We start from the raw sequence: 72089 nt of genomic DNA, 5'->3' as shown, positions 1-72089 counted from the left end.
AATATGATACGTTTAACAATACGTTTGGTGTTATAGGGTTAAAATTAACAGGATAATATTACAACAAATGATGATAAACAACTTGAGAAAGGTGAAATATGGAGAACTGCCACAAAAGTACCACCGGGTCTTTATGCGTTAAAGATGAATCTAACAATATCACTATTAAATCTAATATAATGTCACAGCAGTTAGCCTGAGTTAATCGCAGGTACCTTCAGGTGAATTGCTGCAGGCTTTTAACATTATGGGGTAATTTGGCCAATTTTGCATCTAGGTTTGTTTATTACTGAGTGAATGATGTTTAATTCCATCCCACATTGCAGACATAAAAAAAAAACTATGCACATATCAGGAAATGGTTGTCACTATTGAATGTTGCGTTCATTAAAATACACTCCTACTGTACGCTTAATGTTTTTATGATTTAACTGGGCTCATCCTACTCACGTTGCAACCGACGGGCTATTTTTGGATCGACTGAATAATGGAAAATGAATCTGATTATTTGCGCATCTACATATCTGCGTGACAATTCCGTAAGTGCTGATCAGTGAGAAATGTATACAACGGATGCAATAAAGCACCTGTTTTTTCCAAATATGGGTCTGCTGAGGACAAGACTAAGAATTGCATGACAGGGGGATACACAGAGCTCTTGGCAGACTCCGGTCAAATCAATACAAATGAAGATGTCTTTTTGAAATAAGGCAGTTGGCCCCAGCTCCTTCTGGTTTTGGCTCCACTGGCGGATCAATTTGATGGGGTCATGTGAGAGGCAAGTCCACAAACAGAAGTCACTTAAGCATAAAAACTGACACTGGCTCTGTTCCATCCCAGAGATTTGTCCATTTCATAGCGCCCTCCCTCACAGATCTTGATTGGATATAAACCCTTCTCTCTTTACACCTTGTTATTTACACTCTGAAATTCTATTGCAGGAGGATGAGAGGGTTTGAGTGTGTGTGTGTGTTTTTGTGTTTGTCTGCAAGGCTTTCAGTGCTGGTAGAACAAAGACTCATTTAATTAGGTGCATCAGCTTTAATGGCGCCACATATTAAAGCTGATATCAGTTAGAATTTGGATTAGACATGTTATCATCAAATGATGCAACTTGGTAATCAGTACTAAAATCAGAGCTGAAGATTATTACAACTGGACATGTCGCAGAAAAAATTATTAGACCACCCTTGTTTTTTTCAATTTCTTGTTCATTTTAATACTTGGTACAACTAAAGGTACATTTGTTTGGACAAATATGATAGCAACAAATATAATAAATATAATTTAAGAGCTGATATCTAGTACAGTGGTTCTTAACCTTGGTGGCGGTACTGAACCCCACCAGTTTCATATGCGCATTCACCGAACCCTTCTTTATTAAAAAATACAATATGATTTTTTTCAAATTCAAGACACCGGCATATGTTTTACTGGTGCACAAAATGAACTGTGCATTAACATCACTGTGCTCAAAGAACAAAACCAATACAGTGCATGAACTTACAACAAATTACATACCTTTTCACAAAGACATGACCTTTTTTAATACAACCACACTGAAATGGTTTTAATTCTTAACCTTATGTATTCCAATAATGAACTTATTGTATTTATGCTATTTATCATTTTTAACATTTTAACACACACCCATCATCTAATTTCCATCAGGCTACAATAATAATGAATATTTACTGCAAATCAGTGTGACTTCTACTGTTGTGTATATGTATGTGTAGGCCGTCAGGTCAACCCGGTTTTCGTTTCATCTCGCTCTGAACTTTCCGAACCACGCAATTTTGACATAAAAAAAAGATAATTGCATGTTGTGTATCAAAAAAAAAAAGTTCTCATTATACTCCTTCAGTATTTTTGTGATCGCTGTTTTATTACGGCACTAGCTCGGCTTTAGCGTAATACGATTTCTCCATCCGCGATGGTGCGTCGGTTGTCACATGATTGTAACTGACCAGTGCGGTGACTGAAAAATGCAAACAAACACTACACATGGCTGCCTCTGTGGTTAACAGGAAGTAGCAAAAGTCATAACAACGATGTGGAAAATACTCAAATAATTCATCGTCAGACGAGTGGAAGAGATTATAAACACTTCTGGATGTGTTGTAGTGCTATAAGCAACAACAATACACCGTGTATATTGGATGTCAATCAGAGAAAGAGTCTCCGAAGCCGTTTGTTTACATACACGGACCTAGCCCGACACACACACCCGACTAATGAGTTGAGTGTGTGTCTTGATCTCCGCCGAACCCCTGAGACTGACTCACCGAACCCCTAGGGTTTGATCGAACCCAGGTTAAGAACCACTGATCTAGTACCTATGATCTGGGTGCAATTTGTTGGGGTGGGTGGGGATCAACCCCTCCTCTGGTTTTTACATCCCTACTTCTGCTCAATGAATTTAATCCTTGGGGGGGACAAGCAACCAATTGAAATAACAGGCAGGTTGTGACAGTTTTCTTACACCTATATCCTACATTACTGGCATTAACGTTCACCTGAACCGAACTGTCAGCAGTCTCAGAATTCGCAAATGTCCCCATGCACTGGGGCACCACAAAGGGGGGGGGGGGGGGGGGTAAATGTGACAAATTTATGGGACCCAGCATTTGTGTATCCAGTGGATTCAGGTTAGAAGTTGTGAAAATTTCATGTAAGATCCGTTGTATCATAAAGCTTTATTTATTTATATAGCACTTTTTAAAACAACATGTTACAAAGCGCTTCACGTAAAGGAGAGATAGATCAAATCAAATTTTAAGCCAATGAACAGAAGCCCAACAGATAGAGGAATAGAACCTGGGAGTTGGACATTGAAAGTATGTAAAGTTTCACTTCTTTTTCACACCAGTTACATTAGTTATGGACGGCACCCCCATGTATAGTGAATGGATTCCTTCCCCCCTGTTGAATTATCTGTGTATTGCATGTATCTAATTGTATACATCAGGTTTTTCAAGAAAAAAAAATCACACTGATCATGTAGAGGGCTTCAAAACTCATGTATCAAATATGATATGTTTGGCATTATAGGGTTAATTAAAAAAATAAAAATAAAAAAAATATATTTCCATGTACTAGTTTCAATTTTTTTACCATATTTGATACATTGGGTCTCAATGCTCAAATATTATTATTTTTGAACAATTATAACACAAACATATCTGATAAATTGGTAATTCCTTTTCAAAATTGTCAAAGTTCTGTCTCCTTCCTCATTAATGACAATCTTGTAGTGTCACTGGAAAGGCCTCTGGTGAATGAATTCCTCCCCTCTGGTGGATTATCAGTGTATTGCATGTATCTAATTGTATACATCAGGTTTTAAAGAAAAAAAAATATCACACTGATCATGTAGAGGGCTTCAAAACTCATGCATCAAATATGATACGTTTGGCGTTATAGGGTTAAGTTCTTACATCAATAGCTATGGCATTGTACTGACAAAAACAGTGGTTTTAGGCATTCCATGTTTTCTTTTCTGTCTGCTTTAGTCACATTATACACACAGGAGTTAGTACTTGATTGTATAACCATGATTTTTGAGGACTTTTATTGGTCTATTAATTTTTGCCGCGACTGTATGTTGCAAGTTTGAAGTAAATTGAAACAAAATTGATGTTTTTACAGATATTTGAAATGTCACCTGTTATAAGTAAACAGGGGGAAAAAAGATTTTTAAAAATGAATTAAGGGACTTTTATGACAAAAAAAAGCACAATATTGATTCTAATAACAACTAGAAAAGCACAGACCTCCACCAAGGCAGATCAGCCCCCCCCCATCACCAAAATTTAATCATCTGTTCCTTGTGCCAGTATCAACATTTCCTGAAAATTTCATCAACCCCCCCCCCCCCACACACACACACACAATCACCACCAAAATGTCATCATTTGTTCCTGAAAATTTCATCAAAATCCTTCCAGAATGTTTTGAGTTATCTTGCTAACAGTCAAACAAACAAACAAAAAATTTACAGCTAAATATGTGTCCAGAGTTCAGCCTTGTTGGAGAGAATGTGGAGATGTCAATGTAAATCATGCACATGTCTTTTGTTTATGTCCTAAACTTGCATCATTTTAACAGAAAATTAAAGATCTTTGAAATTGGAGCCTTTATTGGTCCTTCTGAACAACCCCAAACCATTTTTTTTTTCAAATATCAATTTCCATGTATGAGTTTCAATTTTGTATCATATTTTATACATTGGGTCTCAATGCTCAAATATTATTTTTTAACAAACAAAAACATATTATAACACAAACATGTCTGACAAATTGGTAATTCCTTTTCAAAATTGTCAAAGTTCTGTCTCCTTCCTCATTAATGACAATCTTATAGTGTCACTGGAAAGGCCTCTGGTGAATGAATTCCTCCCCCCTGGTTGATTATCTGTGTATTGCATGTATCTAATTGTATACATCAGGTTTTAAAGAGAAAAAAAATCACAGTGATCATGTAGAGGGCTTCAAAACTCATGCATCAAATATGATACGTTTGACGTTACAGGGTTAAGTTCTTACATCAATATCTATGGCATTGTACTGCCAAAAACAGTGCTTTTAGGCATTTCATGTTTTCTTTTCTCTGTTTTAGTCACATGATACACACAGGAGTTAGTACTTGATTACATAACCTTTGCTTCTGATAACTTTTGATGATCTAATAATTTTTTCCACGACTGTACAAATCAGTTTATTCCGTTTGCTTTTGGAATTCCTGAGCTGACAGTTCATTTATACTATTTAACTGTCTTTGCCCCAGTTACAGTAAATATTGTTCAGTTACTTCTCCATGCAGGCTTATTAAGGTTACAGAGTGATTCCTCTTCTTCTACTTGTAGAAGCTGAGCTGTTTGGATGGAACAGTCTAATGCCTTTTATGACAAGACACCTACTTAAAGAGGAGAACACATTTTAATATCACATCACTTTATAAACTAACACTCTTCCACTTATAAAGAATGGATAACAAGTGCAGACGATTAATTTGTTATGCTCTTCAATAGATCATGTTTGTTGGGTGTTTGAGTGTTTTGCTCTTGTTCTGTATGTACTGTGTGGGTGTGTTTTTTTTTTTTGTTTGTTTTGGGCTATTACTTGTCTATGAGATTTTCGTACAGAGAGCAATAATGAAGTAAATGTTATATTATCTCATTATAGAATCTGACAGATTTCAAATACTGTATGCAGTTAAATGAAAAAGGTTCCATTAGCATAAGTGTTAAGGGATATCGAACTATAAAATGTGATTATCATTATTTTTTTTAATGCATCTTACTTTAATACCATACTCACCAACCATACAGCTGTGGATTACTTTAATTTCTGTCTAACTTGATTTAAAAAAAAAAAACATATAGAAACAAGCGGTGCCTTGTTTTCTTCAATTTCTTGTTCATTTTAATGCCTGGTACAACTAAAGGTACAATTGTTTGAACAAATATAATGATAACAACAAAAATAGCTCATAACAGTTTAATTTAATAGCAGATTTCAATCCATTTTCCATGTTTTCTTGATAATAACCAAAACCACTTCAGTTCTTACATCACCATCTATGGCATTGTACTGACAAAAACAGTGCTTTTAGACATTCCATGTTTTCTTTTCTGTCTGTTTTAGTCACATGATACACACAGGAGTTAGTACTTGATTACATAATCATTATTTTTGATGGCTTTTGATGGTCTAATAATTTTTGCTGTGACTGTATGTGGCAATTTTGAAGTAAATTGAAACAAAAGTGATGTTTTTATAGACATTTCAAATGTCGCCCATTAGAAGTGAACGGGAAAAAAAGGAGATTTTTTCCCCAAAATGTAACCACATCTCACATCTATTTTGGGTCACTGGCAATCTATAATCCTAATTTGGTATGAATTCAACCAATAGTTTTGCTGCTACAGATGTTTGAAATTTTGTCCATTATAAGTAAATAGAAACAAACAAACAAAAAAATAAAAAAAAAATTAATAAAAAATTTTAACTTTGACCTACTGTTCCCAAAATGTAAGGAGATCTATTCTGGGTCATTCACAATCTATAAACCTAATTTGGTATGAATTCAACCATTAGTTTTGCTGCTAGAGTGTTAACAACCAAAGAAACAAAACAAACCAAAAACAATACCCCTTGCCTCCCCTTCGGGGGGGTGGGGGGGCAGGATTGGAAGCATCAAAACTACACATTTATTAAACTGACCTTAAGATTTTACTGGTTGTTGTTTCCAGAATGAAGTTTGCTTGTCAACTTTTTAGCCGTCATGGATTTGAAATCTTCCAAACGCACAGATGATGGTAAATAAAGCATCTACGCCCTCATAAATGATGATAAACTATCTGCTGAGCCTGGTCAGGGAAAGTCTTACAAAAGTCAATGAACTGACTGGGGTGAGAATGAACTAAACCATAACTGCACCAGAGGCGATTTCTCATAGACTGCAAGGGAAGCTCAGCTTCCCCTAAAATTATGAAAATTAAATGGTCAAATATGTACAGTTGTGTTAGAACACGTTCATCTCACAGACGAGTTCATTCAGAATCAGCTTTATCACAAACCAACAGACTCGATGTTGTTCACTTCTCATACATTCCCGTTGCGCTGTTTTCTCATTCGATCTCTGCTCAGTGCATTTGTCCGTAGACGCTCAGCGTCCATGCACTTCAATGGGACTGAGTGGAACAGTTTTTTTCATTGCCTCAAAACTGAACGGTAATTAGATAAATGCCACGATGTTGTCCTGCCCCCGGACGCTCGGCTTCTCTGAGGGTGAATGGAGCTGTGGGCGAAGCTCGGCTGGGCTGGACGCCAGGCTTCCACGTGCTGATTGGAGGATCAGTGGAAAGGCTGAATCCTGTTTGATTGACAGCTATTTGATCTACTCCTTCACTGACACAGTTCAGTTTAATACCGTCACACATTCTGCTGTGAAATCAAGAGAGAAACCACTATGAAATTACTCATTCATTTCTTGCACTGTAAATAAAACACACTCATTGTACTTCCTTGTTTCAATTTAAAATAATTTCAGTGTTTTCTTGTTTAGTTGGTACAATAAGGTCACTGACAATTTTCTTAAAAAGGAACGGAGGGACGAATTTATGTTTAAATAACTTGACTTTTTTTTTTGTAAGCCGACAAAGAAAGACGAACATTTTGACCATTTAATTTTTGTAATTTTAGGGGAAGCCGAGCTTTGCTTGCAGTCTATGAGAAATTGCCTCTGCTGTCATAATATTGTTCAAGACATTTTTGCTAAAAAAAGAAAAAAGAAAAAAAAAATCTAAAATATGACAGACTCTACCATTTATTACAAACTGTCCCCCATTATATAATTTCATTGCTAATAGTGCTAAATAGGAGCAGTTTTACAACTGAAAAAATACAGGGTGTATAAAAAAAAAAATACATTTTGAAAAATTACCCCCAGTTCCACATATAATATAATAATATAATATGAATATAATTAATTCAAAGTTAATTCAAAGTTAATTCAACTTGTTTAGGCCTGAAAATGTCAGAGGACTGACTTTGAAAAGCCGGAACAGCTGCCATGGGTAAAGAAATGAAAGTGACATGGTGGCCAAAGTGTTAATGCTGTAACCTGGCAGTTTTGTGAAAAACAAGGTGAATGCCCATTGTCCCCTCATGACATTTGATTGGATTTAAATCCCATCGCTACTTTGCACAAACCAGTTTTAACTTGGATTGTGCAATTTGTCCCTGCTCACTCATGCATGAAAACCTGGGTCTGTAAATTTGGACGAACATCCACCAATCCCCCACCTACCGACATCCATAAAAGAAAATTCCAAAAATGATCAAATGCGGAACTGGGGGTAATTTTTCAAAATGTATATATATATTTTTTTGATACACCCTGTATTGTAGCTGAAATCCTGTAAAAACGTGTGTTGGAGAGCAGATATTTGCAGCAAGTGTCCCATCACATCTGAGACGGCAGCTCAGGCTTTGTTCTTGTTTCTGGGCTGTAAACGGCTACAGAAAATGTTCACTAATACGGGCAGTTTTCTTACAGCATAAGAGCAACACACAAAGCTAAAAATCAGTATTATCCCCCTTTTAAGCCGTTGTCAACTAGAGACAAGAAATACTCCATCAAGCTTCAGGGAATTGTAATACTCCCACACAGACTGTGCAGTATTGAATAACAGGCTGATTTAAGTGCCCATCACTGTCCTAATTGGTTTCCTCTGGCTCCATGTCGACTCTGCTTTCTCAATCTCCTCCTAATATTCTGACCATCTCCGTATCTGTCTTCCTCCCCCCAGGCATCAGGTACTTCTTTCCTACTGCCTTCTCTCTTCTACTACTTTCCTCTTTGGTCTTCTATCTTGCTGGCTTATCCTTTCTCCAAAATGACTCTGATTAAAGTCTCACCAGGTCCCACTTACACTGATCACTCAGCCTCTTTGGACCACACAAAGGCACAGAGCAGCGCTTCCACACACCGATCCTGATGGTCACATGGTTTAATCACTTCAGATGATGTCCTGATGAAACCCTGCGCTGACCGCTGAACCTGACACTTTTTACACAAGTACGTCTGACGCTGTTACTGACTCATAATGGACATTTCACCAGTGGTCCGACTGAAGCCATGTCTGGGTGGGTTTTTTTTTTTTTTTTCAAGTGGACCAGGGTGCAGATTAACAGTCGTCCTGTTAAACATATAATGCATGGAAATGTAAGAGGCCTTTTCTGACTTTAGAATAAAAATATCAGAATAAAAAAATGTAGAAATAGAATAGAATACAATACAATAGAATAGAACAGACCAGAATATTATACAACATAATAGAATAGAATAGAATAGAATAGAATAGAATAGAATAGAATAGAATAGAATAGAATAGAACAGAATATAATAGAACAGATTACAACAAAATAGAATAGAATAGAATAGAATATTATACAACAGAATTTAACAGAATAGAATAGAATAGAATAGAATAGAACAGACCAGAATAGAATAGAATAGAATAGAATAGAATAGAATAGAATATTATACAACAGAATTTAACAGAATAGAATAGAATAGAATAGAATAGAATAGAATAGAATAGAATAGAATAGAATATTATACAACAGAATTTAACAGAATAGAACAGACCAGAATAGAATAGAATAGAATAGAATTGGATTGAATAGAACAAAACAGAATATTATACAACAGAATATAACAGAAAAGAATAGAATAGAACAGAACAGACCAGAATAGAATAGAATAGAATATTATACAACAGAATTTAACAGAATAGAACAGAACAGAATAGAATAGAATAGAATAGAATAGAATAGAATAGAATAGAATAGAATAGAATAGAATAGAACAAAACAGAATATTATACAACAGAATATAACAGAAAATAGAATAGAACAGACCAGAATAGAATAGAATAGAATAGAATAAAATAAAATAAAATAAAATAAAACAGAAAAAACAGAAATAGAACAGAATTTAACAGAACAGAATTTAACAGACTAGACTAGACTAGACTAGACTAGACTAGAATAGAATAGAATAGAATAGAATAGAATAGAATAGAACAGCTTACACCTCTGGTCATAAAGTCTAAATAATTTTGAAATTATTAATTAACTGAATTCAGACACATTCCTCTTTTTACTCTTTTTTTTTTTTAACATCAATAATCACCTTTGAACAAGTGCGACGCTTACATACTGAGTCCCAGTTACACTTTATCTATTAAAAATAAATCAGAATGTCACAATCATTTCATGAGAAAAGGTACAAATATTATATTCTAACTTTATGAGGCACAGTTTCCATTTTTATCAGGAGAATGGAGCTGGAATCTCTGGTATATGGTTCATCAGCTTACATATATAATATTCCTTTATGAAACAACACATACTATATAAACATACATATAAAAACATCTAAATTATTGCATGGTATTGTGCACATGGTAAGTTGCAGAGACACTGTGTTCTCATGAGCTGCTCTCACATCGGACTTAGAATGGGCCGACGACACCACGAGGCCACCACTGTGTGTACTGAAGCAGCATGGCATACAGCGTGGAACAAGGAAATAAAAGTCATTCAAGTGTAAAAAACCTCAGATAAACCTGTGTGTGTCCCTAAAGTCAGTCTCCTGTTCATTGTCAGTGAAGCAGCTGCAGGCTACTGTGCAGAACTAACTGGCACAATAACCGGAGGTGCTTCATAAACGGAAGCATATATTCCTCAGCTATTTCTTCATGTTACATTTGTCATTTGTGAAGCTGCTGGAAGCCTGAAGGGTAAACCTATGGCATCTGCCTTCACCTGGGTGTTCTGTTCATTAGATCATATCTGTTTTAGACTGATCCAAGCCACATACCTGGGTGAATGGAAATTAGTGACATGGTCAAAAATGTATCTGTAAATAGTGGATTATAAAAAAAAAAAAAAAAAAAAAAAAAAAAAAAAAAAAAAAAAATCTATGTGCTATTTTTCGCTCACTATGAGCTAATAAGCCATGAGCTGCTGTGAAAGCATTGTGTCTGGTGTCGTCATCATCTTCATTGTTTTCATTATCCTCGTTAACAATTTCTTCAAACATCTCCTACGAATTCAGGATTAGGGGTTAGGGTTATGGTTATGGTTAGAGGGTTACAGGGTTAGGGTTGGAGGGTTAGGGGGTTAGGGTTAGGGGATTAGGGTTAGGGTTGGGTTAGGGGTAGGGATAGGGTTAGGGTAAAAGGTTAGGGTTAGAGGGTTAGGAGGTTAGGGTTAGAGGTTAGGGTAAGGGGTTAGGGTTAGAGAGTTAGGGTCGGGGGTTAGGGTTAGGGTTAGAGGATTAGGGTTAGGGGTTAGGGTTGGAGGGTTAGGGTTAGGAGTTAGGGTTACAGTTAGAGGGTTAGAGGATTAGGGTTAGAGGGTTAGGGTTGGGGGTTAGGGTTAGAGGATTAGGGTTAGGGGTTAGGGGTTAGGGGTTAGGGTTGGAGGGTTAGGGGGTTAGGGTTAGGGTTGGGGTAGGGATAGGGTTAGGGTAAAAGGTTAGGGTTAGAGGGTTAGGAGGTTAGGGTTAGAGGTTAGGGTAAGGGGTTAGGGTTAGAGAGTTAGGGTCGGGGGTTAGGGTTAGGGTTAGAGGATTAGGGTTAGGGGTTAGGGTTGGAGGGTTAGGGTTAGGAGTTAGGGTTACAGTTAGAGGGTTAGAGGATTAGGGTTAGAGGGTTAGGGTTGGGGGTTAGGGTTAGAGGATTAGGGGTTAGGGGTTAGGGTTGGAGGGTTAGGGGGTTAGGGGGTTAGGGTAGGGGTAGGGATAGGGTTAGGGGGTTAGGGTAAGGGGTTAGGGTTAGAGGATTAGGGTTAGAGGGTTAGGGTTGGGGGTTAGGGGGTTAGGGTTAGACGGTTAGGGTTAGAGGGTTAAGGGTTAGGGTTAGAGGATTAGGGTTAGAGGGTTAAGGGTTAGGGTTAGAGGATTAGGGTTAGGGGTTAGAGGGTTAGGGGTTAGGGTTAAGGGTTATGGTTAGAGGGTTAGGGTTAGAGGATTAGGGTTAGGGGGTTAGGGTTATTGATTCTTGACAGAACATGCTATTTTTTGCAACAGTAGACAGTTGACTTTATCAGTTAAATTAAAGCAGCCTTTCACTATAACCCATATGCCTTTTTATGGATCCAGTATTTATGTAATTTTTAACCTTGTTACAACTAGTGTAAAATTAACTCCTGCTGCGGCTGATACGCATGTGTTAATGAAGCATGTTGGGTCCACAGGCTCACAGATACATTTCTTCCTGTGGGTATCAGGTGATTGACAGGAAGTAGAGCGTAACATAATGCGTGCACTGATGTAAAAAACACTCAAGCACAATAAAACAGCCCACACAAGCAGTAACAAACCCAAATTTAGGCTTGGTGTTTGCCGTGATGGATTATCTCACTCCGGTGGAAGTTGTTTTTGTTACTCTACCTACTGTACAAGAGTGACTGGCAGCAAATGGCTTGTCTGAGAGAGGAAAACAAGCCCGGCTACATCCATATGAATATATGCACACAACACTGGGGAAAATGAGGACAGCAGCAGCCTCTCGCAAATGTGCTATCTCAGTGTGGTTCTAGTATTATACAGATAAACAGAGAAAGACTTAAAACACGAACTATTCAAATACAGCATATAATGCGACTGAAATTATATAAACTATGTAGGAGGGTGCGATAGAAATTCTAAAATTGGGGGAAAAAATGAACAGTAAGTCATGATTATGAACAACTTTAGCGCCTCTTTTTATTTTATTTCATTGTATTATTTATTTATTTTCCTTTTGCAGACTCAGTACCAATGCTGTGGTATCACCAAGGAATACTGTGGCTTTTGAAAGTTCTTTTTTTCCTCCTGAAGTTTTTGCATATTGAGCTGTGGTTTTCCATCACTGGATACTTCAGTGTTTCAGCTCATCCTGTGCAGCAGAAGCAGCATCTCTGGTGTTTCATCTCTGTCCGCTCTGAACTTTTTCGAACAGCTGTTGTTCACCACTCGTCCACCCCGCGTCGACGCTGCTTAGATTCTAATAATGGTAGATAACTGACTGTTCTTCTGATGCTTTTTCTGAAATATCACACACTAGCCCAGCTAACAACAAATAGTGCTTTATTTTATGGCAGTGGCTACTGCCACAGTACTGTGGCATGAAATATGGGTTTGTCTATTGCTACAGAGCCAATCAAATGTTAGTATTTGTTCTAGAGCCAATCATGGATACTGTTCCATGAACTCATTATCCTCTTGTTGCCACAGTACTGTGGTGATATATGGCGTATACTTCAGTACATTCTTTTGTGCATTTTGCTACCACAGTACCAGAGGCGATTTCTCATAGACTGCAAGGGAAGCTCGGCTTCCCCTAAAATTACGAAAATTAAATGGTTAAATATGTTCGGTTGTGTTGACATTTCATTGACTACAAATGTGTTAGAACACGTTCATCTCACCGACGAGTTTGTTCAGAATCAGCTTTATCACAAATCAGCGGACTCGATGTTGTTCACTTCTCATACATTCCCGTTGCGCTGTTTTCTCATTCGATCTCTGCTCAGTGCATTTGTCCGTAGACGCTCAGCGTCCATGCACTTCAATGGGACTGAGTGGAACAGTTTTTTTCATTGCCTCAAAACTGGACGGTAATTGGACAAATGCCATGATGTTGTCCCGCCCCCAGACACTCAGCATCTCTGAGGGTGAATGGAGCTGTGGGCGGAGCTCGGCCGGGCTGGACGCCAGGCTTCCACGTGCTGATTGGAGAATCAGTCGAAAGGCTGAATCCCGTTTGATTGACAGCTGTTTTGAGATCTACCCCTTCACTGACACAGTTCAGTTTAATACTGTTGTGCATTCTGCTGTGAAATGGAGAGAGAAACCACTACGAAATTACTCGTTCATTTCTTGCACTGTAAATAAAACACACTCATTGTACTTCCTTGTTTCAATTTAACATAATTTCAGCGTTTTCTTGTTTCAGTTACATAATTGAATCATTTCTTGTTCGAGTTTAATATTGTTTTGTAGATAGTTAAATCAAACTGTTGGCTAGGTCGGAGTGAAAGGAGCATCTCTTGTTTAAAAAGGCTGAAGTCTTACACCCACAACACAATGGGCCAAGACAATCTAAGCAGCCCAGCTCTGCTGGACATTCAGAGGACACTGGTCAAGTCCTTGGAAAGACGCCTACTTGGTACGATAAGGTCACTGACCATTTTCTTAAAAAGGAACGGAGGGCCGAATGTATGTTTAAATTACTTGACAATTTTTTTTGATGTAAGCCGACAATGAGCTTCCCCTGTCTGTAAGACAAGCAGCTGCCACTGCCCAGTACTGTGTCAATTGATGGAAGGAACGACAAATTAGTGATAGTATATAGTATAAAATAGGAATTATTGTTGTAAATACTCTATATGTTGTTGTTTTATGGCATTCTTTGCTCTGTGCAGTCAGTGAGATTGAGGCTGGAGAAAGTGGGCGGAGCTACATGTTAGATTTGGCAGTGTGCCATGTGACTTCTCAGTTCTGTTTCAGTTCAGTGTATTGAGTGCTGTGCTCTGAACGTTGTCCCACTGGCTGATTTATATCAGTGTCAGATTTTACCTACCGGCATCCTTGGCGCCGTGCCACCCCTCATTTGAAAATCTGCAGAAGGAAAAAAAAAAAAAAAAGCTACTTAGACTGAAAATCAAACCCGAGTCTTCCACGTTTCAGCCCAAATCAATACGAACTGAGCTAAATATCTACTGTCTGTAAATTTGACCTATTTGCTAATTGATTGCCTTGGTACTTTTTGGGCTATAACAAGGTACCTGTCTACACATGATATAACAAGTGCTCTGATTGGCTCTGTGGTAACTGACAAACCTATATTTAATGCCACAGTACTGTGTCAGTAGCCTTCGTTATTTTATACATAAACATGTAGCGACTGGGAATATTTACTGCACAATGTTACACTATTATTGTGAATTTTTGTGGCAAATCAACATTTTTCATCTTTTCTGGTCATGCCCAAAACTAAATAAGCTTTGGTCAGATATTTTTAAATGTTGTTCTAATGTATACAATTGTGACCTCACACCAGACCCATACACTGCTATCCTGAGGGAAACCAGATGTCTAGCCTACGGGCCTAAAAAATTATATTAATATCCATCTACTATAAAAATATAATAAATCAGGACATTGGATGTTTTTTTTTCAACTTTTGCTCAAAGTTTAGACCCTAATGTTAATAAAAGTACATCAAAAGTCTATTTTAGTGCAAACTTCAATGTTCAAACATGATTTTTAATCTTTGTGGGGTGAAATATACGCTATACGCTACGACACGAACAATGAATTTATGCATATCATTGTCAATCCAGCCGAAAAAAAAACAGGCGAGGATAAAAAATTCTAATTTCTCTTTTAGTTTGTTACAGTTTACTCAGGCATAGTAATAGATACAATATTTTAGACAATGGGAATAGATTCTGTGAGGTCTCTAAATGTCCATAGACACCAAGAACCTTATTATTGTGAAGTAATTCTTCATTTACTTTGGGTATGTCTTTTTAGGTGTTTTTCTCCAGAAAATACAGGGTGGGGAAGCAAAATTTACAATATTTTGAGGCAGGGATTGAAAGACAGTGTATGAACAATTAGTTTATTGAAAGTCATGAGAATTTATTTGCCACAAGAAAATTGACATAATAGAAAATCTTTTTATTCTATGTGTCCTCCTTCTTTCTCAATAACTGCCTTCACACGCTTCCTGAAACTTGCACAAGTGTTCCTCAAATATTCGGGTGACAACTTCTCCCATTCTTCTTTAATAGTATCTTTAAGAAAGTCCACATTGCTGTGTGATGTTCTATTGGTAGCATGTTCTAAAACGCCCCAAATAGCAGAATCCAGAGGGTTTAGATCTGGGCTTGAAGGCGGCCATAAACATGATTCCCAAAAATTGCTAAAGCTGGATTTGTTGCTGTTGTCAACAAGTGTTTTGGTGTTCTTGTGTAAGATTTTAACTTCAAATTATATTTGACTGCATTTCTAACGGTCTTGTTGTCTACCTCAAGTTCAGTTGCCATTTTTCTCATGGATTTGGTTGGATCCTTTAGGATTTTGGATTTGAGAGCTTTAATAAAAGCTTTGGTACGTTTTTTGTTGCTTCCTCCACTTCCAGACTTTGTCGTAATAGTTTTGCTCATAGTCATTCTCTTCTTTCCATTATAAACAGTCTTTATGGACACTCCAACTATTTTTGAAATCTCCTTTGGTGTGACGAGTGCATTCAGCAAATCACACACTCTTTGACGTTTGCTTTCCTGATTACTCATATGGGCAAAAGTTTCTGAAAAGGTATGGATAATAGTGTTAGGTATGATTATGACATCAATATATGTTTGGTTTCAAAACAATTGACGTAGTGCCTGCTGAGAAAAAACAACTAAATGTTCATTGTAAATTTTGCTTCCCCACCCTGTATGGTCAGGGTTAAACAGGTTAACTCTGTCTCATTCAGAACACAAGGCAAAATAATATGGCATGATTACGGCAAAAAGGATTATACTCACCCACTGGAGAGGTGAAGACATACCAGTTTTTAAAATCTACTCCGCTGAAGACACCAAGCACCAACTTGCTGCATATGGAGAAAATCAGATACACCATTTATCAGATACACCATTTCTCTCAAATCTTCATCCATTCCTATCTTATTTGTCAAAACAACCCTGAACACATTACATCAGGGGTCTTAAACATGTGGCCCGGGGGCCAAATTCGGCCCGCTAAAGGTTCCAATCCGGCCCGTGGGATGAATTTGCAAAGTACAAAAATTCCACTTGTCAAGGTTGTCCAACTCATTTTAGTCCAAGTTCCACATACAGACCAATATGATATCAAGTAAAATAATAATAGCATAATAACCTACAAAAAATAATGACTCCATATTTTCTTCTCTGTCTGATGTGAAAAAAATAATATTACATCATGCCTTTAAATAATGACAACTTCAAATTTTTACCTCCACCACAGAGGTTATGTTTTTGGTTTGTTTGTCTGTCCGTGTGCAAGATAAGTCAAAATGTTGCGGACGGATTTGGATGAAAATTTCAGGAAACATTGATACTGGCACAAGGAACAAATGATTAAATTTTGGTGGTGATCGGGGGGTGGGGGGGTGGGGGGGTGGAGGTCTGCGCTCTCCAAGTGCTTTTCTACTTAGTCTTTGTTTTAGTGTGAAAAATAACATTAAATTATGAAAATATTTACATTTACAAACTATCCTGTAACAATAAAATGTGAACAACCTCGACAAATATGAACAACCTGAAATGTCTAAAGAAAATTAAGCACAAGTTTAACAATTTTCTGCCTCTTACTAAGTGTTCAGTGTCTTTGTAGATCCGATCCATAATGCGCATGTATCATGAGTTAGTATTAAAGACACACTGACATATTCACTTACCATTAGTACATGTCTGAATACTAAATGTTTAAATGTTGAAGCCATAATTTATAAAGTATGAAATATACAATCATTAAGCACATTGTAGATAAGCTTATTAATGATGAGTAAAACCATTATAACTGTGCTGATACACCATATATTAAACCTTTCGTGCATAGTGGTCACTACAGTGGACAGCTATTCTACAGCTGTTCTCTTGTATATTCATGGATTTTGTTGTTCTTTTTGTTGTTTTTTGTTTTTTCTTTACACATATCTTTATTAAAGCTTTAAGACACTACATGTCTTTTCTGACATGAATTGGTAATATTATGTAGATCTCTCCTGAGGATAAACCCCCAGAATCATAAACCCTCCCCACAGTTTTCACAAAATTTATCAGTAAATACATGTTTCTGTGTGTCAAAAATTAAACGTGTGGTGTCCAGCTGAGTGGATATTTTTGCAACTTCATGAAAAATAGATTCCTAAGAATTTTTTTGTCATTATTACTTTGTTTAACCCTTTCATGCATGATTTATGAGAACCTTAATAAAATTAAAAAAAAAAAAAAAAAAATCCAGAAAATGTGATTTAACCCTTTCATGCATGATTTATTAGAACCTTAATTAAAAAAAAAAAAAAAAAAAAAAAATCCAGAAAATGCAATTTAACCATTTCTTGCATGATTTATGAGAACCTTAATCAAAAATTAAAAATCGAGAAAATGCGATTTAACCCTTTCATGCATGATTTATTAGAACCTTAAAAAAAAAAAAAAATCCAGAAAATGTGATTTAACCATTTCTTACATGATTTATGAGAACCTTAATAAAAAAAAAAAAAATTAAATCCAGAAAATGCGATTTAACCCTTTCATGCATGATTTATTAGAACCTTAAAAAAAAAAAAAAAAAAAAAAATCCAGAAAATGCGATTTAACCATTTCTTGCATGATTTATGAGAACCTTAAAAAAAAACAAAAATGCGATGTAACCCTTTCATGCATGATTTATGAGAACTTTAATAAAAAATAAATAAATAAATAAATTTTTTTTAAAAATCCAAAAAATGCGGTTTAACCCTTTCATGCATGACTTATCAGAACCTTAATCAAAAACATAAAAAATAAAAAAATGTGATTTAACCCTTTCATGCTTAATTTAAGAGAACCTTAATAAAAAAAAAAAAAAAAATCCAAAAAATGCGATTTAACCCTTTCATGCTTAATAAAAAAAAAAAAAAAAAAATGCGATTTAACCCTTTCATGCATGACTTATGAGAACCTTAATAAAAAAAATAAATAAATAAATAAAAATGTGATTTTTTTTTTTTCATCAACCTATTTTTCATGGAGTTACAAATACAAAAATGTCCACTCAGCTGGATACCATGTGTTTAATTTTAAAGGCAAAGAAATATGTATTTACTGATATACTGTGTGAAAACTATTAAATAAAAACATTTTAATGCTAATTTGATGTTTTCTGACATTTTAACATACTCTAATACTAGTCATTACTGACTTCATTGAAATAATATGCAAAAAAAAAAACAACTCTTCATTACAATCTAAAAACAATTTTCATTTTTTTGCACTCAAACATGTTAGTGCAGATCAGATTTATGAAGAACAGCAAAGTTACAGTAATGGTATGAATGTTAGTGTATGGGATGATGCATAAATGCTCATTGTGTTGGCTGATATGAAACTAAAACAACAAAATTCATGAATATATAAGAGAACAGCTGTAGAATAACTGTCCACTGTAGTGACCAGTATGCATGAAAGGGTTAATGTATTTTTAAATTGTTTTTAAAAGTTATTTTCATTTCATTTATTTATTTTTCAGAAGAACATTTTCTATCACATTGTTTTTTTCATGCCTAAAGAGGAATAAAAACACTCAGGAAAAAAAAATTTTGATTAAGGTTCTCATAATTTGTGCATGAAAGGGTTAATGAGTATACGTGTCATGTCATTTATAAATGATGAATTCAGTATTTGTTAACGCTTAACTAATGCTTCATAGTGTGTACTTATTATAAAGTGTTACCAAAAATATAAATAAATAAATAAAATATACTTTTTTTTTGTTTTTTTTTTTAAATCCATAGTTTTCACAGCTATGATAAAGAATGGGTTGTAGAAAACATTATCACCTCTTGCAGTTGCTCCACAGCTTGTTGATTTCATCTTGAAGTTACATATATAATCTAGTAGTGTTTATCTATTTATCTAAAGTAATGGAGGAAATCTATTAAAATCCCAAAGGTCAGTGGAGATTGTCATAAATCAATACCTCTGCAATCAATACTGCGTAAAATGAGTAGGGGTTGTAATCTACATGTAAACAATAAATACAACATTTCACTGTGTGCATGGCTAGGGTTTAGAACACTCCATCCTATGCAACCGCCGCATGATGAAATGAAATCACATGACGCTGAGGTTTACAGCAGTGTTATCAGCCATAAATATAACTCCTGCATTGTGTAATATCCAATATACCATCGCATATTGAAACCCAGCATATACAACAGGATTATCTATGATTGCGTTCACATTACGGTCAATTAAGTCACCAGCTTCAAGACGCTGTGTGCGAACATCTCCTGCTGGCTTTAACAGTAATATCTACTGCTAATCCTGGGAAAATACTGCAGATTACACACTAAGCTTATAGTTTTTTGGTGGTCTTGATCCAATTATGTTATCAGTGTTATAGTGATTTTCTACCTACTTCTTGTTTGTGTTATCAAATAAATCAACTAGAAGCACTCGGAGAGCGCAGACCTCCGCCAAGGCTGATCAGTGCCCCCCCCCCCCCGTGGGCCCCCCCACCCCCAATCACCACCAAAATTTAATCATTTCTTCCTCATCCCATTTCCAACAAACCCTGAAAATTTCATCCAAATCTGTCCATAAGTTTTTGAGTTATGTTGCACACTAACGATCAGTGGCCCCCCCCCGTGGGCCCCCCCACCCCCGATCACCACCAAAATTTAATAATTTCTTCCTTATCCCATTTCCAACAAACCCTGAAAATTTCATCCAAATCTGTCCATAAGTTTTTGAGTTATGTTGCACACTAACGGACAGACAAACAAACAAACAGACAGACAGACAGACAAACAAACAAACCCTGGCAAAAACATAACCTCCTTGGCGGAGGTAAATATAAGATGAAGATGGCTAACCTAGAAAAATAGACATGAAAATGGAAAAAATGGGGTTGGGTTGTGATTGTTCGTCAACATTGCTATTGCGTATAGTTGTGGATTGGTTCGATTATAGTTATATATTATAATCTGAGGTTCATTTATTTTGGGTTGCACTTGTTAATCCAACTAAACCTGATGGCCTGATCACAATCAAGGGTACCAGAAAGGGTGCACATAGATGAAAAATAATAATACTCTATCAAAAAATCAGACAGGCCATTTTATTTGTCTGATATTTCTCTTTTAAAGTCCAAAATATTTTTGTATTATGATGTCTACTAAAAATTTGGCAGGCTTGTACCCCTGTCAAATCAGAAATTATTGGGTGTACGGACACTACAGCCTAACAGCCTCCATATTTAATGCCTACAAAGATATACAAATGTTTCAGCACTCAGGATAATCATGCATTGTTTATTGCATAGATTTCGTGTCCAAAGTATGCGTGCTGAAAAATTCCATGTATTGACAGAAACAATAAAATTAGACCCACATATTTTGAATACGGTGTACGGACTCTACAAGACTGGAATGGAAATCTGGCTTACCACATGGTCGCATCTGTGTTAGATCTGTAACTAAGTCTTCCTGGTACAGGAGGAAATAAACATTTGTGAACAAGTTATAATAATATATCTATAAGGCATATACGCCATATTATTGATGGAAGTATATTGGTGTACGGACACTACATGAATTTCTGTGAACAACGCACCATTGAAAACATGCGGTTCGACGTAAACATCCGTTTGCCACATTGTTCCCAAATTTTCTGCAGCCAGGGAGCATACCAAAATCTGTCTAGTTGTGCATATTTAGTCATAATAATACTTAAATAACAGGTTCCCATTCTATTATCACAATTAAAGGGCTGTAAAAGAAGGGTTTTCAGAACAAAATGGTTGATTGTCTTAATACTGAAAATAAGAATTGATAATCAAACAGCTGTTCAATAAAAATGATCAATAAATGAAAAGCAATGTGATGTGTGTATTTTGTAATAAAAAAGACACAGGAGTTGAGCAGTAATTATTTATTGTGTTCCAAAACATTATGTACAATAATTTTGCTCTCTTATAACAATAAAATTGCGCACATGTTTTCACACTCATTGGGTCGCCATTTTATCAGTTTTTATCTGATTTTCTCCAAATTTGGAGGATTGCAAGATCTAGTAATAAGATGGCCAAAGAAACATTTTGGGAATGGTTTTGGGGGTATTTTTTTTGCAATACTGATTAATAACTGATGCAAATATACTTGTACACCTTGATTGTGATCAGGCTATAAGCATATACAGGGTGAGTCAGAAAAAACGCTTTCCATTTAAAGAAATTGTACTGCTAAAACGGAAACACTGATTTTTCTTTTGACCATACAGTCATATTGATGTGGTTATTGAGCATGTCTGGTGATGTAGTCATAGATTTATTGCATTGCATAAGAGAGAGAAGGTCCATTGTTTATTGGGCACTGAAATACCTGCCAACACAATGTATGCCACAGTGAACAAACTTGAAATTGACAACAATTACAGGAGTCGGGGCTTTGCTTTCACACTCAGGACATAGGCCTACATGACAGTGCCCAGGGAGTTTTCATCATGGCAAGACCACAGCGATTGCAGGTATTATTTCCTCATCGAGTTGTCTGTTTGGGTCAGGAGAGAGAGTGGCCACCTAGATCCCCGGACTTGACCCCCCTTGATTTTTTCTTGTGGGGGTATCTTAAAAACCGTGTGTATCAGACTGTTCCACAAACTCTTCAGGAACTCCGAAATCGCATCACGGCTGAAATCCAAGCCCTACGACGAACACATATGGCGAGAAGAGCTGTGTTAGAGATGCGGCAACGAGCACAGATTTGCATCAATCTGAATGGTAGCCAGGTTGAAGGTCGTGCCGGACGACTTCGTTGAGACAAAACATTTTGATGGCGAGTAAACATGCTGTAATGGTTGACAATTTCAATTTCATTCACGGTGGCATAAACTGTGTTGGCAGATATTTCGGTGCACAATAAACAATGGACATTCCCTCTGTTATGCTATGCCATAAATCAATGATTCAATCGCCAGACATGCTCAATAACCACATCAATATGACTGTATGATCAAAAGAAAAATAAGCATTTCCATTTCAGTGGTACAATTTCTTTAAATGAAAAGAGCGTTTTTTCTGACTCACCCTGTATTACAAATTTATAGCTGTAAATATCCTCCTGAGACCCAGGAAAGTAAAAATTTTGACTTTTCTTACATTAAATAATGGTCTTGATTGGAAACAGCATAATGCAATGGGGGGTTTTTTTGTTTGTTTTTGTTTGTTTTTGTGTTTTGTTTTGTTTGTTTTTTTTCAGATATATTTTGTTTTTGTTTTTTTTATCGAAAATCCTTTTGCAGTGCAGTTTTGTTTTTTGTTTTGTTTTTTTAAGTAAAGCTGCAAAACTCTTGTCCCGTAAAAAGGACAAAAATGCATTGCTGGGTGTCAGGAGGATATTAGGAGGTTATTTCAAGATAAAATCAACCCAAATTGTACTGTACATAATCTTGACTTTCATCAGCTCATGTTACATAAGAGACTTTTTTTCATGCTGTAGTGGCCTTCAAGTGACAAGTGATGCAACATTTTGCAATATGCATATAGTGGCAGTTTATTGAAGCCTTATTTTAACCCTTTCATGCATAAATTATGAGAACCTTAGTTGAGATTTTTTTCCTGAGTGTTTTTATTCCTCTTTAGGCATGAAAAAAACAGTGCAATTAATTTTTTTTATTGAACCTATTTTTTATGAAGGTAGATTTGTTTCTTTATTGCTCAAACCATAAAAAAGATATTTTCAATTAAAAAAAAAAGCGAAAAAATAAAATAAAATAAATAAATAAACACACACATATATATATATATATATATATATATATATATATATATATATATATATATATATATAGATAGATAGATAGATAGATAGATAGATATAGATATAGATAGATATAGAGATAGATAGATATAGATAGATATAGATATATAGATATGATCCAAAAAATTGCATTTGAACACTTTTTTCTGTGATTGAAAAGTTGTTGGGTTTTTTTTGGGGTTTTTTTGTTTTTTTTTTTTTTGTTTTTTGAGTAAAGTGAATTTTTTCTTTTTTTTTGATTGAAAATATTTGTTTCTGGTTTGTACTTGTAGCATAGTAAATGTACTGTGATTCATTCCACTACTAGAAAACAAAGTCAAATAAAGCAGTTTTGGGTGATTTAACTGGTAAAATATTCAATAAAATAATCAGAAATATAAATAAAAGTAACACAATAAGACGAATGCAAAAAATATTTAAGATCCAAAAAACTGCATTTGAACACTTTTTTCTTTGATTAAGGTTTTTTTCTTAAAGTGATTTTTTTTTAATTGAAAAAAAAAAAAAAAAAAAAAAAAATATATATATATATATATATATATATATATATATATATACATATATATATATATATATATATATATATATATATATATATATATATATATATATATATATATATATATATACTTTTTGGTTAAAGCAATAAAGAAACAAATCTATCGTCATAATTTTTCATGGAGTTCCAAAAATGTCAACTCTGCTGGACACCATGTGTTTAATTTTTGAAGCAAAGAATTCAATATCAGAAAGTGATAAACTGTGTGAAAACAATAAAATCAAAACATTTTTCATGCAACTAATCTGATGTTTTCTCACATTTGATCACATTCCCAATTTTTCTTAGCAATTGATTTACACTCAAACATGTTTGAGTGCAGATCAGGTTTATTAAGAACAGCAAAGTTACAGTAATGGTATGAATGTCAGTGTATTATTATGGGATGGTTCAAAAGTGTCCACTGTGTTGGCTGATATGGAACTAAAACAACAAAACCCATGAATATACAAGAGAACAGATGGAGAAGAACTGTCCACTGGAGTGACCACTATACATGAAAGGGTTAACATACAGACATGTTTTAAGAACACTTACACACTTGTTTTAGTTTTGGAGGAGACAGATGTTTTAAATCTGTTGCGTCTCTGGAATCATCTTCTTCTGTACTTACGCTCCATGGACTCTTTTGAGTCTTTCCAAAAACATCTTAAGACATTCCTGTTCAAGCAGGCATTTTAAATCCAAACTGCTTCAGGGCTGCTACAGCTGATCGCATTTTATGTATTTAATGTATTGTATTGTATTTTAAACTGTATTGTATTTGTTGTATTGTACTGTATTTTAAACTGTATTGTATTTTAATCGTATTTTGTACTGTGAAGCACTTTGTGACTGTCTGCGAAAAGCGCTCTGTGAATAAAATGTACTTACTTACATACTTACTTGGTTGCAATTGTAGACTATGACAAAAAAAAAAGAAAAGAAAACAAAGAAAAGAAAAGAAAAAGAATGCAAATCCACACAGAAAGGTCCCATTTGTGACGCAGCACCCTCAGCAGTGTTAGTATTTATGTTAGTTGGTTTCGTTTATTTCCTGTTTTATTTTGGGTGGGGGGTTTTGTTCATCTGTGCACTTTCTGTCTTGTCTGCGTCCTCCCTGATTCCCTGACTGTTTGCCCCCTCTCCACCCTTTACATACCCTCCTCTCCTTGTGTCTGTTGTCAGTGTGTCTTTCATGCTGGACAAGAAAAGAACTCCCTCGACATTCTCCTGCGCTGCTTGAAACTTTTATTAAGTTTTTTGATTCCACATATTATGAAGAATTTTTGTTGTACTTTGATTCCTCGTATGAGAAGATTTTGTGTTAGATTTTTTTTTTTTTGTTAGAGTTTTTAATACCTCATTTGAGAAGATCTTTTTGTTCATTTTTTTTTTTGATACCACGCTTGTGAAGAACTTTTTGTTAAAATTTTTTAATACCTCGACTGAGAAGATTTTTGTGTTAATTTTTGATGCCACATTTGTGAAGATATTTTTGTGGTTTTTATATTTTGAGTTATGTTGGTCTCAGTGTCGTGCATTTGGGTACAAGCCTTGTGAGTTTGTAACACCATTGAACATGGAATCAATGTGTTTTTTTTTTTTTTTTTTTTTTTGAAAAAATAGGTCATATTAAATACAGGGTTTCTGCGGGTATCAGCAAATCTAATTTAATACTTTTTAATGTCACTTTAAACAAATTTAATGCCCATGTCCAGCTGCAGATACAGTTTCCTGTTTTGTGCCTCGTGATATCAGGGGGAATGATAAAACACTTGGGAGGGAAGGGAGAGTAGTGGTGAGGATGGTGGAGAGGGGAGAGGTGATGGAGATGTTTATGATGAGGAGGATGGTGGTGATGATGATGACAATAGTCGCGTTTCTATTGGACATCTGTGCAAAACTTTACCAATATTTACTAAATGTTGAAAAAACAGAAGTGCGTAATGTTGGTTTTTTTATTTATTATCCTGAGATGACACAAGAAGTCATTCCATAAACATGGCAACGAATGTAAATATGGTGTTGATTTACAGATATATTCATTATTAGCTCTGCCAGGAAGTATTGTGATCGCTTTGTTTGCGTGTTTGTTTGTTTGTTTGTTAGCAGGATAACTCAAAAAGTTATGGATGGATTTTCATGAAATTTTCAGGAAACGTTGATACTGGCACAAGGAAGAAATGATACAATTTTGGTGGTGATCGGGGGGGGGGGCAGATCTGTCTTGGCAGAGGTCTGCGCTCTCCGAATGCTTTTCCCGTTATTATATACTAGTCAACATTTGCTAGGGATCAGTTTTATATTTACACAATAATTGATGTTGTATAATATTTTGGGTGACTTCATATATTATGTGTGTACTTTGGCTAGTCATGTAAAGAAAAATGGACCAAAAGGCAAAAAAAACATACATTTTTATTGCACTTTCAGGCAAAAGGGTGATACAACCCTAGAAATTAGAGTTCACAACAATTACTCTTCCAATTTTGTTTTCACTGAAACAACTCAGAATGTTCTGAAATACATACGGTGTGATGTCAATAATGTGTGTGGCCACCATCCGCATCCGCAGGCTGTACTCCACTGGGAAAATAAACTGTCAAGTTTCCAGAATTACACCCCTGAATATAGCAAAGTTATAGTCCTGATCCCTAGCAAATGTTGGCTAGTTGTATATTACCCCTCTATCTCCTACAAAATTAAACAAGAAAAGCACTCACAGAGTGCAGACCACCGCCAAGACAGATCTGCCCCCCCCCGGATCACCACCAAAATTTAATCAGTTCTTCCTTGAGCCAGTCTCAACATTTCCTGTCGAAATGTCATGAAAATCCATCCATAACTTTTTGAGTTATCCTGCTAACAAACAAACAAACACAGCGATCACAATACCTCCTGGTGGAGGTAAAAATGATTGGGTTTCCTGGTGTGTCCACACAAACCGTGACATGTTTCTTCTTCTTCTTCGCTTGTTGTAACGTACGTCAACATCTGTTTTTTTTAGTTCACCTGACTCTAGTTGCGAAAAAAGGTCTTGCCGTTGCAGTTTTGCGTGATATATCATTTGCGCTATGCCGCAAAAACCACCTCTTGCCAGTGCAAAAATTTTTAATCAAAAAATGAGACTTTTGGCGAAATTGTCATTTTTCCATAAGATAAATTTTTAAGCGCAAGTTATATTTGAGGGTCAATGGAAAAGCGACTAATGACTGCACCTTAGTGCCGGCTAGTGCCTCTGGTCTGACTACCTTGTGTGCTTTTATTGTGTGTTTTTTATTGTATAGGCTAGCTATTTTTCTGGCTATGTCATTTATTTATTTATTTATTTATTTATTTATTTATTATTCTTATTCTCTATATTTAACTCTTACATCTTGTGTGTGTGTGTGTGTGTGTGTGTGTGTGTGTGTGTGTGTGTATGTATGTATGCGAGCAATGGAGTTCACAGAATTTCCCTCGGGATGAATTATCTATCTATCTATCTATCTATCTATCTATCTATCTATCTATCTATCTATCTATCTATCTATCTATCTATCTATCTATCTATCTATCTATCTATCTATCTATCTATCTATCTATCTTATAGTTTTATATATCTACATGACAGTTTACCACTGACAGGCTTTAACCAGGTTCTGAATAGTTCCTCCTCTAATCACTTCTGCTGAAACTTGCATTTTCCCATTTTCCGACATTTACTAATATTCCCTTTGCTCTTTCGCCACGGCATGAGCATGCTAACAGCATGTTGCATTCTGAGCATCTGGTGTTGTGACTTCGTGCATCGGCCATAAACAACAGCCAATTAAAGGCTTCGGCCTGTCAATCATCGCACTACTTCCGATCTGAATCAGGAAACGGGCTGGAAACATCGCTGCAGACCCCTCACATCCCGGTCACAACTTGTTCAAACTTCTTCCCTCCGGCAGGCGATACAGAACACTGAACGCCAAAACAGCCAGATACAAGAACAGTTTTTCCCCCAGGCCGTCACTCTGATGAACACTTAATGCTTCATGACCCATCCAGTGTCAATACCCCCCTGACTCCAATTCACCGACTCACAAACTTCTATTTTGCCCTCTTTATAAAACTAATTTGCACTATGTAAAAAACTGTATTTGCACTACAATAGTACCTATATTCCTGTACATATCCCCTCACTGTATAAATACTTACTTCAATTTGCACTTTCTGTACATATTACAATGTAAAACCCACTGTAAATAATATATACATTAACATATATTTTTAACCCTTTCATGCATAGTGGTCACTACAGTGGACAGTTATTCTACAGCTGTTCTCATATATTCATGGATTTAGTTGTTTTAGTTTCGTATCAGCCAACACAGTGGACGCTTATGCATCATCTCATACACTGTCATTCATACCATTACTGTAACTGCGCTGTTCTTGATAAACCTGATCTAGAGTAACATGTTTAAGTGTAAATCAAGTGCTTGTTATTGTTGGAAGTCTGTAATTAACAGTTTGTTTGTTTTTTTTAAGTTGTCGTTCTTTTTTTATGAAGAAATGATAAGTTACTACTCAAAAATCACCAAATTCACCCAAATCTTACCCTAAAACCACCTAAAAATTACTCAAAAACCACCTAAAAATTACCCCAAAACCACATAAAAATTATTCAAAAAACACCTAGAAATCACCCAAAAATTACCCAAAAACCAGCTAAAAACCACCTAAAAATCACCCAAAAATTACCCAAAAACCACATAAAATCCACCCTAGAAATCACCCCAAAATTACCCAAAAACCACATAAAAACCACCTAAAAATCCCCCAAAAATGACCCAAAAACCACCTAAAAATCCCCTAAAAATGACCCCAAAACCACCTAAAAATTAGTTAAAACCACCTAAAAATCACCCAAAAATTACTCAAAACCCACCTAAAAATCACCAAAAAATGACCCCAAAACCACATAAAAATTACCCAAAAATTACCCAAAACCACCTAAAAATCACCCAAAAATTACCTAAAAACCACCTAAAAATTAGTCAAAAAACACCTAAAAATCACCCAAAAATGACCCCAAAACCACCTAAAAATTCATCAAAAAACACCTTTTTTGCATATTATCTCCATGAAGTGAGTTATGACTGGTATTAACATGTTAAAATGTGAGAAAACTTCAGATTAGTAGCATTAAAACTGTCTGGTAAAGGTTCATACTGTCTTCCACATATAATTTTTGTAGATAATTCAGTTATCAGACAAACGACTAAAGCAAGTAAACAAACAATTACCCCTGTCTGACAAATGAATTACCTATAACACGCATTAAAAATGTTTTTATTTCATAGTTTTCACACAATATATCAGTAAATACATGTTTCTTTGCTTCAAAAATTAAACGCATGGTGTCCAGCTGAGTGGACATTTTTGCAACTCCATGAAAAATAGGTTCATAAAGAATTTTCTTTACTCATGTTTTTTTTCTAAAGAGGAATAAAAACACTCAGGAAAAAAACCTGGATTAAGGTTCTCATAATTCATGCATGAAAGGGTTAATAGACCGTATCCACACATCCACTCACTGTATAAAAACTCCAATTTGCACTTTCTGTACATATTCCATTGTAAATCCACTGTAAATCTCTGTCTCTAGTGGACTGTTTGTCAATATTATGTCTAGGTCCACATGTTGTCTGGGTTCATGTCGGAACTGTATGTCGTGAGCAATGTAAAAACCAAAGCCAGATTCCTTGTTTGTGTTCACTAACATAGCCAATAAAGCTGATTCTGATCAAAATTATTAAATATTTACATAACCAAAATAAATTGTGAATAACAATGCTTTTTTTCCATCACTGTATTAAATTTTTTAATACCTCTAGACATCAAATTTAATGCTTTTTAATGCCATTTAACCCTTTCATGCATACTGGTCACTCCAGTGGACAGTTATTCTACAGCTGTTCTTTTGTATATTCATTTTTTTGGTTTAGTTCCATATCAGCCAACACAGTGGACACTTATGCATCATCCTATACACTGTAATTCATACTGTTATTGTAAATTTGCTGTTCTTCATACACCTAATCTGCAGCGATATGTTTAAGTTTAAAAAATTGCTTGATGTCGTTATTAGACTGTAATTTTTTACAACAAAAAGGTGGGGTTTTTTTTGCATATTATCTCTATGAAGTGAGTAATAACTAGTATTACAGTATCTTAAAATATGAGAAAACATCAGATTAGCTGCATAAAACCTGTTTTTATTTCATAGTTTTCACACAGTATATCAGTAAATACATGTTTCTTTGCTTCAAAAATTAAATACATGGTGTCCCGCTGAGTGGACATTTTTGCTAATCCATGAAAAATAAGTTCATACTTTTTTTTTTTTTTTTCAATTGCATTGTTTTTTAATGCCTAAAGACGGATAAAAACACTCAGGAAAAAAATCTTAAGGTTCTCATAATTCATGCATGAAAGGGTTAAGGTCTTAATTTTCACAAAATCTTTTTTTGATGCTTTTTAATGACCTGCAAAAACCCTGAAATCTATTCTGTTGTCAATCCGTGTGTGATTCATCAGATTTCATGCTGTTTTTTTGACAAATGTATCAAATGTATATCAGGTATATCAGTATAGAGCACAATAGTGTGTCTCAAGTTTATTTCTGTTTTGTGAAGCAGAATATGGAGACGCACGATGTTATTGTTGTTCACACACTTGTTTTCTGACTAGAATCGTGCTTTGACTCAAAAGGACAATCTCCTTGAGACTAAAAGACAGCAGCTCCGGTTTTTCACTGGTTCGTGCAGTCTCTTTGAACTGCGAAAAAGAAAAGTGCAATCTGTTTCAGTCATTACCAGCTGACTCTCAACAATCTGCCAACGCTGAAATACTACTAGTGTCTTACCTCCATTTCACAGCCATCTTTTGTCAAAAATGTCTTGTGGCATTTTAAACTGTAGAAGAAGAAGCGTTTCGGTGTCACCCCAGGCTTGTTTTGTAAAAGTTTTTGTCTGTTACATATTTGTATATATAATTCTCAACTAATCTTTCCTTTATGATACAGTGCAATAATGCTTACAAGTGGTGTGCGATACTGCATATTTTGGTGTCGATCCGATACCAAGTAAATGTAGGGCCAGTATGGCTGATATCAATAGCGATACAGATACCGATACGTTTCAATCACACTGGTCTACAAGGAAAATGCTTCCAGAATAAAAGTAATGAAATTTTACCACATGAGAGTCACTGATAAAGAAAAATCAAGTAAAAATTGCTGGTTGGCTGAACTTTCCAAGATACAGCCTTGGGTCAAAATGGGAAATTCAAGAATTAACGAGAGAATGGGTTTGACTCAAAAGGAATATTTGTCTCAGAGCTACAAGATCTACTTCAAAACACTGTCTGCACATTAGAATACATTCACTTTACAGGTTCTGTTTAGTGGAAGATTTATAAAACTATTATATAAACGTACATAAACCAATATATATGTGTAATAACACTTAATCATATACCTTGAAAACATCAGCAAACCGGCACTTTTGTCATTTATTTTCCAATTAGTCTTATTAAAATACTTAACATTTAACACATTTAATCTCTGAAGCAAATCATTTCTAAAAAATTGTAGACCAGTGTAATTAAAGTGGATGCATCATTGAATTGCTAAATCTCTATTAATTTTCATGACCTTTAAGTGTTTTGAGATGTTTCTTTTTTTATGATGAAACAGTTAAAAACCAGGACAGAATTTGGACAAAGTTTATAAGTAAATAGAATATACTTTATTTTCAAACTAAGTTTTTTTCAGAAACAATAGAACAGTAACAGAACAATTTTTCCCCATACATTGTCATCTCTGGAATTTTTTTTCTTGAATGAAAAAGTGCACAAAATGATTTTTTTTCTATTATTTGATTTTTTTGTGTATTGTTTATTATTATTATTATTATTATTATTATTATTATTATTATTATTATTATTATTATTATTATTCTATTGTTTGATTTTTTTTAATTTGTGTATTGTTTATTATTATTATTATTATTATTATTATTATTATTATTATTATTATTATTATTCATTTAAAAAAAAAATTAATTTAATTTTTTTTTTTTTTTTTTTTTATCATTTTTGTTTCATATGTTTTGTATTACAGACCTGATCAAAATCTTAAGACCAGTTGAAAAATAGCTAGAATTTACCTTTTGCACATTTGGATCTTAATGAGGTTTTAAGTAGAGCTACAATATACAAAAGCAAGAAGGGGGAGTGAGACAAAAAGCACTTTGAAAAAGTAATTTATTGAAAACAAGTAAACTGAAATAGGCTGTTTATCAGCTGATCAAAAGTTTAAGACCATCGCTCAAAAAATTACAAAAAACTCTCCAAACCAGAACAAAAAATGTTCTCAGTAGGACTCAGTAATGAGTAGCTCCACCGTTCTTGTTAATCACTTCAAAAATTCGTTTGGCCATGCTTGATGCGAGTGTTTCCAGGAGGCTGGTGGGAACATTGCTCCAAGTGGTGAAGATGGCTTCACGAAGGGCATCAACTGTCTGGAACTGATGGCCATTTTTATAAACTTCCCTTGCCATCCATCCCCAAATGTTCTCTATGGGATTTAAATCAGGGGAACATGGGGGATGGTCCAAAAGAGTGATGTTATTCTCCCTGAAGAAGTCCTTCATCAAGCGAGCATTGTGAACTGCAGCGTTGTCCTGTTTTTAAACCCAGCTGTTACCACACAGACGAGGGCCCTCAGTCATGAGGGATGCCCGCTGCAACATCTGCACGTAACCAGCCGCCGTTTGACGACCCTGCACCACCTGAAGCTCCAGTGTTCCACTGAATGAAAAAGCACCCCAGATCATGATGGACCCCCCTCCACTGTGCCGGGTAGAAAACATCTCAGGTGGGATCTCCTTGTCATGCCAGTAACGTTGGAAGCCATCTGGACCGTCAAGGTTACATTTTTTCTCATCAGAGAATAAAACTTTTTTCCACCTTTCAATGTCCCATGTTTGATGCTCCCTGGCAAAGTCTAAACGGGCAGTTTTGTGGCGTTGTAGGAGACGAGGTCTTTGAATTCGTTTTTTGTTTTTGAAACCCTTTTCCCGCAGATGCCGTCTGATGGTTATTGCGCTGCAGTCGGCACCAGTAAGGGCCTTCACTTGGGTCGAGGACCGCCCTGTGTCTTGACGGACAGTCAATCGGATCCTCCGGCTCAGCGCAGGTGTCATTTTTTTGGGTCTACCACTTGACTTTTTTGTTCCATAATGCTCAGGATCTGTCAAAAAATTCTTACTGCGTCCAACCTCAGCAGCAATGGCACGCTGCGAGAGGCCTCGCTTATGCAGCTCGACGATCCGACCACGTTCAAGAAGAGAAAGCTTCTTAGCTTTAGCCATCAGGAGGGCATGACTGTGTGAATGCCCGACAGAAAATGAGAATTTTGAGCAGATTTTGGCTTTTATAGCCTGCGGTCTTAAACTTTTGATCAGCTGATAAACAGCCTATTTCAGTTTACTTGTTGTTTTCAATAAATTACTTTTTCAAAGTGCTTTTTTTCTCACTCCCCCTTCTTGCTTTTGTATATTGTAGCTCTACTTAAAACCTCATTAAGATCCAACTGTGCAAAAGGTAAATTCTAGCTATTTTTCAACTGGTCTTAAGATTTTGATCAGGTCTGTACGTCTGTGTCTGAAATAAACTAAACTAAATTAAACTAAACTAAACCAGAAAACAAATACTTTTTTTCAGGTAATGTTCAGAAACTGCAATACAAAAATGAAATCTAAATTATCTGTACCTTATTATGGAAGCGTATTGCATTCACACAAAAAATCTAGTTCTAGTTCTGAGTAATGCTTTCCATCAGGTCCGACAAATAAATTAATACACATTTGCACTCTTCTGCTGTTTATATTTTCTGTAATGCTGGTGAATGTCATTTTATTTGATTTCATTAATGCCAACTCCAGCTCCCACATCACCACGTCGTGCCCTGGAGGAAGCCGGGCTACAGGCTCCGAGCGCCGGCTCCTGTCGGGCTTGCACGCCGGTGCGGTTGGAGGGCTTGATATGTGCATGAAGCGGGGCTCGGAGTTTGGAGCACAGCTTGGTTCTGAGTTCTGTAAACGAAACTAGTTCCATGATCCGTAATCGGAACTGTTTATGAGAACGGAACCAACTTCACGCTCCCCCAAGGGTTTACAGCAGCACAAGTAGAAGGAGCTCCTGCCTGGATCAGGGACCACTGGCCCACTGACACAGATGAACAGAGCCAATTTAATTTTTTTCAGAAAACAGTATCTCGGTAATTCAGAAAAATAGAGCAATTTTTTTTTTTATTTTCAGAAAACAGTATCTCGTTAATTCAGAAAAACAGAGCAATTTTATTTTCAGAAAACAGTATCTTGTAAATTCAGAAAAACAGAGCAATTTTTTTTTTTTTCCAGAAAGCAGTATCTCGTAAATTCAGAAAAACAGAGCAGAATTTTTTTCAGAAAACAGTATCTCGTTAATTCAGAAAAACAGAGCAATTTTATTTTCAGAAAACAGTATCTTGTAAATTCAGAAAAACAGAGCAATTTTTTTTTTTTTTTTCAGAAAGCAGTATCTCGTAAATTCAGAAAAACAGAGCAGAATTTTTTTCCAGAAAAAAGTATCTCGTTAATTCAGAAAAACAGAGCAAATTTGTATTTATTTATCTTTTTTTTCCCAGAAAGCAGTATCTGGTTAATTCAGAAAAACAGAGCAAATTTTTTTTTTTTTTTTTCAGAAAACAGTATCTCGTAAATTCAGAAAAACAGCACCAATTTTTTAAAAACAGATTTTTTCCCGTAATTATGAGATAATTATCTCGTTAATTCAGAAAAACAGAGCTGAATTCATTTTTTTGTGTGAATGCAATACGCTTCCGTACCTTATAGCCTTTCACAAATTATTCAGTTTGCTGTTGTCTCATTTTCGGCCTGAAAATAGAACCACATGGCGCTGCTCTGTCATTCCATTCTTCTCCTCTGTGTCTCAGTCTGTGCATGCGTTGTGCGTGTGCTGGTGGGCGGGACCACCTGAGCGCTGCTGAGTCACGTGACGGCACAACATCAAAACACAAGAGGGGGGAGGAGAAGTAAAGTGTGGCTGCTCCGCCCTAAGACAGAAGCGAGTCCGGTGACCTGGCTGTCGCCTCTTTGACGAAACCGAAGCAATGTATGCAAGAGAAAAACTGAAACTAAAGTATCAATCTCATCACGCTAGTATCGATCTGATACCGATACTGACTTGGTATCGATATTACTGATGTCTGGAGTGATCCGCCCAACACTAATGCTTATACTACCAGTCAAAAGTTTGGACACACCTTCTCATTTAAATGACATGACATGGACCGCAGATGGACAACAAGTGCTCAGCATCACTCTGAACTCCTTCAAGACTGTTAGAAAACATTTCAGGTGACTACCACAATGAAGCTCATCGAGAGAATGCCAAGAATGTGCAAAACAGTAATAAAAGCAAAGGGTGGCTATTTTAAAGAATCTAGAACAGTGTTTCCCAAACAGTGTGCCGTGAGAATTCATCAGGTGTGCCCTGAAAAATTATCCAATTTCACCTTATTGGTACTGTAAGCGAGCAGCGTGATATAGATACGAACGACTCCACGCACCAATGATCACAGTCTCCTGTTTCCCTTTGCAAAATAAAAGTGAAAGTGAACCAGCCCCGGTACTGTGTGTTCTGTTGATAGAGCCCCCCTCACTAGTGATGCTCAGATTCGTGAGTTACCTGCAAACTTTGGGTATCAGGTTGTTGTGGGGGCGATATGCCTCCCATACTATTATACAACGGACCTCAACCCAGGGGTCTGTTCGAGGGGTCGCTGACACGCACCTCTCAGCTTTCTTATTCCAAACACCCCGCGACAATGTGCCCGAGCACCCCCTGATGTGCTCACTGATAGAAAAATTCTGTGATATACAGGGTGAGTCAGAAAAAACGCTCTTTTCATTTAAAGAAATTGTACCACTGAAATGGAAATGCTTATTTTTCTTTTGATCATACAGTCATATTGATGTGGTTATTGAGCATGTCTGGCGATTGAATCATTGATTTATGGCATAGCATAACAGAGGGAATGTCCATTGTTTATTGTGCACCGAAATATCTGCCAACACAGTTTATGCCACCGTGAATGAAATTGAAATTGTCAACCATTACAGCATGTTTACTCACCATCAAAATGTTTTGTCTCAACGAAGTCGTCCGGCACGACCTTCAACCTGGCTACCATTCAGATTGATACAAATCTGTGCTCGTTGTCGCATCTCTAACACAGCTCTTCTCGCCATTCGTGTTCGTCGTAGGGCTTGGATTTCAGCCGTGATGCGATTTCGGAGTTCCTGAAGAGTTTGTGGAACAGTCTGATACACACGGTTTTTAAGATACCCCCACAAGAAAAAATCAAGGGGGGTCAAGTCCGGGGATCTAGGTGGCCACTCTCTCTCCTGACCCAAACAGACAACTCGATGAGGAAATAATACCTGCAATCGCTGTGGTCTTGCCATGATGAAAACTCCCTGGGCACTGTCATGTAGGCCTATGTCCTGAGTGTGAAAGCAAAGCCCCGACTCCTGTAATTGTTGTCAATTTCAAGTTTGTTCACTGTGGCATACATTGTGTTGGCAGGTATTTCAGTGCCCAATAAACAATGGACCTTCTCTCTCTTATGCAATGCAATAAATCTATGACTACATCACCAGACATGCTCAATAACCACATCAATATGACTGTATGGTCAAAAGAAACATCAGTGTTTCTGTTTTAGCAGTACAATTTCTTTAAATGGAAAGAGCGTTTTTTCTGACTCACCCTGTACTCTGAGACAAAAGAAGATAAAAGGATTCTGGAATCAGAAGATTTTACTTGCAAGGAGTCAAGTGCATACAGTGAGATGCAGCAGTTGACTGACTATCAACAGGAAGTTCAAGATCTTATGAAAGAACATGAATAATACAATCATTGGACCAAGTGTACAAATATTATGACGTTGATCAGGTTCACCATTGGCTTAGGTATTCAAAACACGGTGATGCATGGGTTCAGTGACCACGTCTGTACTATTTCTCCACCTGCCCCATGGCCTGATCTCCTCAAGGGCAGCCGCCCGCTCTGGACCCAAACTGGATGGACAACAAGTACGCTTTGGTCCCAAACTAGAACAAAACAAGCAGATAGCAAAGCAATGGTAGACATATCCTGAGTGGATACAGGGTGGGGAAGCAAAATTGACAATATTTTGAGGCAGGGATTGAAAGACAGTGTATGACCAATTAGTTTATTGAAAGTCATGAGAATTTAAATCTTCAAATCATATTTTACTGCATTTCTAACGGTCTTGTTGTCTACCTCAAGTTCAATTGCCATTTTTCTCATGGATTTGGTTGGATCCTTTAGGATTTTGGATTTGAGAGCTTTAATAAAAGCTTTGGTACGTTTTTTGTTGCTTCCTCCACTTCCAGACTTTCTCGTAATAGTTTTGCTCATAGTCATTCTCTTCTTTCCATTATAAACAGTCTTTATGGACACTCCAACTATTTTTGAAATCTCCTTTGGTGTGACGAGTGCATTCAGCAAATCACACACTCTTTGACATTTGCTTTCCTGATTACACTCAAAAAAAATGGAAAACCCATGTAGTAATCCTTATGCAATGTATTTATGTTGAAAATATTTAATAAATAAATTTTTAGTGAAAAAAAACAAGAGAGTTACATTACATTTAAATAATAATACAAGTCTTGGGAATATTCAATACTGTTTAATACAATTTAGTCAACGCAGTCGCTTAAAAAATTAAGTTTGGCATGTTTGCCGCAGTGCATTATGGGTAGTGGGTACTATGTTGTAAATGTGTTATTTTTATGCTCAAGAATTCAGCGGGGTTATTGTGTTAGTACTAGTTTTGACTTAATATGTGTATGGCAATGCTTATTGGACTTTTTGTTTATTTTTTCTGTATTTTTGTAATTTGTAAAGTTGCACCCTGAGTGAGAGCCATTGGCAGAGTAATGGCTATCCTGTTGTGATCATCCCTGTTTAGACCTCCCTGCCTGTCAAATTAAAAGCACAATTAGTGCTTACACTTAACATTGAGCAATTAATGTGTCAAACTTCCACCTATGCTACAATAATGATTTTAAGGCACTTACAAGCAACAGCATGTAGTAAATTTAGCATGCTTAATAAATTTAACATAATGGTATTTAAGAAATTAAACATAACAATATTGGGTAAATTAACTGTGTTTAATAAATTGAACAAAATGACGTTCAGTAAATTTAACATAATGACATTTAGTAAATTCAACATGTTTATTAAATTCAATGAAATGATATATAGTGAATTCAATGTGTTAAATTGATGCAATGTAATGATGTATACTAAATTAAATGTAACAATATTGAGTAAATTCAACATGTTTAATAAATTCAACTTAACTGTGTGATGTAGCACTTAATTAAGACGGTTTGCTGAAATTTAGTCATCTAGTATTTTTAAAATTTAAATAAAAAAGTTTTGTGGGACCGGTTGACGTTATCTTATTATTTAAATCCAATGTTCTGTTTTTTTGAGTGTACTCATATGGGCAAAAGTTTCTGAAAAGGTATGGATAATAGTGTTAGGTATGATTATGATATCAATATATGTTTGGTTTCAAAACAATTGACGTAGTGCCTGCTGAGAAAAAACAACTAAATGTTCATTGTAAATTTTGCTTCCCCACCCTGTATGTCCGGGCATTCTTGCAAAATGTCATCATAACCCATCCATGACTCGTGCTCTGGACACTTCGTATTTACAGGATATAGTCTAATAGCCTAATTTTTCTAACACTCACCCCCCCTCCCCCCACCCCCATCCCCGAAAAAGACAGAGATTCAGATCTGTTGAGGAAGATTTGTGTGTGTCTTTCTTCAATTACTGCAAGAATCAGCTTTGTGTTCAACTAAACAGACCCAAGTTTTACACTGAGGAAGTAAATTGAGAGTAGATTTGCATTATATTTCAATAAATATACTTTTTGTGACATTTTTGTTTGGTGGTGTGCCTTGTGATTTTTCTAATGTAAAATATGTGCCGTGGCTCAAAAAGGTTGGGAAACACTGATCTAGAATATAAAACAAGTTTTGAGGTATGCCACACTTTTTTTTAAACTACGTAATTCCACATATGTTCATTCATAGTTTTGATGCCTTCAGTGAGAATCTACAATGAAAATAAAGAAAAGCCAGGTGTGTTGTTGACTGGAAGTGTATATAAACTGCAGAACATACATGCTTTACAGTCCATTTGAATACTTGCGACACAAATGACAGCTACAACACTCACCATTACGACCTTTATTCTAAAGCTGAATGGCCCTCTCTATCCAACAGGCGTGATAGACATTGGACTTTATTTGTTTTTAAAGCCCTCACTGGTCTTTTACCATCTTACATAAATTTTTTAGTGTCTTTTAATGCAAATCAATATTACACTCGCTCAAAGGACTGGCTCACACTGCAGGTTCCTTCAGTTCGTATTGAATTTGGACAGTCCAGTTTTTTCTTATTGTGGACCTGAAACCCAGAACGCACTCCAAAACCATCTGAAACTTCCTACACTTTTATCATTAGGACATTTTAAATCCTTAATCACTTCTTATTTTACCTCCAGCTGCTCCTGTTTTTAAGTAGATGTCTGTTTTTAATTCATCTTTATCACTTTTACTTTCTGGTACCTCTGATATGGCATTATATGTTTAAAATATTTTGTGTTTTAAATCCATAATTCCATCTTCTTTTACCTCCAGCTGCTCCTGTTTTTAAGTAGACTTCTCTGTTTTTAATTCTTCTTTGTCACTTTTACTTTTCGGTATTTCTGATATGTCCATTGGATCAGTGGTGTTGAGGTCCCTGGAGAAGTGGGTGTATTCTCAATTTTTGGCTTCTTTTTTTTTTTTTTTTTTTTTAATCTACCAGTAGTATTTGTTCACTATTATAAAATTATCATGACTTGATCAGGAGCAGTTTGTAGGTTTTACTGGTCACACAAGCAGCTGCATGAATGTAAATGTATTCAACATGAGACAAACATAGGATAACGTTAGCCTTTCATAACGTTAGCCTTTCATAATGTTAGCCTCCTTACAAAGTTCAACTACTGGTGACAAAATCTCTCCTCTAAATGTGCAGTCATATGACCAGTAGTTTAAAAAAATGACTCATTCTGAAACCACCTTAAAACTTACCTCAGAATTCTGTACAGTTGTCCCTCACTATAATGCGGTTCACCTTTCGAGGCCTCGCTGTTTCGCAGATTTTTTTAGAGCAATTTTGCATGCTTTTTTTTTTACAGCATATGAACGCACATTGTGTTCTGCATCCTGATTGGCTAAGGGACTGTAGACCATTGTCAATCAATCTCCTCCGTGCCGTGTCTCCTGTACAGTCTGCGTTCGCCTTCCCAAATTTACCTAAATATTCGATCGCTAGCAGTGTGACTCTGAAGTGCTGTATGTTTACAAGTTTTCTCCCCGACAAAACCCACAATGTCGACGAAACATTCTGCACTGACAAAAGCACCTGTGGTCGCACCCAAGAGGCAGCGGAAGATGCTAACCATCGCACAAAAAGTTGTACTTCTGGACATGCTGAAGGAAGTTCTAAGTTACGCGGCTGTATTCTATAATACTGTACTTATTTTTAAAAATCTACGAAGGTTTGAACTTTGAGAGTGTTTAAACAAGAGAGAAATGTGAGAAAATGTTAATGCCTATCTGAGGAAAGTGTATAAAGTGTGTGGTGAGGGGTTTTACAGCCTTAAAACATATATAATAATTGTAAAAAATAAAACTGACTATTTCGCGGATTTCTCCTATTGTGGGTTATTTTTAGAACATAAGTCCCGCGATAAATGAGGGACCACTGTATTCCATCAAAGTAGGTTCTCTCGATATGTGTCACTCATTTGAAAGACGTTTATTCTGCCTTTCTCGTTCACATTTCCAATAATCACGCATCTTTCAAAGAGACGTGCAGTGACCTGTCAATCAACTGGGGTGGCACTGGCACCTGAGGTGTCCAATCAGGTTCCAGAGGTGGCCAGCGCTAGTTAGCAATAGTTTCCTGGGCATGACCCGCTCTCCTCTGCCCCTGATTGGCTCGTGAGTCCTCATACCTAAAGTTAACCAATCTAATCAGTGAAGGCAGCGAGTACTAGCCAATTAGAGGCAGAATAGGGCGGGTCATGGCTTCACCATCCCAGGGAAAAACATGGGCAGTTTGGCTCAGATACTACTGAATGGTGCATCAGGGGGATTTAGAAGAGGGTATACGCAATAATGACTGAAAAATAAGTGGGTATACACCATATAGAGGGTACGCACATACGTCACTTCCCCCCTGGGCCACGCCCCTCTAAGTCAGACTGAGTGGCAAAAACCAACCTGACAACCAGGGTCCAAAACTAGGGCCCAGAACCAGCTGATCCAAAGTGCATTTACAGTAGACCATGTACTGACCCCAGTGAATATATGCAGGAGATTTACTGAGTCTAGTTCAGATCAAGTACTTTATACAACACAGATACTGCTGCTGTGGACCAGCAGGGGATGACTTTATTCTTGTAAATTATGATATTTTTCCCACCTGTTTTTAAATTGCGACATTATTCTTGTAATATTATGCCTTTATTGTTTAGAATATGATGACTTTAATCTCATAAACGAATGACATTTTTGTTAAATTCTGAGTTTTTTTATAACTACGACTTTATTCTCATAAAATTGTGATTATTTTGTATTCGACTTTATTCTCATAAAATCGCATCGAATTATATTGATATTTTATGACTTTATTCTCGTAGTGACAAGCGTTTTTATTACCTCCGCCAAGGAGGTTATGTTTTTGTCAGGGTTTGTTTGTTTGTTTGTTTGTTTGTTTGTTTGTCTGTCCGTTAGTGTGCAACATAACTCAAAAAGTTATGGACAGATTTGGATGAAATTTTCAGGGTTTGTTGGAAATGAGATAAGGAAGAAATGATTAAATTTTGGTGGTGATCGGGGGTGGGGGGGCCCACGGGGGGGGCCACTGATCAGCCTTGGCGGAGGTCTGCGCTCTCCGAGTGCTTCTAGTTTTCTTATGTGGCCCTAATACTCCGTCGTAGCTTTATTCTCCAGTTCCCTGTATTTGAAAAACTAGGTTAGCCTCAGTTTAAGTTAGTTTACTAATCATGTAGGATCACGAGGTTCAGAATCACAAAATGAAGACAAAAACCATGAAAGATCTGATCATGAAACCAAGAGCTTTACTAAGAAGTAACGTTAGCCAAAACAATACAAAATTTAAGGTCTGATTTTACCCAAAATTACAGCATAAATTAATGTTACCTGACACCAAACGGGATCCACAAATCTAGGTTTGGTTTCCTGGATTTGTGGATCCATCTACTTCTCTTTTCTTTGTCTTTCGGTGTCTGTAAAATGATAGCTCCGACTGCTTTTCAAACCTGTTCGTACAATCAATCACACAACCGCTCTTCCCCATTTTTTATTAAATATTGTTCTTAAGTTTAGACGGTATTGAAGCCAACGCCGTCACTCATCTCCCTCTTTCTGCCACTCAGTGGGCGGAACCACGGTGACTTCTGCTAGCGGTGACGTCACGTGCATACCCTCTATACCCCCATGTACCCTGGACTACATCACTGCATTGGATGTTTCAAATGTTTTGTTTTGTCTCGGCTATATTGTAAATGAGGTTGCGTCTTCAATATATCTCTGAGTTAAAGGTTATGAATGAATGAATGAAGTGGTTCAGTGCACAGGACTCTTCATATAAACTCCCTGGATGTTCATGTTTTACTTGCATCTTACAACAATAGAAGATTAGTGAGCTGCTCCTCTAATAATACCTTTACTAACCAAGTCAAACAATATCGTCTGGTCTCACTGCAGCGTTGTTCGGTGAAAGCCCCAGGTCTCTGTTAGAAAAAGTGACTCGTCATGGTTTGGGACGAGATATTTAATTCAATTCAGCTGAGTGGATGTGAGGCTTGAAAATTTGCCATTTACATATTCATTTGCATGTCACAGTAGATCTGTTTCAGAGTGATTTTGTTAGGCTGCGGTGTCTCTGCATACATTGTTAAATGTGAATGTCACTGCCGGGTCCTTCACCAAGTCTGTTTCTTCAGTGCCTCCATTCAGCACTAGTGTTGATATATTTTCTCCTGTCTACTGACTCATTGTTCTTAAATATATTTCTTAAATTTGTTTGTTTGTTTAGCTCCTTCAAAGAAGTTTCCTTGACTTATACATGAATTTCAGAAGTGGGACTCACTGGGATTTGGTTTCATACCCAAAAACACTTAAGCAGAGTAAACCAGGTCCTTTCTGTTGTAAACCCAAATGACTTAGGCTAACTTTTAAATGCAAATGTATATCTGCACAATTTATATGAGACTATATGTGTAGTTGTGTTGGTAAAACAAGTGTATGTAGATGTAATTGTCCTTTCATCTTCTATGACCTAAACAACACATACAGAGCTTTAGGAAAAATAACAGCAGTCACCATTTACTCATATGATGTTTGTCAATTTAAATATAAATGTGTTCGCCAAGAAAATTATAATTTGTGGCAAAGGTAGTGTTTAGTGTTTGTGTTTTTAGTTTGTGTATAAAGACCCAGCACTACTTTTATGTCACTTCCCAAATGAAATTTTCTCTATATCTAACCTTTCTTAAGTGATTTATCATCATTTACTTCTAATATTATCCTCTGTAGTTTGTACTTTATCTGTATACATCATGTATTTTCTGATTATTAACTTTATTTATTATTACTTTATTTACTGATCACGAAGATGTTCATAAAAGCTCAGATTAAAGTTAGGTTATTGTATCAAAAACAGAGAAAACTGCAGAAAAAGTGAATTTTTTTGGTAAAATATATCATTAACTGAACATAAAACAAGCATTTCATCCATTGTCATTGATCCAACTCCATGGGTTTTACTGGTGAATCAATGTTGTAGAAGATGACGGTGTTCCACGGTAACTACGGAGCCTCTGAACGTCCAAATGGGTCATATTTGATGACCATGAAAATATGATAAACTGTATTTTACATCAATTATTTACAGGCATTGATAGGATTAACGGATCAGCAGGTATTAAACATTATAGATCAGTAGATGGTTTTGGTCGGTGGTGGATGTTTGGGTCTTTATGGGTTAAACAGCTGAATGAACTGCATCTCTTATTGGAAGGGATACAAGCCATCAACACCAAAATGGCCACTGAACATCCTAGATCAGTGGTTCCCAACCTTTTTTGGCTCATGACCCCATTTTAACATCACAAATTTCCGGTGACCCCAGACATTCAAAACGGATACTTTTTTTTTTTTTGCTAAAATTATTTTGTTTTTGATCATGTAATAGTTTGCTATACTATGTTGGAAATAAACGTTAATTTTAGACAACATTTAGTCTATATAATGTATATTATTATGGACAGAGGCAGAAAAGCCAGGTGTAGATTACTGCACAAAGTGAGAATTTGTTTTTCCATGGTCAGGATATGTACAGTCAGTCCAGCTTGGATTTACAAGGCTGACCATTAATACTGAACAAACAAGAACTCAAAAAACTATGAATTATGAAAGAGCTGCAGCATCTGAAACCGACCACAATGAACATTTGAAAGATAAACAGTACCACAGTGCTTCAGTTTCAGCTTCGGAGTTTGTCATGTCTTTTATGGATTGTGATTGTCTCTCAACTCACCATATATTTTAAAGGTGCGGGAGACTTTCGTGACCAATTTTTCATCAGATCTGTCAAACCTCAGTCATAGCCTAAGTATCACAAATCTGTAAGTCTTTCTGTGATTACTCATGCACTCATGAATCTCTTGCATTATGGTGAGCAATTTTGAAGTGCCATCCACCATAAACAAACCATGTGTTTACAAACAGAGCCAGTGGGTCATTCGGGCATCTTCGGCATTTTGTTGTGACGTGCATTGTGGAAAAGGGAGGTTCGCACAGCCGCCTGACAGCAGTAGCGGCAGTGCTACCATATGATATTATATGGATAAAAAAAAACACGACGGCTAAAATGCAGAAATGGCTGGAGGAATATGCATAGAAGGAAGGGAGCTCCTGCCGTTTCAGTGTTGTGTCTGTAGCATCTGCCGCTGCCAGGTGGCTGCACGAACCTTCATTTCCCACAATGTATGTCGCGACAAAAATTCCGAAGATGCCCGAGTCACCTCCTGGCTCTGTTTCTAAACACATGGTTTGTTTCTGGTGGATGGCACTTTGAAATTATTCACCATGATGCAAGAGATTCAGGTGAGTAATGACAGACTAACAGATTCATGATACTAAGGCTATGACTGAGGTTTTACAGATTTGATGAAAAATTGGTCACGAAAGTCTCTCGCAACATTAAGTTGTTTTTTTGTTTTTTTTAATCAATTACTTGGAATTCCAGGTGACCCCACGTGGGGTGCCGACCCCAAGGTTGAAAAATAATCTGTCCTTATGGTATAACTTTCTTAACTAATAAGACTTGTTCTCACACACTAACGCCGCGTTTCCACTATGTGGAACCAGCTCGACTCGGCTCGGCTCTGCTCGGCTCGACTCTGTATTCCTGAAGACTGTTTCCATTACAAGATACAACTAACTTTACAGTACCTGGTCGTCATAGCGATACGGTGCGTTACTTCCGTGTCGTCTGTTCAGAGATTCGCTGATAAACTCTCTCGTTGCGTGTTGTCTCGTCTGAATTTTTACTTCGGCCACCAAAGACTGAATCTCCTCGTCCGACCATGGTGTAGTTTTGGGCTGTTATCATGTGGATTAATGTACCACTATATTTACTGTCCACTTCCGCATCTGTTTTTTGTAAAACGGCGGGAACAGAGACAACTCTCTGACCAATCAGTGGTCTGCAGTGTGTTCACGTCACGTTTTAGTATCTGGTCCCCAGTCCTGGAACCTCGGCAGAGGTGATACCAAAAAGTAGTACCGGATACCAGATTCCAGGTCCTTTTTCATAATGGAAACGCAACCAAGGCCGAGCCGAGTCGAGTCGAGTCGAGCCGATACCACGTAGTGGAAACGGGGCATAATGTACACAGGTCCAGTTTACCATTAGCAACAACATTATCAACTCAGTTATCAATGAGCTGTACACATCAAAAAATACTAGACATAAATTGTTTTAAGTCTCCAAAAGTAAAATCCATGTGCTGGCCTCTTTTCTTTGGAGCCTGTTCAGTAGTTTAATGCACTGATGTAAAAATAATGTGGTTTTCAATACTAGTTTTCCATGGTCCCTATGGTAACAACATCATTTTGTACCAAATAGTGTACACTTTGTTAGATTGGTTCACAATAGAGTCTCCTCTTCCTCCTCTAGTTCTTCTTCTACCTCTGTGTTCCAAAAGTCAGAACTAAACATGGAGAATCAGCGTTCAGTTTCTATGCTCCGTATATCTGGAACAAACTACCAGAAAATATCAGGTCTACTGAGAGTCTGAGTTCTTTTAAGTCCAGGTTAAAGACTCACCTGTTAACTGCTGCCTTTGACTAAAAGGCTTTTTACTTTTTAAATTTTATATTCTCTTTCGAAACTCTGCACTGCAACTCTTACTTTAATGTGTGTTTTAATATTTTGGGGTTTTATATGTTGTTTTCTTACTTGCTGTTTTAAATCACCTTTTACATGTTTCTTTTATAATGTTTTAAGTGTGTGTCTTTTTCCCCTGTCGTATTTCAATGTCCTGTGTGAAGCACCTTTAATTGCCTCGTTGCTGAAATGTGCTATACAAAGAAACTTGCCTTGCCTTCAAGTTAACTCCCACATAAAAAAAAAAAAAAAAAAAAAGATATATTTTTGTGATTAGTGAAAACAAGCAATAAATAACACCTTTGGGATTAGTTGTAAGTCTATTCCAGACCAAGGGAAAAGTGTTGTTAAGGCTGTTCAGTGTTTGCTTCGTGACCTTTTAAGGGGCATGCGTCGCATTAACAGATTATTTCCCTTTCTGCAATGAGATACATATTTTTTTGAAAGTTTGGAAAATGTCATCATTTTCAGAAGAATACTTTAGCATTTGTGGAAGCGTGGATGCATTGTATGTAGATTCTAAAATGTCATGAGGTCTTAAAGAGGGCGTGGATTTTGTGCTCCATTATAATTACAACTGCCCAGCCTTTTCTTAATACTTAAAAATCATTTCAGAAAAATTGGAATGATTTGGCTGAATGCCTGTCTGTTTTATTATCATGCAAATGAATATAACTACTGGAAACAATGAGCCCTGGGGATTAAAACAATTACTATTATTGTGAATGAATGACGGCTACAAATGAAATTGGCAAGCATACAGCTTTGAATAGGTGACAGCAAAAGAGGTTAGGAAAGAGAAGGGAACAGGAAGTCAAAGTGGACCTGTTGAGCCATCTCCATCAGGTTAAGTGCTTAAACTCCTGACAGTCTGATTGCAAATGAGGTCTGTGAGCCTCTGTGAGCTGTGGTGTGACAAGCTGTCTCTCTCTACAGACTAAAATTGGCCTACACTCCTCGCCGCTGATCTTGTGATCATGAGGTTTGCAGATGTCAAGCTTTAAGCAACAGCTCCCCCTTTAGAGTATGGTCACTTCTGATATTGTGTTGCAAAAGAATATAGGAGGAAGTAAAGCCAATTAGTGCAACGTCTAGTGAACTCTACGGTCCAGATGTGCCCTGAGGGGGAATGTGGAATGTCACCCCTTTCTTCTTTCCTTCCTGAAGCAGAGCAGACAGCCGTGCAGATCTGAATGCATACGTCTTTATGCTCTACACTGTGTTGGACAGAGGGGAGGTGCAGTCTGAGAGCAGACGCTGAGCCTTCAAATCCGCCTGTGGATTTCCTCCGCAGACTTATGTGATGTTAAAATTTCACTTGTGTTATGTGCGTTCAGATTCCAGTGTATTATTTTTAACCCTGTAAAGCCTGAACCATTAAATCAGAGTTGTCAAAACCATTTTAGTTCAGGGGCCACATATAGCCTATTATGATATAAAGTGGGCCGGACCAGGAAAATGTTATAAATAATAGTATAAGAACTTAGAAATAATGTCAACTCCAAAGTTTTCTCTATGTTTTTGAGTGAAAAAAGTCAAATTCATCTACAAACCGTAACATGAACAAATATGAACAACCTGAAAATTATTTTTAAAAAATAAGTGCAATTTTAAGCATGCTGCGCCTAGTTTATCATTTATACATCACAATTTACAGGGTGGGGAAGCAAAATTTACAATATTTTGAGGCAGGGATTGAAGACAGTGTATGACCAATTAGTTTATTGAAAGTCATGAGAATTTATTTGCCACAAGAAAATTGACATAATAGAAAATGTTTTTATTCTATGTGTCCTCCTTCTTTCTCAATAACTGCCTTCACACGCTTCCTGAAACTTGCGCAAGTGTTCCTCAAATATTCGGGTGACAACTTCTACCATTCTTCTTTAATAGTATCTTCCAGACTTTCTCGTAATAGTTTTGTTCATAGTCATTCTCTTCTTTCCATTATAAACAGTCTTTATGGACACTCCAACTATTTTTGAAATCTCCTTTGGTGTGACGAGTGCATTCAGCAAATCACACACTCTTTGACGTTTGCTTTCCTGATTACTCATATGGGCAAAAGTTTCTGAAAAGGTATGGATAATAGTGTTAGGTATGATTATGACATCAATATATGTTTGGTTTCAAAACAATTGACGTAGTGCCTGCTGAGAAAAAACAACTAAATGTTCTTTGTAAATTTTGCTTCCCCACCCTGTACAGATCACAGTGGATCTACAAATACAGCAAACATTTAATAACAGGCAGAATATTGATAAAATTAGACGTACTACTCTTAAGACATTTCAGGAGGTTCATATTCGTTCAGGTTATTCACATTTTATTCTAAAAGGCTCTTCTGTAAATGTAAACATTTTTGTGCATTTTTACTTTTTAAAAACTAAAACAAAGAAAAATTGGCAGTTTTCATTATTTATAGGTTATTATGATAGTACTTTACTGGTCTGACCCACTTTAGATTAAACTGACGTAAAATAATTTAAACATCCTTGATTGTTAATATCTTCAGTGTAATTTTTGCATTTCACAAATTCATCCCACGGGCCGGATTGGACACTTTGGCGGGTTCGTTTTGGCCCCCGGGCCGCATGTTTGACACCTGCGCATTAAATTATTGACAAAAAATTCCAGTTCTTTGAAACTGGAGCCTTTATTGGTCCTTCTGAACAACCAAAAAAAAAAATGTTTTCAAATTTTAATTCCATGTATGAGTTTCACTTTTGTATCATATTAAATACATCAGGTCTCAATGCTCAAATATTATGATTTTTGAACAAACAAAAACATAATATAACACAAACATGTCTAACAAATTGGTAATTCTTTTTCAAAATTGCCAAAGTTCTGCCTCCTTCCTCATTAGTGAGAGTTTTGTAGTGTCACTGAAAAGGCCTCTGATGAACAAATTCCTCCCTCTGGTGGATAATCTTTGTATTGTATGTATCTAATTGTATACATCAGGTTTTTCAAGAAAAAAAGCATCACACTGATCATGTAGAGGGCTTCAAAACTCATCTATCAAATATGATACATCAGCCGTTATAGGGTTAACTTTCTTTAAATAAATATGCAGATTACATTTTTTTTGTCATGTGCAATATTTAGTTCATCTCCTGTGAGACTGCTTCAGTGTGAACTTAATTCAATATCAATGTGTTTGTAATTTGGACCATGTGTTTCATCCAACTTTTAGAGCAGGAGTGTCAAACTCATTTTAGTTCAGGGGCCACATTAAGCCAAATTTGATCTGAAGTGGGTCGGACCAGTGAAATAATAACATAATAATATATAAATAATGTCAACTCCAAACTTTCCTCTATGTTTTAGAGCAAAAAAATTAAAATTATTTGATGAAAATGTTTACATCTACCAACTATCCTTTAAAACACTGTGAATAACATGAACAAACTGAAATTTCTTAAGAAAACTAAGTGCAATTTTAACGATATTATATCTCAGTTCAGGATTTATTTTATTTTATTTTATTTTATTGATTTATTCCAATTATGGCAATGGCACAAGCTTCCTGATTGCTACTAACTGACCTCTTTGCACAACATAATATAGAAATGAAAATTCAAGGAAGCAAAAACAATAATACACACAAAAAAAGTTGTAAATTACATCTTACAGATCACAGTGGATCAACAAATACACAACACATTTAATAACAGGCAGAATATTGATAAACTTGCACTTCAGACATTTTGAAATGTTCATATTTGTTCAGGTTAGTTGCATTTTTGAGAAAAAATAATACTTTGTTTTAGTGTAAATACAGTAAAATGGCATGAAAATGTTTACATTTACAAAGAGAAAAATTTGGAGTTGTGAGTATTTATAGATTATTATGATAGTATTTTACTGATCTGACCCACTTGAGATTAAATTGGTCTGTATGTGGGACCTGGACTAAAATGATTTATATCTTCAGTGTAAATTTTGCATTTCCCACGGGCCAAACTGGACCCATTGGGTGGCCGGGTTTGGCCCCCGGGCCGCATATTTGACACCTCTGTTGTAGAGGGTGTTTTCCAAAGCAGAAAAAAAGCAGAAAAGCATCTGATATTAAGTGAAGAAGAGCTGCCTTTATTATCTCTCACATATTGTTGTACATGTTGTTAACTTCATATCGTAAATGTTCGTTTCATATGAAAGCTTTACAGTTACTTTAAATACTTTGAAGTATACTGTACAGGCTGTGTTTAACATTCAGTATTCACATGTGCATTGTTCTATTGTTAATGAGTCGAGAAAGCCCCAAATGGATTTTCTATCCCAAAGCTGTGAATATCAAACCACAGTTTCAGTTTCTAATATCAGACATGAACCTCTCCTCCTGAGATACGCGTTCTGCTGAGGCTATAAACGCTGCCTACCCTCATGTCTTCTCATTCCCTGTTTCTATCTGCCTACTTTCACTCCAGTTTATACTAAGAAATATTTTGTGTTGCTCCAAATATCTGTTTTATTTTTGTGATTTTTTTTTTTTTTTTTTCATGTTTTGTCAAAGATTTAAAAATGTTTGATACCTTGGCCTTGATTTTCTTTATCTTAAGGCATCAAAATATTTCATAAGGGACTCAAATTTTAAGTCTTTTAAGCCAGTAGTTGATAAGTATACAGTTTTTTTAAAAAAATAAAGTGCAAAATAGGTCAAGTCCCTGGTTCAAAGCAGAAATTTCATCTTTACTAAAAGAGAGAACTGGATTACTGGATCGCTTTTAGGCAGCTTAGAAACAAAGTCACAATTGTATCAAAGACTATATCTAATCATCATTTACAAATAAATACAACAGAATTTCAGAGGGTGGTGGATTGTCTTAACTGTACGTCTTCCCTTTCAGTTCCATCTGTTGTTATAGAAGATCTTTGTAGCTTTTAATGAACATGTTACATCAACTGGTAACCTGTTATGTCAAAGTTATTGTCTGCTGGTAAGTCACATATTCATGCAAAGGCCTTAATGCGGTATTTTTCAACCTTGAGGTCGGGACCCCTGTTGAGCTGCATTATGTAATAAATTCCCATTATGTAATAAAAGTTCAAAATGTAATAAGAATGTCACGTCATCTTGTAGTAAAGCCGCATTATGTAATAAACTGACGCATTTTGTAATAAACTACGTCAGTGCGTTATATAGTAAATTTTTTCACATTATGTAGTAAGTTATTACAGTTTGAGAAATGTATTACAAAATGCACTTGACACATTTTTATTAAAAAAAAATGTAATAACATGGTTCATTATGTAATAACAATCCAAATTAATATAATTTCAGAGCAATTTAGAAGAAATTAGTCACAGGAGCTACAGGTAATGGAATCAGAACATTAACCACACAGTTTAAAGATTAATTTAGTACATTACATTTTCCTGAAAATAAAAATGTGTCAAGTGCATTTTGTAATAAATTTCTCAAATTGTAATAACTTACTACATAATGCAAAAAACTACATAATTCATTGAGGTAGTTTATTATAAAATGCGTCAGTTTATTACATAATGCGGCTTTATTACTAGATGACGTGACATTCTTATTACATTTTGAATTTTTATTACATAATGTGAATCTATTACATAGTGCGGCTCAACAACCCCACATGGGGTCGCCTGAAATTTCTAGTAATTGATTGAGAAAACACCTATGTAAAGATGTGCTTTTAGGTCAAATATTTGAGTATATTTTTAATTTATTACAATTTTGATTTTATATACTTAATATTTGGAACCAATATTCACTTTTAAAGTCTTTGAAAAGGTTCATTAAGCATCTTTGTGTCATTTATGCAATAAATTATATACATTTTTCAATTTTTTATATTTGATTTTATATTTTTTGTGTGTTTTTTGGCCTTTTCTGTTAATATAGTAGGTTAAAGGGAAAAAATAATAGGCAGATGAGATAGATGAAATTGTGCTGAAAAAGAAGATACTAATCATGGGTATAGTAAACATTTCTTTATATAGTATATAAAGACAAAATCAAACGAATTCAAAAACAGCCAAAACAGGCTCAGACCACTAATGGTTCAGATGCTGCAGCTCTTTCATAATTCACATTTTGAGTTCTTGTTTGTTCAGTTTTAATTGTCAGCCTTGTAAATACAAGCTGGACTGACTGTACATATCCTGACCAAGAAAAATTTAATTAATTCAGAAAAAAAAAAAAAAGTCTCTGTTTTGAAAGTCTGGGGTCGCCAGAAATGTGTGATGCTAAAATGGGGTCACCAGCCAAAAAAGGTTGGGAACCACTGCCTTATTGTATATTACAGTGCTCTTAATTCCACAGTATAACCATGTAATTCTAATAAAACAATTTTTGCGTACTTATTGATGTATATTTCTTTCTTATATATATATATATATATATATATATATATATATATATATATATATATATATATATATATATATATATATATATATATGTATGTATACAGGGGTTGGACAAAATAATGGAAACACCTTAAAAAATCAACAAAATATAATTTAATATGGTGTAGGTCCACCTTTTGCGGCAATTACAGCCTCAATTCTCCGAGGTATTGATTCATACAACTTGTGAATTGTTTCCAAAGGAATTTTAAGCCATTCTTCAGTCAGAATACCCTCCAACTCTTTTAGAGACGATGGCGGTGGAAATCGACGTCTTACTTGAATCTCTAAAACTGACCATAAATGCTCAATAATGTTGAGGTCTGGGGACTGTGCCGGCCATACGAGATGCTCAACTTCATTAGAATGTTCCTCATGCCATTCTTTAACAATTCTAGCTGTATGGATTGGGGCATTATCATCTTGAGGTGAAGGTGTTTCCATTATTTTGTCCAACCCCTGCATATATACATATATATATATGTATATATATATATATATATATATATATTTTTTTTTTTTTTTTTTTTTCCATTTCTTTCCTTTTTGTTGCATTGATAATTTCTTTTCTCTCCTGCTACTTTTATTATTATTATTATTATTATTATTATTATTATTATTATTATTATTATTATTATTATTATTATTATACTTAAATGGAGCAAGTGTAACATAAAAAATTCCCCCTGTGATTAATTAAGTATTTTGATTCTGATTCTTTTCTACTGATACAGCCATTGCCTTACCATCTGTATTCAATCTGATATTATTGATCACATTGGGTGTTTTGATTTTATTAGATGTCTTATTTATTGCTATTCATCCTTTTATTTTGTGGCACTGAAGAAGGTAAGCTCTACCCAGTTTTGTTGTATGACCACTGTACATTGACAATAAACCTATTCTATTCTATTTGCTTATCCGGCTGTTATTATTATTATTGGTTATTTAGTTATGTATTTTTTAGTGCTGGGCAGTGATTAATTTTTTTTAATCGCAATTAATCGCATGGATTTCTGTGATTAATCACAATTAATCGTATAGTTATATGGCGGGGGGGGGTAGGGGGTGGGGGTGGCCAGAATCAACAGTGTGTATTGCCTTTAAGTGATATTTTAGACTCGAAGTACTCCAGTGATAAAAAATAATTCCACTTTGCAGTGCTTCTAAACACCTTTGTCCTTCTCAATCCCACCATCTGAAGACATTTAAAATGAAAATATCCATGGAAAAGACCGGTACTTTTCTCCATGTTTATGTCCCCACCAGTTTATTTCCAGTTGTGAGTGACTGACAGGAGTCCTAAGCCCACTAATCAGTACTAATACTAATAAGCCCAATAATATGTGATGTTCAGTTGTTAAAAGCAAGCAAAGGGGGCCCTCTAGTGGTCGGAATAAGTTGCACTAATGTATGTTTTGTACTTGCGGTGTTACCATGGCCAGTTCAGACATAAGAAAGAACTAACAGACACGTTTCTTTCACTCTGTTTGTATGGCCCAAAAAAACATTTGCCTGTGAGTATTTTATGTTCAGTTGTTGTAAGAATGAATAGTATAAAATATCTCTGATGTGAACCTTTGTTGCTGGATAAAAAGACGATGTAAATCTTAAATTAATCTGTAAATGCTAATCGTTAGTGTGTCTATGGATTTTCCCATTCAAGTTAGCATCGAGCTAGCGATCTTTGTCCCATTCATTTACATGTATAATGCCATGTAAATGTACTAAGGCAATGAACAGAACTGAGACACACCCACACACACCAATGTATAATGATAAATATAAAATTAGTATCTGTTTTTATTTTGTCTTATTTGTTGTCATGTCTTTCACATGTTTTGTTATGCACTGCTCACTTCGTAAAAATAAATAAATAAATCTTATATTTGCTCCGTAAAGACGAACTTCATCTGTTTTTTTAAATTCTCACCAGTCAGTACCCCAGATTCCAGAAGAGCTCCTATAAAACATTTTTTAAGCCAGGTATACACTGTGATCTTGGGCTGTCACTGACAAAAACCTCTCAAACTATGACAGTGTCCTTGGTCGTGGTTAAAAAGGTGCTCTTATGTCATAGTGTGAAGGAGCTTCAAAGAAGGTTGGGCCACGGTTCTGCAGCCAAAGAAAGCCTTGAAGAAAGTTCTGACAGTGTCACAAGTTTAGGAGGCGACTGCTGCTGCTGCTGCTGCTGCTTCAACCTACGTCTACTAAACAAGCAGTAGGAATTCTGCACAAAATGGCACATTGATCATCACAACATTTCAGTTTGTGTAGTTGAATATACCATTCCAATTCCAAGTAGGCCTCTTTACACATAAATACCACTTTTCTCACAGTGTAGCCTTATGCTTCACTTCTTTGCCATACAGAGGAACAGATCCATATTGTGTTTGAAAAGGTTTTATTCTTGTACTTTGACTTGTGGCCAGACATTTGTGTTATCATTGTAAAGTCTGCATGTGTGCTGTATTGTTTATTCCACAGGTGTCAAACATGCAGCCCGGGGGCCAAATCCGGCCCACCAAACGGTCCAGTCCGGCCCCTGGGATGAATTTGTGAAATGCAAAAATTACTCTGAAGATATGAACAATCCTTTTAGTTCAGGTTCCACATTTAGACCAATTCAATCTCAAATGGGCAGGATTCTGTAAAATACTATCATAATAATATAGAAATAATGACAACTCCAAATGTTTTTCTTTCAAAATGTAAATATTTTCATGTATTTACACTAACACAAAGTACAATTTCGCAAAAAAAATATTTACATTTAGACCAATTCAATCTCAAATGGGCAGGATTCAGTAAAATACTATCATAATAACATAGAAATAATGACAACTCCAAATGTTTCTCTTTCAAAATGTAAATATTTTCATGTATTTACACCAAAACAAAGTATAATTTCGCAAAAAAAAAAAAAACCCAAAAACATTTAGACCAATTCAATCTCAAATGGGCAGGATTCACTAAAATACTATTATAATAACATAAACATAATGACAACTCCAAATGTTTCTCTTTCAAAATGTAAATATTTTCATGTATTTACACTAAAACAAAATATAATTTCGCAAAAAAAATATTTACATTTAGACCAATTCAATCTCAAATGGACAGGATTCAGTAAAATACTATCATAATAACAAAGAAATAATGACAACTCCAGATGTTTCTCTTTCAAAATGTCAATATTTTCATGTATTTACACTAAAACAAAGTACAATTTCGCAAAAAAAAAACAAAAAAAAAAACATTTAGACCAATTCAGTCTCAAATGGGCAGGATTCACTAAAATACTTTTATAAAAACATAGAAATAATGACAACTCCAAATGTTTCTCTTTCAAAATGTACATATTTTCACGTATTTACACTAAAGCAAAGTATAATTTCGCAAAAAATATTTACATTTAGACCAATTCAATCTCAAATGGGCAGGATTCAGTAAAATACTATCATAATAACATAGAAATAATGACAACTCCAGATGTTTCTCCTTCAAAATGTAAATATTTTCATGTATTTACACTAAAACAAAGTACAATTTCGCAAAAAAATAAAATAAAATAACATTTAGACCAATTCAGTCTCAAATGGGCAGGATTCAGTAAAATACTATCATAATAACGTAGAAATAATGACAACTCCAGATGTTTCTCCTTCAAAATGTAAATATTTTCATGTATTTACACTAAAAAAAAGTACAATTTAGCAAAAAAATAAATAAATAAATAACATTTAGACCAATTCAGTCTCAAATGGGCAGGATTCACTAAAATACTTTTATAAAAACATAGAAATAATGACAACTCCAAATGTTTCTCTTTCAAAATGTCAGTATTTTCATGTATTTACACTAAAGCAAAGTATAATTTCACAAAAAAATATTTACATTTAAACCAATTCAATCTCAAATGGGCAGGATTCACTAAAATACTATCATAATAACATAGAAATAATGACAACTCCAAATGTTTCTCTTTCAAAATGTAAATATTTTCATGTATTTACACTAAAACAAAGTACAATTTCACAAAAAAAAAAAATTAACATTTAGACCAATTCAGTCTCAAATGGGCAGGATTCACTAAAATACTATCATAATAACATAGAAATAATGACAACTCCAAATGTTTCTCTTTAAAAACGTACATATTTTCATGTATTTACACTAAAACAAAATATAATTTCGCAAAAAAATATCTACATTTAGACCAATTCAATCTCAAATGGGCAGGATTCAGTAAAATACTATCATAATAACACAGAAATAATGACAACTCCAGATGTTTCTCTTTCAAAATGTAAATATTTTCATGTATTTACACTAAAACAACGTACAATTTCGCAAAAAAAAAATATTAACATTTAGACCAATTTAGTCTCAAATGGGCAGGATTCAGTAAAATACTATCATAATAACATAGAAATAACGACAACTCCAAATGTTTCTCTTTCAAAATGTCAATATTTTCACGTATTTACACTAAAGCAAAGTATAATTTCGCAAAAAAAAATATTTACATTTTAGACCAATTCAATCTCAAATGGGCAGGATTCACTAAAATACTATCATAATAACAGAAATAATGACAACTCCAAATGTTTCTCTTTAAAAACGTACATATTTTCATGTATTTACACTAAAACAAAATATAATTTCGCAAAAAAATATCTACATTTAGACCAATTCAATCTCAAATGGGCAGGATTCAGTAAAATACTATCATAATAACATAGAAATAATGACAACTCCAAATGTTTCTCTTTCAAAATGTAAATATTTTCATGTCTTTACACTAAAACAAAGTATAATTTCGCAAAAAAAATATTTACATTTAGACCAATTCAATCTCAAATGGGCAGGATTCAGTAAAATACTATCATAATAACACAGAAATAATGACAACTCCAGATGTTTCTCTTTCAAAATGTAAATATTTTCATGTATTTACACTAAAACAAAGTACAATTTCGCAAAAAAAAAAAAAACATTTAGACCAATTCAGTCTCAAATGGGCAGGATTCACTAAAATACTATCATAATAACACAGAAATAATGACAACTCCAAATGTTTCTCTTTCAAAATGTAAATATTTTCATGTATTTACACTAAAACAAAGTATAATTTCGCAAAAAAAAAAAAACCAAAAACATTTAGACCAATTCAATCTCAAATGGGCAGGATTCAGTAAAATACTATCATAATAACATAGAAATAATGACAACTCCAAATGTTTCTCTTTCAAAATGTAAATATTTTCATGTATTTACACTAAAACAAAGTATAATTTCGCAAAAAAAAATATGAATAACCTGAAATGCCTTAAGAGTATTTTTTTTTGTTTTTTTTTAATGTTTTACCAATATTCTGCCTGTTATTAAATGCTGTGTGTGTTTGTAGATCCACTGTGATCTGTAAGTTATAATGAACATGTAAAAAGGAGAAGCCGCTAACATCACTATCCCACCACTCCTGAGTCCGACTCCACATCCAAATACTCCGTTGTACAGTCGTAGCAGTTATTGCATCACAAAGGCCAGAGCAAAAAACCTGGCTCTCCTCTTTTTTTATTTTCTACTTAAAATTATTTGACTGTAATGATGCTGACTTCGGTTTTAGAGAAACTTTATCAATATCAGTGCCACACACACGTCAATACGATACCTCCATATTTACTTCTGTAAACACAGTGCATGCTGCGTGGTCACGTATTACGTCAGGACCTCTTTTGCGTATGCAGGTATCTTCAGGGTCGCATTCAGTTCATACTGAGAACTGATAGAAGTCGCATTTAATTTGTAATATGAACGAGCACACAAAAAGTTGGATTTCACAAAAAAATTGAATTGTGCATTAAGACCTGCTGTCTGAACGTAGCACAGTGTGGCTGACAATACACGTCTGAACACATTTCACTGTCTGTTGGAGCCTTTTAAGCCGGTGGAACATGTGACTATAGAGCACCTACAGCAGGGGTGTCAAACTCTTTTTAGTTCAGGGGCCACATTCACCCCAATATGATCTGAAGTGGGCCAGACCAGTAAAATAATACCAGTGAAATAAGTAAAATTACATTATGATAATGTTTACATCAACGACGTTTCCTTAAAAATCTGAATAATGTGAACAACTTTAAACGTCTTAAGAAAAACAAGTGCAGTTTTTTCAATATTCTGCTTCAGTTTATCAGTTTATCATTTACATATGTGCATTACAACTTACATTACAATTACAAATACACAAAACATTTAGTAACAGGCAGAATACTGATAAAACAGCATTGACTTTTCTCAAGACATTTCACGTTGTTCATATTTGTTCAGATTATTCACATTTTTTGTAAAAGGATAGTTTGTTAATATGAACATTTTCATGTAATTTCACTTTTTTTACACAAAAAAGATAAAATCTGCAGTTGTCATTCTATCTATCTATCTATCTATCTATCTATCTATCTATCTATCTATCTATCTATAGGTTTATAGGTTATTATGATAGTGTTTTTCTGGTCTGACTGAACTGAGATCTAACTGATTTATATGTGTCTGTATGGAACCTGAAATAAAATGATTTTTACACTATTGATTGTTAATATCTTCAGTGTAATTTTTGCATTTCACAAATTCATCCTACGGGCCAGATTGGAGCGTTTGGCGAGCCAGATTTGGCCCCCAGGCCGCATGTTTGACACCTGTGACTTATAGAAATACTCTGAAATTCAGAATTTCAACCTTAGTGTGTTATCAGAGGACAGAACAAGACTTTATTACTTTTGTGAAATTTTTCAAAAATTTGTATTGTCATGTAGAAAATCAAGATCAATGAAGTTTCCTTGCTGGTAAGTAGCAAAATAAATAGGTAAATAAATAAATCCAAGAAGTAAGTATAAAAATATATATTTTAGAACATTAGATAAACATGAGTGCTGATCCAGACACCTGGCAGCACACACATTATCCCAGTGTTATTCAACCTTGCCTGGAATTCAGATGGGGTCACCTGAAATTTAAGATAACTGATAAAAAAATAAAATAAAATAATAATAATAATAATAATAATAATAATAATAATAATAATGTACTAATAAAAATATATATGGTGAGTTCAGAGAGACAATCACAATACTTACAGGACAAACTCTGAAGCTGAAACTGAAGCACTGTGGTTCTGTTTATCTTTCAAATGTTCATTGTGGTCGGTTTAAGACGCTGCAACTCTTTCATAATTCATAGTTTGAGTTAATTTGCAGCCAGACAGATAACACTAAACTTTTTTTTTTTTTTTTTTTTTTTTTTTTTTTTAGAGGTGCCGGATTGAATGAAATAGGTTCCGGATCCGACGTCGGAGGTGTTGTATCCCGATCCAGCTGCTGCCGGCTCAAATTAAGTCCTGCTTAGGGTCTATACACAGCAAATTCTGGTCTTTGGAATAAACTCCATGGGAGTTAAAATCAACTTGATTTAAGTGTACATGTAAGACCATGGAATACACTCTAGAGCAGGGTTAAAGTAACTCTTTTCAGAGAGTTGATCTTTTAACTCTTTTCAGGAGTTAAAATTGAACTCTTCTGGCAGTTACAAAAACTAATCGGATTTAGACTAAAACACAACTCTCGCCTGGAATTCATTTTATGTGAACTCTGGCAACGAGTTAATATATTAACACTTAATGGGGGTTAATATTCAACACTTAATGGAGTTAATATTTCGATTAATTTTTTTTTGGGGGGGGCGGGGGGGGGGGGGGGTGAAAATGATTACAAAAACAGAAAACACTATCTAATGACCAGTTGTTTTGTTTGTTTTTTGTTTTTGTTTTTTTTTTAAACGTGCTCAAACACATGCTACATAGATGCTTATAAAATGAAAATTTTAAAATTTGAAAGAATTTTAAAATTCGAAAATTTGCATGTTCGACATTCTAAGTTACTTCCAGCCTAATAAATACATGACAAATATTAGAAACTGTGGAAAAGGAGTTGATCAAGTTAAAAAAATGGTTTGATGTAAATAAGTTATCACTTAATGAAGATAAAACAAAATTTATGTTTTTTGGTGGTGCTAGGGGAAATTATGATATAAAACTGAAAATTAATGAAATTGAAATTGAAAGGGTGTATGAAACAAAATTTTTGGGAGTGATTATTGACCATAAACTCTGTTGGAAACCACAAATAGAATATATCAAACGCAAAATGTCCAAGGCTGTTGCGATTCTTTATAAAACTTGCGACTTGTTAAACAAAAAATGTTTGCATATGTTGTACTGTTCACTTGTAATGCCATATATGTCATACTGTGTGGAAATATGGGGCAATGTGTATAAAACTAATTTAGACCCGATAATTAAACTCCAAAAAAAAGCTATTAGAGTCATAAACAAAGCTGGTTATCTCCAATCAAGTAATCCACTTTTTGTAGAATCTGGTTTACTAAAATTTTTTGATATTGTATATTTAAAAACAATGGAATTTATGTTTCGCGTTAAAAGTAAAAACCTTCCTTTTTGTATTCAGAAAATTTTTAAGTTAAGAGAAGGACATTATAATTTAAGAGGGATGTTTGTGTTTGAAAAATGTAAAGTAAGAACAAACGTTAAATATCACAGTGTTTCAGTTATTGGTGTCAAACTATGGAACGAATTGAAGGATGAAGTGAAATTGTGTAGCTCACTGTTGAGTTTCAAAAAGACTTTAATTTGTCAAATTCTGAAGGGCTATGAAAGTAATATGATTACAAAATGATTTATAACACTGAATGTAGTATAATTTGTGTTTAAGTATTTACCTGCTGCAACTACGGGTGTAGACATTAATTAAGGATGTGAATAGGAGAAGCAGAAATAAACCTCCGGCTTCAGCTTCTTCCTTTTTCAGTTACAAAATGTGTTAATTTTATGTTTGTTTGTTTTTTAATATGTATGTGTTTTGCTTTGTTTTGTTGTTGTTTTTTTTAATATGTACGTATATGTTTTGTATTTTGTATTTAACTGAAATAACTGAAATAAACATTCATTCATTCATTCATTCATTCATTCATAAATAGCCTTGTTTTAGAAGTAATACTTATGCGACACCTCATACAACGTCCATGAGCACACTGGTCTTCTCTGTTGCTCTGTCCAGAAATCAACACCCATTATGGTGTTAAATCATGCTCCTCAACACATGATAAATGTACCCCAAAAAATGACACCATCAAAGACACAAGCTGGAGTTAAACTTACAGAATGAACTCCAGAAATTTAACACTTTCACTCTTTTTTTTACCCAACTCCAGATTATTTAACTCCACAAATTTGCTGTGTAGAGACTGCCCCCATGTAGTTTGGACGATACTGCCTTCATAACCCTTTGGAAAGTGACCTTAAACTATGTGTCTACAAATGTGAACATCATGCATGAGAGGGTTAAAGAGTCACACAATATCCAGATTTTTAAATATCTTATAACTAAACTGGTGGGAGAGTAAATATTAGTTTCTTTTAACCTTATTTTCTGCATTATACAACAAACCAATGTTGATATGATGACATTTTAAACATGAATACTTCGGCTGGATGTTGTTTAGGACTAAGATTTCTATCAGTAATAGTCATATTTATGGTTATGGTTATGGTTATGGTTACGCATTTGGCAGACGCTTTTTTCCAAAGCGACTTACAGGGGAAAACCAATTAAATCACTCAATCAATCAAATTTTATTTATATAGCGCCAGATCACAAGAAAGTTATCTCTTGACATTTTATATATAGAGTTGGTCCAAACCAGACTCTAAGCCAATTTACAGAAACCCAACAGAATCATTGGGTCATCATCAATCATATTACTCATTATAGGAGCTGTATACTGATTGGGCAGCCCTCCCTCAGTGAAAGTCCTCATTGTTTTCTCCCCCTTTATCTCACTTCACTTCCGTCTTTGTATGTGGGTTCTATTCATACACACAAATAATTGGATTACGTTGCAGGTGCTGGCTATTTTTTACCGAGATTGAAAAATCAAGCTGTAGTCACTGTACACCTGCAGCTTGGAATGAATTGCAGAGAGAGTTTTTGTTTATCTGTCACATTTTACGTCTAGCTGTTCTTATTTTAGTTCATTCATTTGCTTTACATTTTAATGGTTTTAATGAGTTTAATGCAGTTATTTTGCAGGTTTAATTATGTTACTGAAGAGACTATTATTATTTTTAATCACCACTGTGTTTTATTGTGATTGTAATTGCTTCCCTTGGTTTTATTTGAAAATGAGGCCTTCTATATCAAATACACCAAAGGGAGTCAAAATAAAGGTGGAGAGAATCAATGAAATATACACATTTGCTTTTGCTTCTACTTCTTTCTGCTCAGGTCACTTTCTACTGTCAGTGGTGATGGACGTGCATTGCAGAAGTTCTGTAAGAAAGGACTGTGGGGCAGACGAGTTCATTATGAGGGAACAGCAGCCGTGAAGGGTAAAGGAAAATGATAACAGACACTCCAATGGAATATTATAGACTTCTAAGCCTATTTCTTATATTTTTAAAAGAAAATGGAAAAATGTGTATATATATGTATGTATATGTGTGTGTATATATGCATATATGTATGTATACAGGGTGGGGAAGCAAAATTTACAATATTTTGAGGCAGGGATTGAAAGAGTGTATGACCAATTAGTTTATTGAAAGTCATGAGAATTTATTTGCCACAAGAAAATGTATATAATAGAAAATGTTTTTATTCTATGTGTCCTCCTTCTTTCTCAATAACTGCCTTCACCTACCTCTTGAAGCTCATCAAGAGAATGGCAAGAGTGTGCAAAACAGTCATCAGAGCTAAGGGTGGCTACTTTGAAGAAACTAGAATATAAGATATGTTTTCAGTTATTTCACACTTTTTTGTTAAGTACATAATTCCACATGTGTTCATTCATAGTTTTGATGCCTTCAGTGAGAATCTACAATGTAAATAGTCATGAAAATAAAGAAAATGCAAAGAATGAGAAGGTGTGTCCAAACTTTTGGCCTGTACTGTATGTATGTATGTATGTATGTATGTATGTATATGAATATATATATATATATATATATATATATATATATATATATATATATATATATATATATATATATATATATATCTATATATATATATATATATATATATATGTATATATGTATGTATATGCATGTATATGTAATGTATATGTGTGTGTATGCATGTATATGTGAATGTGTGTATCTATTTATGTATATGTGTGTGCATGCTTGTATATGTAATGTATATATGTGTGTAAATATGTATGTATACGTATGTGTATGCATGAGTGTCTGCATGTATATGTATATATGTGTGTATATATGTATGTATATGTGTGTATGCATGTATTATATATATGTGTATAAATGTGTATGTATCGGTGTGTATGTATGTGTGTATTCATGTATATGTATATGTATATACGTGTGTTTGTGTGTGTGTATATATATGCATGTAGGCTATATGTATGTATAGCGTAGTGTTTATATTTGCTATTGTCAACATGTGTGTTTGTGTATATTTATATACGTATGAGTGTGTATATAGATTTTTTTTTTTTTTTCAACTATTGTGAACATGGGTATTTGTACATACATTTTTATGGGTGGCTGTACATAAATATATGTGTGTGTAAATATGTATATGGTTAGTAAGTATAGATGTGTGTATATTTGTGTGGGGTGGGTTTAGAGCAAGTGTTTTGTTATACTTTGAATTAGATAAAGGTCTACATTAAAAAAAGAAGAAAAAAAAAGTAAATGATAAATGTTTGTGTTTCAGACGGTGGGGAAAGATCTCTTTATGTTTTAACCTTAAATGTGTATTATTCTAACATCTGTTATACAAGTAAATAGTCCAAGATATGTTGTTTCTTAAGTTGAACACAGCTTTTTTTTTTTTTTTTGTCCACAGTTGAACCCTATCTAAGTGCAGTTTGTACAGGATGTTAAAATCAGTACTTAGTATAAATCATTACGTCTCTGCTCTGTGACCACCATTATAGGGAAGCTGAGACAAAAGGAAAAGACTTTGGCTCCAAAATGTAGTCAATGCAGAAGTATCTGAACCCAGAAAGACCCAGTGGTACTTTTGTGACAGTTCAATTTATTTATTTATTTTTTCCCAATTTATCCTTTCTTAAGTGATTTATCCCCATTTATTCAAATATTAACCTCTGTATTTTGCATTTCTTTCAGCAAAAATCTGGTGTTGTCCAATATTTAATTTACTAATCATGTAGATGTTCATAAAATCTCTAATTAACGTTGAGGATTAAATTGTATTATATCCTGGGGCGCCATACAGGGGGGGGGATAAACATGACAAATTCATGGGTCCCAGCATTCTCAGGGGGTCCGGTGGATATAGGTTAGAAGTTGTGAAAATTTTGTGTAAGCTCCGCAGCAAAAGAGAGACCTAGAAGCCTGAAGTTGGACATTCAAAGTTAAGTTTTACTTTTTGAGTTTTCATGTCCAATGCAGTTGTCATGGCACTTATAAAACACAACCCTATACCTCCACTTGGTACAGTACACCTTAACCCCCCACCCCAACTCCGACAACAGATTTACAGATAATTTCTTTTCTGATGGGCCCACAACATTTACCTTCCATGGGGGCCACACTTTGCAGCGGTGCCCCAGATTATATCATTATATCATATACCATTTCTATCCACTGTCATTGATCCAACTCCATGGGTTTTATTGGTGAATCAATGTTGTAGAAGATGATGGTGTTTCTACGTTCACTACGGAGCCTCTGAACATCCAATTATTTCAGTATAAAGTAGCTCCTTGTCTTGGATAATCCCTTATGGTCCAACTAAAGCAAAAATGAATTTAAAAATAAAAATGTGGGTCAAATTGTCTCTAAAATGTCCCTTCAGAGAGATTTTGAATACTGTTTTTTGACCCTAATCAAGTTATTTTTCCTGAGTGTTTTTATTCCTCTTTAGGCATGAAAAAAAACAAAAAAAACAATGCGATTGAATTTTTTTTTATGAACCTATTTTTCATGGAGTTGCAAAAATATCCACTCAGCTGGACATCATGAATTTAATTTTTGAAGCAAAGAAACATTTGTTTACTGACACGCTGTGTGAAAACCATGAAATATATATTTTTTAATGCTGCTAATCTGATGTTTTGTCACATTTTAACATACTCTAATATTAGTTATTACTCACTTTATGGAGGTAATATGCAAAAAAAAAAAAACAACATTTTTGTTTCAGAAAGAGGGTTAATTAGTGTATTAACAATAACAAGCAATTGATTCACACTCAAACATGTTAGTGCAGATCAGATTTATCAAGAACAGCAAAGTTACAGTAACGGTATGAATTACAATGTATGGGATGATGTATAGGCATCCACTGTGTTGGCTGATATGGAACTAAAACAATAAAATCCATGAATATACAAGAGAACAGCTGTAGAATAACTGTCCACTGGAGTGACCAGTATGCATGAAAGGGTTAAACAGTTTACATCAGTAGATGCTTTTGGTCACCAGTGGATGTTTGGATATTTAGGAGTTAAAGTTGTAACATCGTGGACTAGCGTTAGCTCCAAAAAGCCCTGTCCTCCATAGATGTACATTCAATCTCTCCCTAAAAATATCACATCAATACATTTTTTCCACTTCTTATTATGGTCTCATCCATTTTATTTAGGCCCTCTAACAACTGGGGGCCAAATAAACTCTAATCTGGTGGTCCATCTTAATAACATGTCAGGTTGAGTAGAAGTTTTTGACATCTGCCATGTCAGGCTTTGATTGACAAGTTGACTTTCTAAGTTTGGCTTTATTAAAGAGAAGTGTTCTGACCACAGCCACAGAGGGTAATCTAACCCCAGTGCACACCCTGCTACCTCATTATTTTGGGTTATTTCATGTGCAGTCAATTAGTTTGGTGCCTGAACATGTTCAGCTCCAGGCAACAACAATTAATCATTTAATATTAGTTTATTTGAGCTGGTATTTATTCTATCCCTACACTGTGCACACATATGAACCCTACAGGGTAGTTGTGTGCTGTTTCAATTCCTGCATTATTTGCTGCATACATTTTTTTTCCCTTCTTTGTCTTTGCATTACTGGGTGAACCATAGGCCATGACATCATAGAGCGGATTTAGTTTTTGTTTTTTTTATTTTGAGTGCAGTTATATTCTGCTGGTGTCATTTATAGGTCTGGTTATCATGATTTTAGTTTTTACATTCTTTTCTGTGAATTTAAAACATGACTTCTGATACTTTAATGCTGTTTCCCCATTCCTTTTCTGCTTGGTGCCTTAGAATTTTGCACATTCCTGGTTTATTACTGGTAGTAATTGTAGATTAGTAATAGTAGTGGTAGTAGTAATAGTAATAGTAGTAGTCACAGTAGTAGTAGTAGTCATAGTAGTAGTAGCAGTAGTAATAATTGTATTAGTAGAAGTAGTAGCAGTAGTAATAGTAGGAGTAGTAGTAGTGCTAATAGTAGAAGTAATAGTAGTAGTAGTAGTAGTAGTAATAGTAGCAGTAATAGTACTAGTAGCAGTAGTAGTAGAAGTAATAGTAGTAGTAATAGTAGTAGTAGTAGTTGTAGTAGTAGTAATAGTAGTAGTTGTAGTAGTGGTAGCAGTAGTAATATTAGTATTATTATTATTAGTAGTAGTAGTTATAATAATATAGTAATAGTAGTAGTAGTAATAGTAGCAGTAATAGTAGTAGTAGTAGTAGTAGTAGTAGTAATAGGAGTAGTAGTAGTTGTAGTAGTGTAGTTATAGTAATATAGTAGTAGTAGTAGTAGTAGTAGTAGTTATAGTAATATAGTAATAGTAACAGTAATAGTAATAATAGTAGTAGTAGTAGTAGTAGTAGTAGTAATAGGAGTAGTAGTAGTTGTAGTAGTGTAGTTATAGTAATATAGTAATAGTAGTAGTAGTAATAGGAGTAGTAGTAGTAGTAGTTATAGTAATATAGTAATAGTAGTAGTAACAGTAATAGTAGTAGTAGTCGTAGTAGTAGTAGTAATAGGAGTAGTAGTAGTGTAGTTATAATAATATAGTAATAGTAGTAATAGTAGTAATTGTAGTAGTAGTAATAGGAGTAGTAGTCGTAGTAGCAGTAATAGTAGTTGTAGTAGTAGTAGTAGTAGTAGTAGTAGTAAGTAGCAGTAGTAGCAGTAGTATTAGTAGTAGTTATAGTAATATAGTAATTGTAGTAGTAATAGTAGTAGTAGTAGTAATAGTAGTAGCAGTAGTAACAGTAGTAGTTGTAGTAGTAGTAGCAGTAGCAATAATAGTATTAGTAGTAGTAGTAGTAGTTATAGTAATATAGTAATAGTAGGTGTAGTAGTAGTAGTAATAGTAGCAGTAATAGTAGTAGTAGTAGTAATAGGAGTAGTTGTGGTTGTAGTAGTGTAGTTATAGTAAAATAGTAATAGTAGCAGTAGTAATAGTAGTAGTAGTAATCATAGTAATTGTAGCAGTAGTAATAGTAGCAGTGGTAACAGTAGTTGTAGTAGTAATAGTAGTAATTGTAGCAGTAGTAATAGTAGCAGTAGTAATAGCAGTAGTAATAGTAATGTTCCCTTTTCCAGTCTGTGGGTCAAATGAAGCTGTTGCCTGTCTCCCCTGTTTGTTATTTGCTAAATAACTCCGCCTCTGCTCAGACAGATCTGTGATACAACACTCAAACAGCTCCAGAGGGGAATATTTCTGTTTGAGCTCCATCCCACTGTGCGAACACAGCAAATATTCACACCTGGAGCTATTTTATCTTTATCTGCAAACTCGATCTGTTTTTGAGAGACAACTCAACAAGTCTAGTCAATATAACAGTATATATATATATATATATATATATATATATATATATATATATATATATATATATATATATATAAAGAAAACCCAAACCATCAATAGCCATTTGCAGACATTAAAAAGTAAAACAAGTTCTCACATTAGTTCCTCACAGCTGGATAAGTACTGAAATAGTGAACTATTTATTGGGCTGTTTGTTTGAGATGCCTGCAGTAAAAAAAAAAAAAAAAAATCCAAATATTTAATAAAACACACAAAAAAAAAATAACAGCACCAAACATCCAGAGTATTTTCTCTCTATCCGTTCTCTGGAGGAAAATAACGATCCACATCTTTCCCCTCCACCTCTTCTTAAATGTCTTTCATGTCCTTCTTTAGAAATCTCAAAGCAAGGAGAAAGGATTAACAGAGGAATTATTGACTAGTTTTACTTTGAGGCAAAACCACTGAGGCTGTCCATTTGTCTCTGGCTTGGTTTTTATCAAGTGCAAAAGTCCAGCAATTACTTTTCCTCTGACCTCAGGGAGATCAGGAAAGTAGGCTTCCGTAATCCTCGCTATTGTGCGGCGGAAGAGGTGTCTGGTTATATTCGTAGCCGCATACATTACAATTCTCTGCCCGTGTTGATAGAGGCCAGTAGATCAATCCGTTCTGAAAGCCTCACTATGGAGAGTCTCGGTCGTTTTATTGGTGTTAGTTGGATATTGAGGGCTACATTTAATTAAGTAGCAGCATGTCCATTCCCAAGAGTCTGTGGGATTTAGCGTCCAGAAATGGCAGCGGCGCGATTGAACTGGGGTTCAATTCCAACTCTGTCACTGTAAGGCCGGAGTTTGAATTTATTAAAATGCTATAATTACAATGTACTTAAATGATTTAAGTTTTATTACATTGCTATAAAATGTTTAGTATATTCTACTAATTTGTAGACATAGTCGGAAGTATGAAAAAGTTTAAGTCAAATGGATTTAAATCACTTCTTTACTAAACGATAAAAAGTGACAAAAAAGGGAAAAAAAGAAGCAAAATCTCATGTAAAGTTAGAGCTATAAACTGTATTTTAAGTATGGAAAATTATTATTATTATTATTATTATTATTTTTATTTTTATTTTTATTTTTATTTTTATTTATTTTTTTTTTTTTTATTAAACAGTATTTTTTGCCACCCCAGCTGCTGGAATTTTACCTTTTTTTTTTAATCTATTTAATTTTTTTACAGTGTACTTCGAACTGTTAAATATAGTAAGAATCGTGATTTCAGACTTCATTTGCTGAGTGTGATTTTTATGTTTTGACTCTTATTTTCTGTGATTTAACAATATTTTTTGGCACCCCAGCTGCTGGAATATTACCTTTTTTTTAAGTTTTTTTATTTATTTATTTATTTATTTTCAGTGTACTTCAAACTGTTAAATATAGTAAGAATCATGATTTCTTTCAATTTTTTTTTTTTTTTTTTTTTTGACAGACTTCATTTGTTGAGTGTGAATTTTATGGCTTTTTAGCAATTTCAATGAATTTATATGTATCCTAATGTTTATAACTATTGTGCACCTTAGAGAAGATTACATGTTTACATTTCATTGAACTGTTCAGTGACAATAAAAACTGCATTCTATTGTGTTGAACCTGAGTCTAAAAATGGATTTTTTTTTTTCCAACACTACACTGTAAGGCTGGATTTTATATTTATTAAAATGCTTTAATTACAATGTACTTAAAAGATTGAAGTTTTATTACTTTACTGTAAAATGTTAAATACATTCTACTAATATGAAACAAAGTTTAAGTTGAATGGATTTAAATCACTTCTTTACTAAACATTAAAAAGTAAAAAAAAAAATAAAACAAAATAAAAAAAATAAAAGCAAAATGTCATGTAAAGTCAGGGCTATAAACTGTATTTTAATAATGGAAAGTTCTTCTTCTTCTTCTTCTTCTTCTTCTTCTTATTATTATTATTATTATTATTATTATTATTATTATTATTATTATTATTAATAGCTGCTGCTGGAATATTACCAATTTTTTTTGTCTACTTAATTTTTTTTACAGTGTACTTCAAACTGTTAAATATAGTAAGAATCATGATTTCTTTCATACTTTTTTTGACAGACTTCATTCACTGAGTGTGATTTTTATGGCTTTTTACCACTTTTAATAAATTTATATGTATCCTATTTAGGGATGGGAATCGAGAACTGGTTCTTTTTGAGAACCGGATCCCAGTAGCTCAATTCCTTGGAATCGTTTGCCTGCCTGCTTAACAATTCTGCTTATCGATTCCACCTTTGTTGCACATGTGCGATGACGTCACGCCTACGCTTCATTGTTTTGGTCAGAACGTAGCCAACATGGCTTTGAGGCAGAAACGGTCTAAAAAGACGACACCAGGTCCACTGGAACACTGTCAAAGCTTCCATGTCTTCAAAAGGGTGGAATCCCTCCAATCTGCTCAAACATTTGTCCACAGCATGTGAATCATTTACAGGAATGTCACGTGTTTGATTCACTACTTAGCAATGCTTGTGAATGTAGCGGCAGATTGAACGCCGGGCCGGTTCCGGTTCTGGTTCTGGTGCAGGCAACAAACGTCATAACTCCTCAAATACAAGTTTCTGAAGGTACAAAGGGAAAGGAAATGAGGTGCACAACAATGGGAGACAAGCCGAGCCGAGTCGAACCGGTTCCACATAGAAATGTGGCAATAGAGGACTTAGTAAAGCGTCTTCAGTTTCACTTTCACTGCACCCCCCCCCCGAACCAGGCCCAGCGTCATCTGTTATTATTATTTGTACATACTGTATATGTTATATTTTCTGTGCAGAGATGAAAATATAAAAGACAGTTAATGCAAACACACCTGTTTGTACTCTTTTATTCCCTTACCCAATGAGAATCGATAAGAGAATCGGATTGATAAGCAATATCGATAATGGAATCGGAATCGTTAAATTCTTAACGATTCCCACCCCTAGTTATTACTTGAATTTTTTAAGGCAACCAGTTTCCTCAAATTTTCTTAAGTAAACTCAATTTATCCACTCTTACAGTGTAGTATCCGTCTTCTTTTTTTCTTCATCGACATTAAATTACAGTTCAGGTTCTTTCAGGCTCCAAACGCCATCTCCAGAATGTTTCATTTGACTGTTGAAAACGGTCCCCAAATCACAGATCATTATTTCTGTTTTATTGGGAGGCTAGAAGGACAATCTGATGATGAGGGGGCGATGAGTGTTTGAGGCGCTCTACAATAATGTAATCAATGTCGTTAATGGAATCCGACTTCCATAAAGAGCTAATGTTGGTCAGCCTCTGCCATGCTAATTTGCATGGAGCAAGGCTGTGGCGTCAGAAACACTGCAGAGAGCCATCTGGAACCGCAGCTCAATGGCACCCGCCTGGATATGCCATTAGTAATGAGTGCTACTACTGTACCTAAGCCAATCAACATCACATAAGGAGCCCACCGCGTGGAGGCAGCTGGCATGGAGCTGAAGACCTGGC

The sequence above is a fragment of the Sphaeramia orbicularis genome, chromosome 6, assembly GCF_902148855.1.
Source record: "Sphaeramia orbicularis chromosome 6, fSphaOr1.1, whole genome shotgun sequence".
Taxonomy (NCBI): Eukaryota; Metazoa; Chordata; class Actinopteri; order Kurtiformes; family Apogonidae; genus Sphaeramia; species Sphaeramia orbicularis.
The sequence above is the reverse complement of the archived record's forward strand: the minus strand, read 5'-3'. Positions refer to the sequence as shown.